General features: G+C 33.0%; 6 protein-coding genes, 2 long non-coding RNA genes and 3 other non-coding genes across 16 annotated transcripts; 5 read left to right on the plus strand and 6 right to left on the minus strand.

The window, feature by feature from the left end:
* Positions 1–4,587: 4,587 nt before the first annotated feature.
* LOC112790458 (uncharacterized) lies at positions 4,588–8,535 on the plus strand. Of its 2 annotated transcripts, none has more exons than XM_025832874.3 (10): positions 4,588–4,806; positions 5,284–5,389; positions 5,495–5,648; positions 5,942–6,002; positions 6,089–6,195; positions 6,302–6,478; positions 6,869–7,141; positions 7,351–7,571; positions 7,661–7,882; positions 8,263–8,535. In XM_025832874.3, the coding sequence occupies exons 1-10, from the start codon at positions 4,724–4,726 to the stop codon at positions 8,362–8,364; spliced, it is 1,506 nt and encodes a 501-aa protein (XP_025688659.1). In that variant the 5' UTR covers positions 4,588–4,723; the 3' UTR covers positions 8,365–8,535. The 2 variants fall into 2 exon arrangements, with proteins under 2 accessions (XP_025688659.1, XP_072083198.1); XM_072227097.1 differs by having other exon boundaries at positions 4,590–4,801.
* Positions 8,500–13,590, minus strand: LOC112790459 (FKBP12-interacting protein of 37 kDa). Of its 2 annotated transcripts, none has more exons than XM_025832875.3 (15): positions 13,488–13,590; positions 13,354–13,382; positions 13,231–13,270; positions 13,057–13,124; positions 12,346–12,413; positions 12,195–12,231; positions 11,798–11,885; positions 11,587–11,651; positions 11,406–11,483; positions 10,706–10,753; positions 10,383–10,436; positions 9,684–9,845; positions 9,420–9,489; positions 9,043–9,098; positions 8,500–8,771 (listed from the first exon to the last, which is right to left on the minus strand). In XM_025832875.3, the coding sequence occupies exons 2-15, from the start codon at positions 13,378–13,380 to the stop codon at positions 8,607–8,609; spliced, it is 1,026 nt and encodes a 341-aa protein (XP_025688660.1). In that variant the 5' UTR covers positions 13,381–13,382; positions 13,488–13,590; the 3' UTR covers positions 8,500–8,606. The 2 variants fall into 2 exon arrangements, with proteins under 2 accessions (XP_025688660.1, XP_072083201.1); XM_072227100.1 differs by having other exon boundaries at positions 13,479–13,566.
* Positions 13,591–14,190: 600 nt separating this feature from the next.
* On the minus strand, positions 14,191–15,854 carry LOC112790460 (uncharacterized). The gene is made up of 2 exons (XR_011877171.1): positions 15,795–15,854; positions 14,191–15,358 (listed from the first exon to the last, which is right to left on the minus strand). It is a non-coding gene; the product is annotated as an uncharacterized lncRNA (long non-coding RNA).
* Positions 15,110–15,193, minus strand: LOC112793575 (small nucleolar RNA snoR77Y). Its single transcript, XR_003198270.1, has one exon. It is a non-coding gene; the product is annotated as a small nucleolar RNA snoR77Y (small nucleolar RNA).
* Positions 15,248–15,399, minus strand: LOC112793594 (small nucleolar RNA snoR2/U65). The gene has a single exon (XR_003198293.1). It is a non-coding gene; the product is annotated as a small nucleolar RNA snoR2/U65 (small nucleolar RNA).
* LOC112793567 (small nucleolar RNA Z112) lies at positions 15,452–15,682 on the minus strand. Its single transcript, XR_003198261.1, has one exon. It is a non-coding gene; the product is annotated as a small nucleolar RNA Z112 (small nucleolar RNA).
* Positions 15,855–19,605: 3,751 nt separating the features above from the next.
* LOC112790461 (protein POLLEN DEFECTIVE IN GUIDANCE 1) lies at positions 19,606–26,460 on the plus strand. 3 transcript variants are annotated; one of them, XM_025832876.3, is made up of 11 exons: positions 19,606–20,611; positions 21,236–21,387; positions 21,648–21,751; positions 22,267–22,355; positions 22,472–22,545; positions 23,141–23,291; positions 23,490–23,657; positions 24,485–24,582; positions 24,691–24,813; positions 25,552–25,620; positions 25,706–26,460. In XM_025832876.3, exons 1-11 carry the CDS (start codon positions 19,981–19,983, stop codon positions 25,904–25,906), a joined length of 1,860 nt encoding a protein of 619 aa, XP_025688661.1. In that variant the 5' UTR covers positions 19,606–19,980; the 3' UTR covers positions 25,907–26,460. The 3 variants fall into 3 exon arrangements, with proteins under 3 accessions (XP_025688661.1, XP_029152876.1, XP_025688662.1); XM_029297043.2 differs by lacking the exon at positions 25,552–25,620; XM_025832877.3 differs by lacking the exon at positions 21,648–21,751 and having other exon boundaries at positions 22,271–22,355.
* Positions 26,461–26,907: 447 nt separating this feature from the next.
* On the plus strand, positions 26,908–30,638 carry LOC112790464 (uncharacterized). 2 transcript variants are annotated; one of them, XM_025832880.3, is made up of 9 exons: positions 26,908–27,746; positions 27,834–27,955; positions 28,223–28,274; positions 28,792–29,062; positions 29,147–29,208; positions 29,424–29,622; positions 29,716–29,812; positions 30,013–30,095; positions 30,312–30,638. In XM_025832880.3, exons 3-9 carry the CDS (start codon positions 28,227–28,229, stop codon positions 30,317–30,319), a joined length of 768 nt encoding a protein of 255 aa, XP_025688665.1. In that variant the 5' UTR covers positions 26,908–27,746; positions 27,834–27,955; positions 28,223–28,226; the 3' UTR covers positions 30,320–30,638. The 2 variants fall into 2 exon arrangements, with proteins under 2 accessions (XP_025688665.1, XP_025688666.1); XM_025832881.3 differs by having other exon boundaries at positions 27,529–27,746; positions 28,782–29,062.
* A 3,681-nt stretch (positions 30,639–34,319) lies between these two features.
* LOC112790463 (short-chain dehydrogenase TIC 32 B, chloroplastic) lies at positions 34,320–38,986 on the plus strand. The gene is made up of 8 exons (XM_025832879.3): positions 34,320–34,478; positions 35,973–36,204; positions 36,872–36,951; positions 37,184–37,340; positions 37,474–37,552; positions 38,190–38,277; positions 38,381–38,427; positions 38,681–38,986. Exons 1-8 carry the CDS (start codon positions 34,343–34,345, stop codon positions 38,846–38,848), a joined length of 987 nt encoding a protein of 328 aa, XP_025688664.1. The 5' UTR covers positions 34,320–34,342; the 3' UTR covers positions 38,849–38,986.
* A 255-nt stretch (positions 38,987–39,241) lies between these two features.
* On the minus strand, positions 39,242–44,152 carry LOC112790466 (cell division cycle protein 48 homolog). Its single transcript, XM_025832883.3, has 9 exons — positions 43,995–44,152; positions 43,532–43,697; positions 43,220–43,448; positions 42,284–43,050; positions 41,884–42,105; positions 41,528–41,599; positions 41,131–41,412; positions 40,416–40,772; positions 39,242–40,001 (listed from the first exon to the last, which is right to left on the minus strand). The coding sequence occupies exons 1-9, from the start codon at positions 44,024–44,026 to the stop codon at positions 39,696–39,698; spliced, it is 2,433 nt and encodes an 810-aa protein (XP_025688668.1). The 5' UTR covers positions 44,027–44,152; the 3' UTR covers positions 39,242–39,695.
* Positions 44,153–47,566: 3,414 nt separating this feature from the next.
* LOC140182634 (uncharacterized) lies at positions 47,567–48,656 on the plus strand. Its single transcript, XR_011878609.1, has 2 exons — positions 47,567–47,741; positions 48,459–48,656. It is a non-coding gene; the product is annotated as an uncharacterized lncRNA (long non-coding RNA).
* Positions 48,657–69,388: the final 20,732 nt, after the last annotated feature.

A 69,388-nucleotide genomic window follows, 5' to 3' on the forward strand; every position in this document is an offset into this window, starting at 1 on the left:
CTTTTCAGTCTCTGAATCAGATTTTTGCTCAGGTCCCTCAATTTCAGCCAGAAAATACCTGAAATCACAGAAAAATACACAAACTCATAGTAAAGTCTAGAAAAGTGAATTTTAACTAAAAACTAATAAAAATATACTAAAAACTAACTAGATCATACTAAAAACATACTAAAAACAATACCAAAAAGCGTACAAATTATCCGCTCATCATTCTTCTACCATTACTATCATCACCATTCACCAAATTTACTGTGATGTCTTTTACTGTCACCTTTTCTTAATCATATAATCTCAATGTTAAAATTTAAAACTATATTATAATAACAATGATATTTATCACTATTAGATTAACAAAAATAAATTTTGATTATATTAAGGACATAAGGCTCTATATTCTAAATCAATTATAAAAATAAGAATGAACACTATAAGACAAGTCATATGAACAACTAATTTGAATCACCATAATCATTAATTTGAGTATAGAACCATCCAAATAAGAGCAGATTTATTACTGCTATCATGCAGATTTAAATATTCATCAAACAAGAATAGAAATACCAAAGTGTGTAAAAGTGAAAAAGTTTATAAACAAACATGAGCATAGAACCATAATAGGAAGGTATAAGTGAAAAATGTAGAGTGTATATTCTTTTGCTATATAAAATAATTCTCACACTAAATGAAATGAAGCAAGAGATGACGACATCAACAACAACATAAAGACAAAAGAACAAAACTTGCATTACACGTTTTACATAAAGTGTAGTCTTTTTTCCTTTTTTTCTTTTTAATTCGTGTCATAGTTGTCGACTTGGTCACTATTTAAAACATGGTATTTTGAGCTTTGACCTGAATCTATGGTTTTGAATGTATAGAAGTAGGAAATTACTGATTTGACATCTATCTATTGACAGTTGATTTTTATGTATCTTGTCTAAATCTAACTTCATTTTCTTATACTTGTTTATTAAGGTTGCCAATAACTTAGTAACTATTGATAACTATTTTTGGTATAGAGAAGAGTGAAAAAGAAAGTGAAAGAGAAAGTGGAGTAAGCCACAAGTAAAATAAGTTCATCACCTAGTTCGTTGACTCATATGCACTCATCGACTCACTTATTCTCCTTAACTAAAACTTCTTGATATTTTCTCACACCAATGACGTAAACAATAATAAAATTCAGCAAACAGTGTACCTAACCAATGACATCAAGTTAACAATTTTCAAGTTTAACTTCTATTAGAATCAATGTCGCATCTATAAGAAATAACTAACTATGTCAGCTTTAGGCAGAATAACAATGATGCACAATATCCAACACAAGTTAAGCATAAGATGGTGATGAAAAGCTTACAAAATTAAAGTAACATTAATAATTGGGTGAAGCGAAAAAGATTGACCCATTAGAAGATGACATTGTTTCCCACTAATCTACAAATATACTCAGCTGCTGACTTGTCAAAGTCATCTTCCAAAGCCATATTGCATAAAAAAAATGTCTGAGTAAAATACATTTACACTCACCTACATTAGAATTGTCCCACCAAATGGAAATGATTTTGTAAATCAAACAGTACAGGATATTTTAAATCATACTGATACATATACATCTTTTTTTTTTTCTTTTTTCTTGTAATATTTTAAGTTCCTGATAAGCATATTAATTTCAACAACAAACAATGCCCAGATATAAAGCACAATCACAAAAACTATAAAAATTCAAAGGTTATCTTCTTCTACTTACAAATTACAATGGATTAACAAAAACTCTTAGTTGCTAGAAACTTTGCCATGACTTCCATTCTTATTGTCCAAAAGGAATGAAAAAATACATAAAAATGCCACAAATCTGAACTAACTCAAAGAAAAAAGAACATAAAAGAGATTGTTGTAATAAATAAATTTCTATTTTACAACCCTCTAAAATTGCAAAGATATTTTATACCATTTTCATGGGCTAGCATCAATGTCCACACTCCAATTATAATAAAATTTACCATTACTTTCTTAAAATTCACCCGCAATAATTTTTATTGATTTAGGACATACAACTAATCTAGTCAAGTGAACCCAAGAGCACAAAAGTCCCTTGAAAGTGCACATTATGAAGATTAAAAGTTTCCACCACAGAAACAATGATATAGTGAAGAAGAAACATAAAAGAAAAAAGAGCACCAGATATGTTAATTCTTAACTCAGTATCTAACCAAAACTAACTAAAAAAATATTAAATTCCATCAAACTTAGGCAACCCAAATCGCTTTGCCTTGTAAATTGTAATTGTACTTTTTGTATCATGCTCCCTTTTTCAGCTAGTAAAATTATGAAAGCAACATATTTTTTCACAAAAAACACACCGAAAACCATGAATTAGCAAAAATATCATACCTTTTAACAATAAGTTGAAACTCTTGATTCTGGCCTAGTTATTGAAACCCCTCACAAGTATCACCAACACTTTTAACAAATATTGATAATTGGAAAATCTAATCACTAAAGTTAACCTTTGCCATAGTTGGAGGGGCACAATGAAAAAAATAAACAAAATAACAAAATTTTGAAGAAAATCAAGGATCATAGAAGTAAGAAATCAACTCAAAGTTGAATAACGTACGAAATTGGCGGTATCATAAGCAAGGCCAAGATGGGTTCAATTCCTCTACCTTCACGCCGCGCCAAGATGGGTTCGATTCCTCACTATAATTGCGTCCCGCCCAAGATGGTTCGACTCCTCTCTCCTATCGCGTTGCCCAGATGGGTTCCTTTCTCTTTTGTTTAGTGCTGCCAAAGTTAGAAAAGTGAATTGGAGTTGGTTGCGATGAAATTTGATGGAGGCAAAAGAAAATGTTAAAGAAGCAGGAGATGCTGTCATAGCTGACTTGTGTAGATTCTTCCGCTGATGAACATATTCATCATTTGAATGGATTGATTCTTCTTGCAGAAACTCAAAATCCGAGGAAGGGCATTTGAGTTTTTCAATAAAAATAGAAGAAGAAAGAAAGGGTAAGAAAGTAACAGAAATAGAAAAAGGAGTAAAGTAGAGAGCAAGTTTTTACCAACTCCTTTTGACTATTCTCACCAAATTACTTACCTTTTGAATTTTGAAAGTAAAATTCATTTAAAAAAATTCAAAATGCTAAGAAAATGACATGTCAGCACTAACTCTTCTAAGTTTACTAGTATAAAAGATATCAATATTACTAAAAGAATATAGTAATTAATAATCTGCCAATACGCGTGTGCACCAAATTAATATATAAACAAAAATCATATTTCCAATCAGTATATCAATATTAATATAACTAAAAGAATATAGTAATTAATAACCTGTCAATACGCGTGTGCACCAAATTAATATAGAAACAAAATCATACTGCACACACTTCTCACACTAACTCTCACCTCCTATTTATAGCCATCCACTTCCTTAATGGATGGTTAGGATTAAATTTAATCAACGGTCCAAATTAATTATCTAAAACCTTCGTTACAAATATCCATCCCACTACAACTTTCTAAATACTTCTAGATTCTTTCACACTACTCTTCATACTCCTATATACATCCACACTTTTTTAGAATACTCTATGACTTTCTAGAGTCTTCTAGAACCTTCTAGAGTATTCTGGGACCTTCTAGGACATTCTAGAACATTCCGGAACCATCTAGAGCATTCTTAAATACTTCAGAAAATTATACAAATATTGTTAAATATAACCTTCTAAAATTTACCGTGACACTCCGCTAAGATGAATTCTGTTTAAGAATATAGAAGCTGTAATATTTGGAATTAGATGCCGAAAGTAGGGGTGTACATGGCCCGGCCCGACCCGAAAACTCGGCCCGATCCCGAACACTTTAGGGGGCTAATTTAGTATGATTTCATTAGGTCTAGGGTCGGGTAAGGGTCTCAAAAATAGAACTTGTCACTATTCCAGGTTGGGTTCGGACCTAGCTCGGGTCACCTGAACTCAGCCTGATGGCCCGGTCATCATACACAATTAATATTTTGTGTAATTAGTGATGGATGATGGCTATTCTTATGTGAAATTTAAATATTGTAAACCTTAATATTTTGTGTTATTAGTCATTATAAGATTATAAGTTAATATTTTATGTTTAAAATGTATAAGACTTTAGACTAATGCATAATATTGTGTTATTTGTATTGATTTAAATATTTGGTGTTATTAGACAATATTAGTATTGATTATGGTTATGTTTCAATTTTAAAGAAGGGTTGATTCTTGTTATATTTTTTTAAGTGAATTTTACTATGTGAATTGTGAAATAGTGGTTGGAGATTAGGTGATTTTTACATGCTAAAGACTCGGTTTTCACCCGGCCTGAAGGTGCGTAGGTTTCATCGGATTTAGAATTGGGTTAGGGTCTAAAAAATTAAGTCCGGTCTATATTTCGAGTCGAGTCTGGATTAAGCCAAACCCGGTGTAGCCGGGCCCATGTACACCCCTAGCCGAAAGAACCAATTCTGTTTAAGAATGGACCTGTAATATTTGGGCTAGGCCCAATAAGCGTGATGAGCCTGGAACTTAACTTAAAACAGCCCAATAACAACCAAAAACAGAGCCCAACAATAATCAATCAATCGAGAGAGAGAGAGAGAGAGAGAGAGAGAGAGAGAGAGAGAGAGAGAGAGCAAAACCAGACAAATTCAGGAGCCGCAGAAGAAGAAGAAGAAGAATAAGAAGAAAGAGGAGTTATGGATTGGGACCCTCAAAATTCGGAAAAAAGCGATTCTGTTTTTGTTTGGGATGAAAATTCACAGCTATACTTTCATGCAAGGTTTCCTTTCTTATTATTCTCTAAATTTCAAACAATTCATGTGATTAGTGGTTACTCCATACGTTCTTAATCCTACTTTTTTCTTCCATCATGATCACACGTTCATATCTTAATTACACAGATTGCGTTGCAGTTGATTTTCTGCATGTGGAATGATTTGCATTTTCCTTTCGTCAAATCGTAATTTTTATCTTTTTTTTTTTCGTCAGAATGAGGATTCGTTCACTAATTTAGATGATGATGAGCTTAATGTGTTTACAATATGTTGTGATAAACGCTTGGTACAGCAGAAATTTAGGGTTTAGATAGGAGGTACCTAAAATCCTAATTTAACTTCCTGTAACAGATTGAAATGGTTGTTAAAAGGCTTAAAGCTCATAGTATATTGAATTATTATTGCTGAGGCTAAGCTAGTTAGAATCTACAGACTCGTATCAAGTTCTGGTTCTTACTCTAATGTAGATTAATTTCTTGCAGTAGTGGATTTTACCATGACCCCAGTGCTGGTTGGTACTATAGTAGCAGAGATGGTCATTATTATAAATTTGAGGATGGGAATTATGTGCTTTTAGATTCCAATAAGGTAACAGGTTCTCGATTAATCTACATCTGGTTTCTTAAGAACTAAACCCTTTGATCATTGCCGTGGCAAGTTGACGATTTACATTCCTTTTGCATGTTGTCTCAGGATGATGGTGAAGAAACATATCCGTGTGAGGAAGCTGCTCCAGAAAGCACAGAACAAGTATATGGTAACAACAATGAGGAATACCCTTCCTTCCTCGAAAGTGAATTCAAAGCTTACCAGCAGACAGAAACCTTGTCTAATGATCCAGACTATGGTATGTAGTGTCAGCTTAAGTGTCAAATTTGATTAATTCTTGATAATCATAGTAACTGAGCTGAGGTATGCTCTGGAAACAATATTACAGTATGATGATGGTCGAAAGCAGGTTCTGCAGTAGCCAACAACAAGGGGTTACTGCCGTGTGCCACATTACATTTGCACTTCAGTTATTTTAACCAATTGACAATTGATTTCTAGTACTCTTTGAGCATCGACGTTACGTGTTTCAAGCATGTAGTGGTAATGAATGAGTGACGACAGTTAACTAAGTAGATGTATTTGTAATAGATCTCTTGAATTCTGTGAGCACTCCGACTATTGAAAACCCTCCTCCGCCACCATCAGAATGGTATGTACCTTCAAGAAACTTATTCCATTGAAATGATTATATATTCAAAATTATCCCTTGGACTTATTCATCTTGCTAATGTACAGGTTAGAGGACACGCTTATTGATCTTTACTTGTCTGGCTACAAGACAGAGAATAGCACAGCTGATACAATGACAGTGCCTTTGGAAACAGATGATGGATCTGCTGATGGTTTGTCATATACCCTTTGACGTTTTTAACTTAGAAAAATGTAGAACTACCCTGCTTCTAAATGATCTGTTTCCTGAATGTATGGTTAATGACAATACTTGTGAAGTGGGTGACAAGTGGATCCCAGGGCCAGTAGATGCAAATGGCATAGTTGATAAAACTACTGTTGATGAAGGTATAGCTTACAGCGATACTTATGAACTGGAAGAGGGTGAGTGGATCCCAGATGCTGAGGACTTAAATCAGTTAAATGGCACAGCTGATGCAAGTACCACAGATGAAGGTATGTTACAGATGTGTGCTTGTAAGCTTAATATTAGATTGACAGAGTTCAACAACATATATCATATTTTATGATATAGCAATTTACTAGGTTTGATATTTCATCTATTCTCTTTACCCCTAGAAGTAATTTGTAGAAAGATCATTATGTTGTGCACTGAGTATACTGTAAGTCAGTAACTATCAATTGCTTATTTCCGTGAAAAATCAAATAACCTAACATTAGCTTGTTTCCTTGTTTTGTTTTCAGCAAATCTAGTTTGCTTTGAGTGTTCTATCAAGTGTTTTTCATTCTCTGCATGAATTCATAGTTGAATTTTTATCACGTGGTTGGAACTTGGAATTACTTGCCTCTTTTTGTTCATATGCCTCATGCTGAATGCTGTTATAGGTATCCTATCAGACGAAGAGAAATGGCGAGCTCAATATGGTCAAGTCATTGAATCAGAAACAGATCTGGCTTCGGAGTTTCCAGTTGTGGACATGTGGGATTGGGAAATGGTTAAAGGATCCAAAAAGGATGGAAAAGATAAGGCGGCTAGGTTGGTTGGAAGAATTGTAAAGCATTCTGCAAAGAGGCATCCGTCTATCCCTTCTGGGGGAGGGAAATTTCGATCTGCCCCTATCAGTGAAGTACATCTCGATCTGGTACGAGTCAAAACAGGTTTGCATTTTTCACTTTTATTTGTTATTACTTAGCTTTCTGCATATCATGAAGACATGACCTATTATGAAAATACACGAGATGTAATGTTATCATATATTTCATTTGGACTTGACATATAAATTTCACTTTAATGGAGCAATTTCAGTAAAATGATAGTGCCATATGTAATTGTTACAACTGAATATGGCTGCTTGTTCTTTTAACAGGACAAGTGTACAGATTGCGAAATCCTAGTGCCAGATATGTGGCTTCTCTATCAACTTATGACTCTACTAATCCAACAGAAGATTGGGATTTTCCTAAATTATCATCTAAGAGAAAGATCTGCCGTCCTTCAAAGTCTGGGGAAGGAATTGCTTCGGCTTCAGGTGAAATTCTCATAGAGAAGGATTTGTCGATGTTGCCAAGTTCTGTCCCTGCATCCGAGGTTTGTAGTCTGATTTTGAAATCTAACAATTAGTTCTTGTGATATTGATGGCTAAGGGTATTAATGTCTATCTATAAAAACTATGGCAGCAAATGAAATGTAAATACAGAGATAGGGCTGCTGAAAGAAGAAACTTGCATGGCGGTTTTGGTGTGGGCTATGGACAGAAGAATTCCGAGGGCAGTTATATTGATACGCCATCGTCACCCGGTGCTAGCTGTACACAAGAAGCTGCATCAGAGGCCTTGGAGATGTCATTTGGATCTGGAAGTTATGCCAGAAAACTACTAAAAAACATGGGTTGGAAAGAGGTATGTTCTTACCGTCTACAAATGTTTTTAACTTGCTGAAACATTCGAGAATTTCTATTTCATTGATAATTGTTTTGTTCTGCGGTTTGAAACTACCAATGTTGCAAAGCTTCTACATCAATAGTTCAATACCACTAGACGGCATTTATTTGTTATGGCTTAAGCCATTCACGATTTATCTAACATGCGCAACATTATTTCATTTGTTATACTTACATTAAACAAGTTAGTTTTGTGTTTGCAAGACTAATCAGTATCACATTTTAAAAAAATAATGGTGTGGGTTATCATATAATCTCTTTAGAATTAAGGGTTTGAGATTTGTCTTTTATATTAACTGAAGTAACGTTATATGGTTACTACATCTAATAATGATGCAGGGGGAAGGGCTGGGCAGTTCGACCAAGGGACTTCTGGAACCTATTCAACCAGTTGGAAACATTGGAAGTGCAGGCTTAGGATGGCCTCGGCGAAACCGATAAAGATATTGCTCACTTGCACCATCATTCTACTTATCATTCCATAGCTAATTTTTGTAGTTTTTTATTTTGTTTAAGTTAGATCTGCGCTCCCTCCCTCCCGTGTAACTAGCAACTATTGTATATCGCAAAGAGTAATAAATAAATAGAAATGTTATAATGCGTCATATAAAATTTACAATCATCTGCAAAACTAAATAGGGGAAAAAAAATGAACGTCTGCTGTAAAATTGGTGATAGATATACTAGTTGGCAGCTTCCTTAGGTACTTCCGGCTTATCACTCTCAATAAAATTTTCTGCTGCATCCGATCTTCCATCTTCCATCATCAAGTTCTTTTGTTGGAGCTTTTGTTTCAGTTTTTGGATCTCCTGATCCTTATCTTGTAATTTTTCCTGCAATATTACAACCTGAGCAAAACAAATCCACTTAGTCTCCGACGAAAATATCCTGGAACTAGTAATTTAAAACAATCAACCATGGAAGAAACTTGTGTCTATCTCTCGACATAACATGAATACACGATCATGTTCAAAACAAAAATCAGAACCTCCAAGACCCTCATGAACAATAATTTTCACCAATTTTGACAAATAAGATGAAACACTAAGCATTTTATAACTGAGCATGCATAGCAATCTTAAAAAATAACAACAAAAAAGGAGGGAGGGAGAAGTTAACCGTTTGATTGGATCTTTCCACGTCATTTGTCAGTCCTTGCATATGTTTCTGCAACCCTGTAGTCAGTGTGAAGGATTAACGCTACGTTAATTTCCAGTGTGAGATTATATATATAAGTAATCGAATACATAAATATTTTTCTCTCAGAAGATCCATTTTTTTAGACGAGGAACGTAAGGCAACATCTTCCATCCGCAACATATTTCTAGCATAGATATATTTTATATGATTAATTCTGCCGTCACACATATCATTGTTGATTCCATATCTCGATATGTTAAGGAAACTAAGATTACCAATGTACCTAGAAAAGCTAATACATGAGTCAAAGGATCCAAAAGCCAAAATATAATGAAATGAAATATCATTCAACAAACCTTCAAACTGGCTTCTGATTTGTGCATTCTGGGACTTCTGCAATGCAACTTTCATGGCTAATTCATGAATCTGCACAAGAAGAAAACAGAAGGGGAAAAGATGATAACATGACCATCAATTCATCAAAACAAAGAATACCGTTTACCAAGTTTTATATTTATGTGAATACATGCAAGTGTAACATTAGTTCTAGTGCTAACACAGTACATCTATGGAGAGAAAATGGTAACAACAATTTGCATAAAGCGGTGAGAGAGCAGCACCTTTCCCTCAGAAGCATGATTCCCAACCTCCTCATTTTCTTCCTGCAGAGTTCTACATTTAGCCATCAGCATCTTCCCCATCTTGCTTTGAGTAGTAAAGCTTACTGCATTTATGTTATCTTGCAACTCCTTCACTTTTTTCTCCTTTTCCTCTACTAAATTCTATCATCAGATGAGAACAGTTGAGAACATGTTAGGTAAAAAAAAAAAAATATATGTAACCACTAATTGACATTATTACAAGAAGATATACATATAATTGGAATTGAGGACATGTGACGACTATGAATACACTAAAAAATATTAGAAGACTCTTGCCTATTCTAATATGCCACCTTAACATCTTATTTTTATACTTTAAATCCATCCTCCACAAAAGATTATTCACATACCCAAAATACAACACCTGTCTATATTCTTCCATCTCAATTTTTCAAAAGTCTCTTAATAAGTTCTCTAGTGAAAAAGGGACGCAACATCTGCTAACCATTAACACTGTTAATCATGGAGATAATATGTTTTTTTCACTAAATCCTCTTGGCGCAACACAAGGTGTGACATACATTTTGACCACCTCCATGTGCAAGTCTCCAACAAAGTAAAAGATAGACCAAAGTTTATTCAATACAAGTCAGCATCGAGCTGCATATAGCCAAACTTCATTATACAGTAGTCAATATCTAATTAAAAATAACAAACCTTTAAACGCGTGAACTCTTCATGAATAGCTGGATCTAGTAACAACCTCCTTGCCTGAAAATTATATTCACAAGATATCAAGGCACAAAGGACAAGCTTGCACAGGTTTAGTTTAGTGAAGTAATATCCTAAAATCTTAACCTAGGCAAGTCATTGAGTTAAGGCCAAGGTACATGTCACTATTCAAGTAAATGAATCAAAGAAAAGCTGAAAAATAGCACACTAGTGTATTCCAGTTTTTTTAAGGAGCAACACTGCTTGTTTGCACAGGAAAAAAGTGTATATCTAGAGTGTCACACTTAACATCCATGTTATAACCATACCTGCATTGAAGGTGGCTTGAGTTGTGCTTTTAGATCCCGCACAGCAGACTGAGTTTATAAACAGCAATAAAATAGTTAATTTGATCATGATAACAATAAGAGGAATAAATAAATAATAATAGAATAAAAAGCGGCTTTTTTATCACAAGGTGTTGTAAGATTATACGATTCACAGGGCATCGTGATATTTTCATCTTCATATCAATAACAATTATTAATCAAGTGAATGGCACTTTCTTAAAAACTACTAAATGAAAACCCCACACTAAAGATAATTTATTGGGTGTACCCTATCTAGTACTTAACTAATGAAGAGAATAAAATGGAAAGTTCCAATAGGAAAATCCAGTGTTAAGGATAAATTATACCACCCTACCTTGTGGTTAAAATATACTAGCCACAATATCTAAAAGAATACACTAACTTCTCTGAAATTAGGTAATTTGACAATTCACATCCCTATATTTTGTAAAATGCCACTCTTTCAAACTACTTTCATATTTAGCATTTGTAAAATAGCTAACCATACTCACATTAAAAGAAATACAACTTGACTAGCATTGAAGAGTGAGTAAATTTGTTAGTATTCTTAAAAAGGGTGGAAATAAATTTTACCAAGTGGTCAAAGTTGATTTCAGAAAGAAATGTAATTGCACATATACAGCCATGCTATAGAAAAAACTTATTTTGAGCGTGATACCTTCAACTCTGCTATCTCTTGTTCTCGTTTTGCAAATGTTACAATGAACGCAGCTTCCTTTTTCTTTGCCTTTTCAAGCTGATAATAATAGATATATGTCAATGGTCAATGATAATTGATAATTAATGAATGGATAGTGAACTACATCAACAGAAAAAAAAGGGCAGATTAGATTCTAAACCTGCTCTCTTAAAGACTCTTCTGAGGATTTCAGGGCCTGAAGATAATCAAGTAACATTTTGGGCTCTGGAAAGAACAAAGGTTAACTAATAGTTCATGGATAAATTTATAACAAAAAAATAAAGCAATTGTGTACAAAGAACTAAGGCTTGAACAATTAAAATACAGGTGTATATCACAATTAACATGCCAAAGACAAGGAGCAAACTAACCAGGAGTGGCACCAGCAGGTACACAAGGCTCATTTTGAATTGAAGAATGCCAACTTTGAATCTCGGATTTAGCAGCCTCAAGTTCATTCTGGAAAATTCACTGATCAAGTCAATGATTTTTTTTAAATAATTAACTATGAAGAGTAGGCTGCAACAATACTTTGTCCACATGGTTACAATACAATAGTTATAAATGCAGCCTTGCCATTGAGAACCAATCATGACTTCATCTCTTAAATTACATGAATTGTAAATAAAGTCCACTTTTAACATGATGACAGATAGTAAATAGATAAATAGTAAAAAAACAGAATAATAAATATTTAGACAATAATGTGTGCACAAGAAAGATAATGGTACCAGAAGGGACAAATTCCAATAATGGAAGAAAACATACTTGGCACGTTGCAAGTGTATCCTTACAGTTCTGAAGGCTGTCAAGAACAAGAGTCGAAAGAATGAAAGGAAAAAGAAGGGTTAGGCACAAATAATTTACTGCAATCCTAGCAGTGTACAATGTCTAACACAAGCTGTATACTATGAGCTACCTCTCACGAAGTGACAAGATCATTCCTGTTGTTACACCAGAAGCAACCTCATCGGTTTTTGATTTGGTCTGCATTACAATTTGCAGTTAGAATTTGTGTTTTAGTATTTTTCATTTGCAAGTAAGCATATAACTAGTGAGCCATCTTAAACACATCAACACACTTTACCTATGTTAACTTCCCTTACCAATCAATACAATAGCAAATAAAAATCACAATCATCCCCATAACACTATACTACCCCGATTTTCATTGCGAAAAAACACAGCAATGCTTCTCAAAGCTACCTCATTCCTCAAAGCCAACACTTATTCCACAACTATAATTCAGCGCTGAAAAGAGAAAAACAACAACCAGTCCTAACCCCGTTAGCTGGGGTCATACTTCATGAACCAAGCAATAGCATTGTATAGAGTCATGGACTACATATATCTCACACAAGCCCTAAAAATCTAAGCTCCTTCTCAATAGTTCCATTCATCCATAAATTTCCTATTCTTCCTCTATTACTATGGCCTATTAGCATACACTCATTTGGATTCCATGAGCTTAATATCTCAGATCACGGTGCCAACAATAATAAATTCTAATAAACTAAAGGAAATAACACTGCACCAGAGCTATCTATCACCTCTAGCTTTTAGCCTAGTGGTAAATGCTTGCATTGCAAAACAAATTCAATTCATGGATACAGTGTGAAAGTTAGAGTACCTTCTTAGGCGCAAAAGGATCATTATCATAATCTTCATCGTCGTAATCCGGCGAAGGCCTCTTATTACCTATATTACACAAACGACGATAAAAATCCACCAAACGCATCTCAAAATTTCGATAACGAACACCGTTAACTAAACCGAAAACAAAACTAAACAAACAAAAAGAAACCTGAATGCCTTGCAGGGAATCCGCCTCCGAAATCAAAATCCTGTGGAATTCGGAAGAATTGAGAGCGATTGAAAGGAAAACGCAACACAGAGAGAGAGAGAGAGAGAGAGAGAGAAGACTCACATCGTCAAAATGCGCATGAGAAGCCATAACTGCAGAAACAAAACCCTATAAATTACGATTCTGAGAGAAATTGAATGAGAGCTGAGCTGAAAGGAGCTGAATTTAGTTATACTGAGTGTTTTCACTTTTACTACCGAGTACGGAGTACCGATCACCTCCGATTCGAGTATGCGATTTTCTGGTGTAGCATCTTTCTCTTCCTCTTCGATTCTTCGCTTTTTTTTTTGTTTCCGGAATTCTATGTTGGGCCTATTGGGCCATACCATATACACAATGGTAAATCATCTCGCATTGGTGTAAGCCCAAATTAGTTACTAAGTTATAATTATTTTTTGCTTAAACAATTTTTTAACTGAAGGCTTAGGCCTAACGTATTTTTAACCATTAAAATATTTCAACACCACTCAACCAAAAAAAATATATATTTCAAGAAAAAAAGAAAAATTAAATTTTTTTTTTGTTTTAGTTCCTACCAAAAACATGTTTTGATCTAGCAAACATTACATTTCAGCTAAGGTTTTTTGTTAATCAACTAGATAGTAAATCCACTAAACTATTAGTCTATTACATCAGAGTTTATTTGATCTTCGTGGTCATCAATAGTGTGATGTAGTATTGTAATGTAGTCTAAAGCTCTCAAAAGCCGTGTTAGATTTTGTTAATCAGAAGTGTTAGTTTAGTTTAAATTTAGTACCCTTGATAAAGTAAATATTCAAACTCAAGATCAATCATATTTATATTTTATAATGTCACTCAAATTGATATTGTGTTGGTTTTATTGCCTTAAGCTAGTTTTAACTTAGGAAAATAGAAATGATTAATATTGATGTTGTAATAGGGCTCAATATTTGTTGTAGTATTTGATTTATAAAAATATCTATTTTACAAACTTAATATAAATAGACACTTGATTAGAGTATTCAACTAGAAAATGATCAAGATAACAATTTGATGTACACCAAAAACATTAATGCATTACATTAACTTTCCATTTTTTTTTTCCTTTTCCTTTTCTCCTAAGTGACCAATTCCAATTTTCTTCATGTCGTCAAAAAACAATCCAAGTTCAGATTGATCCATTTCTGCGTGTTCTTTGCTCAGCTGTCTCTCTTCAAAAGCACAACCTTCTTCCCCCTTAAGCCTGTAAATCATTAGACAAGCTTGGATGCGATAATAGTTTTCAAATTTGTCAGGTCACTTATTAAAAATTAATTTAAATAATTGGATAAACAATGATAAATGTTTGATCTTAATGAGCATTAGTAAGACTTAATTCTAAGGCAGCCAAACTTTATTTGAGTGAAAAAACAAGAAGTGTTGCTTTTAATTTTGGGTTTGTCAGCAAATCCCTATGATAAAAATTAAAAACATTAATCCGTCTTGTTATGTCAATTTTAATAAAAAAAATTGATTAAAATATAAAACCAATGAATTTATCCAGAAATTTGTATCTTGAAACAAAGGATTATAATTTCAAGGATCTTCATCTGGTGATTTGATTTTGGCTCTAAGCGGCAGTCAAGTAACTATGAAATAAGCCCCTGCTGTTGACTCTATTATAGAGCCATTATCCTTTTAATCAATAATTATATATATTTTAAATCTAATTCCAGATATTAATTCATGTCAAGATATTGTTACTATAACTCCCAATTGATGTTTATACTTTGCCAAGATTCCATTCTACACATCAATCAAATTCTTTAGTTTAATAACACCACTTATTCTGATTATAATTTTGTAAATCACCAATGAATGGAAGCCTCAGTAAGCCAGAATTTGACATCAAGATAATAATTTTCAGCCGGTAATTCCAATTCAAGTTAGTCCTCATTGGCTTCCATTCAAATCCACAAAATACTTCAAAGATTGATAAATTGCATATAAAAAGAGAGAATGTAATCGCAGAAAACGGCTCCACAGATCATAGAATATTGAAATCCGCAGGTTCCTATCAAGATGCGAAACAAGTGAAACTCTTGTTCTTGGTCCAATCATAGCATCGCTGGTCAAAGCAAATAGCTATCAGCGACGTGGCATTGAACCTAAACCCTAACTTAAAAGAAAATTAAAATTGATTTACACTTATTAAGTATTAAACCCTCAGAGACCCGTTTCAAATCACACACACAGCGTGGGACAAACCAACCTGCGCCGCAAAAGCAGTGAATTTTTCTCGACCAATGGCAGAATTAGGGTTTTGCCATCGGTGGATGAGAAAAAAGCGTTGCTTTCGTGACATTGCTGGTTGGTAATGAACACCACGCTGCTGTTTGGAGTGTCATACGGCACTTCCTATCAATTTTTGGGAGATCTTCCTCACAGGGAAAAATTGGATAAAAAAAGACCTAGATAGTAGAAATTGAACCAAGATACATATAGCAGAATGAAAAATTGAAGATTTATAGAAACTAATAATAGAAGAACAACATGACTTACACCTTAGCTAATTAGCTAAAAGCTGTGCTGCGAAGGGGATGGGTGAAATGGAAAAAGAGACTGAGGAATTAGGGTTTTGGAGAGTGCACATTTATAGGACACATGTTGGGCCGTTACATCAGGCTAACAAATTAGCTAGGGTTATGGAATTAGTCAACAAACCTCAATCTGTGTATATGGGTAGAAGAACTATGAGATTTTTGTTGCAAAAGAACTATACATTTTTTTATGTTTTTTTTACAGCAAATATGTATGGGCTTATTATACAACCCATATGAATCCACAAATACATCTAAGATAAGTGTCAGCTATACCAAAAAGAGAACATAAGGTGTAATTATAGTTATTCTAAACCTTGCATTAAAATTCTTTAGGTATTGGGCTCTTGTCCCGTTTAGTACACCAAAAAAAAAAATTCAGGTATTGATTTACCTTTTGATGATATTTCCATGCAATATTTTTAGCATTAGTCATGTGCTACCAAATCAAGTCAAAGAATTTTTTTTTTTTTGTCAATGAGTCTTAGCTTAAATGGTACAAGTTCTTTTTCCTTCTAAGAGGTCTTAGGTTTGAGCCTGTTATGTGCAAACTTGACAAAAAAAAGGATATCATGTGTGTGTGGGTGTGGTGTGTGTGAGTGTCTAACTTAGGATTGGAGTTGTTCAATCCATGGACTAAAAAAAAAATTCTTTTTTTTCTTTTCTTTTTTTCAAAATTTTTAATCGTTCCAGGTTTTAAATTATTATTCTTTAGTTATTGATATTTTAACCATGTATTACTAAGGAAGAGATATACATGTCTAAAGTTGGAAATAGGTAGGATATAATAGGATAAGTTAAGGTTTCAATCCAACTTTAATCTTATCTGTGGATTAAATTTGTTACTAAAACTCAATTCTATTCTATTCACGAGTTGAAAACGATCCAACTTTAACCCTACTTGCAGTTAATCTGTAGGTATCCGACTCTACTCACGAATTTTTACAAATATGATTGACAATTCTACGCGGCCGGATTGAATAGAGTTGAATATGCGCGTCCTTCTTTATAAAACTATTAAATTTTTAACTTCTTAGATTATGTCTCCAAAAAAAAAAGGTTATAAATTACTTTAAATTTAGTTGAATTAAAGTTGGATTTGGGTTTAGTATTCATGATTTTTTTTAAACTGCATAGTCAAAAATTTTAAACAAATCCATTTACAGTGATAAAAATGGTTTGAACGAACATGGAAAAAAATTTTAAATAGCTCTATTGATGAATAATTTGGATAAGAGATATTAATTAGATATGCTAGTTTATCGGCTCATTCTTAAACGCTCCTTATTAAGTATGGAGTATTGTACACCTTGTGAATTCGTTAAATCTAAACTCTTCATTTATTATATTTTATTTGAATGGTCTAGATTTAAAAAGGTAACCTGTTAATCAGGTTAATCAATTTTTACAAGTTTTAGAATTTTTTTATAAGTCTCAGATATTGGGCTGAAGTTCAAATAAAAAAATAGTATATAAATATTAAAAATAACATGTCCGTAAAAAAAATTATTGGACTTTAGAATTAAAATAAATAATACATAAAAAATAAGTTAAAAATTCATGTACTAAATCTAAAAAAAATTAAATAATATTAAATTTTAAATAAATTTTATTTTGTGTGAAATAAAATTATAATATTGAATATAAACACAATGATAAAAAATTGTGTTATATATATATTTTATGTATATAATATTAAAATTTAAATAAATTTTGTTTTATATGAAATAAAATTATAATATTAAATATAAACACAATGATAAAATTTTTTGTGTTATATATATATAATTTTATTTTGTCAGAAATAAAATTAAAACATTAAATATGAATAGAATAATAAAAGATTTTGTATTATATTAATTTAATTAAAAAAATCATATATATAACATAAAAAGCAAACAAACATATAATAATTTTATTTTGTGCGAAACAAAAATTCATATAATTTTCTATTAACAATTTTTTTATTGAAATATGTCATTTTATTATATTTATAATATATTATTTGGGATAATTATATTATTTTAGTTAATAAATATTATTTAAAAAAATATTTAAAATTTATTATTTTGTATTAAGAATATTATTAAAAATATATTGTTAGTTTTTCTTAAAATAATATTTTCTTTTCTTTGGTTCAAATACTATGACAATAAATTTTTTTTACGTAACTGTGTCTACTCAATAAATATTATATTCATTTATTTTTATATAGTATGTAAAATAAATAATTAATGTTTAAAAAAGTTAATAAAAAAAAGAAGTATTCATTTTTTTGTACCAACTTTTAGCTGAATATAGAGACTATGTCGTTTGAATTATAACTCATTGACAAAGAAAGAAATACTCTTAATTATATTTAAATAGAATAATTATTTATTAGGTTCATTCTTATACAAATAAAAATTTTTCTTAATTTTATATCTGTAATATTTTATACCAATTAACTTCAAAATTTAATTATTTTTTGAATAAATTAATAAAAAATAATACAAATAATTGTTTAAATAAAATTATATTTTAATTTTTCATTCTATTACGTACAAGTTGAGGATAATTTGAAATAAAAGATAATGGACTTGTTATAACTGTCATGTATTTTGTGCTTTGACTGCGTTATCATCTGAGAATCATGGCGCCTTCATGGAGACCGGTTCTTCTACAGAATCAGTTTGGAGTTAGCCAACTAGCAGCAGCGACGCGTCTTCGTTTTCTATGGCAGCAATTTTTTCGGCTTTGAAGGTCCATTTATGGTAGAAATGGAATGGAGTGGGTTCAAGAGCGTCAAAATCTGTGGCTAGACAGAACAATAGTAAAAACACCTGCTAGTAAACAAAACAGTAAAAATGCTTGAAGACATCACATCAACAATAATAACGGAGGAATTTGATTAAATTTTTCTGAATATTTTTTTGGTGTAAAGATAGTCCTCTCTTAAACGAGCGAATTAGTTTTTTTTGTCAGTGTCGGTTTGTTTGTTCACCCCATAACAAAAAAAATAATAACAATAATAAATAAATTTAATTTACCTGATCACTTTTTATAGTAGGTTAACTTTTAAAAAGTGCTGCACTCCTTACTTTATCTGGAGTGCACTAGCTTTTGCCTAATTTATTATATATGAATTTAAAATAATATTTGATAAAAAAAATAGTTAAAAACAGATAGAATTTATTTTATTTAATATTTATTAATTGTTATAATAATTAATAAATACTAAATAAAATAAATTTTGACCCTTTTTTTTTTCTAGCATCACTAATGTATTCATATCGTGAATTAAAAGTGTCACCATTGTAAGGGCCATGTACCTTTATTCCTTCATAGAAGTAGTATAATCAAGATAGGATGAAAGGCACAATGTTGAGTATTGATTTATTCTGCCACCAGACCTGTAGCATATTTTGGTCAAGCATGTAATATGGACAGATAATGCCTCTAAACAATTGATTAAGGAAAAAAAAAGCAGTTGATTAAGCAACTGCATAAATCTAAATGTTGTTCAGGTAGAAGCAACCATATATTATTATAGCGAAGCATTATTTACTTATTTCAGTTGTCATGAAAATTGATCGTGAAAATTGTATGATTAAACTCATTTTATTCGTTTTGTGCATCGTACCGGTTTATTCACTAGCATAACTAGATGATCTAGCTTGCATTATAAGTAGATCAAAATAATTTATAATATTAATTCAACAATAAGAGTAAATTAAAATTAGTCAATAAATTATAATTTAAATGATATAAATTTTTTATACTCATTTAAAAAATTGTGGTTCCAATCTCACTCTTAATTAAAAAAAAAAAAAAAACCAATCAACTAGAGAGTAAAGAACTTTAGTGAGAACCAAAAAACGCACACACACAATTAGCAGGCAGAGGAATGAGGAAGCGCGAATGAAACGAGTCCTGCTGGACTCTGCTTTGGAACAAAGGAACAAAACAGGTGAACAAACGAAAAACAGAGCGTCTCTGTTTCCTTCACACCAATCAATTCATCATATCATAATTCATAAACTATCACACACGCTTCCAACGCGATTCTTCTTCCCAAACCATAATAAAGGCTTCAAAATTCAATTCACATGCAAATTACAAAATTCCTAATTTACCCCCATTCATTCACCAACGATTGTCGTAGATTCCGATGGCGTTGAGAACCGCTGGCAGAAAACTCTCCTTCGATGTTCTCCGCCACCGTGACGGTGACCACCACGCTGCTGTTCCGATCAACAGAGCAGAATCAGACCCGACGCAAACGGCGACGATGCGCAAGAGCCGCAAGCAGAGAAGGAATAAGAAGAAGAAGGACCAGAAGCTTCTAGAATCTTCTTCTGTAACGGGAGCTGATCCGTGTTCCTCCGTTGAGGATTCCAGAGCTCTTAATTCAGATTCCGTTACATCCGATCCGCATTTTCCGCTTCAGAATGGAAGCGCTTGCAACGGATTCGAGCTCGGGGCTCGGAAGTTTTACTCCACCGGTAGCGTAACGTTGGTGGAGGAAGAGGAGAGTGCGGCGAGCGTTTGTACTGGTCCGGCGACCGGGTTTAATTTTGGTGAACTGAGGCAGAGAGCTGTGAACAGTGGTAGCTCTGAGGATTTGGCGAATTCAGCTGCTGTGGCGGTTGACGGCGGAGGGAACGATGATGGCGGTGCGAAGGCGAGTCCGATTGAGAATCCAAAGCTGACGAAGGAGAATGATGGGAACGGTGGTGTTGCGAAGTTGGAGACTGTGGAATCGTTGGATTGGAGGCGTGTCATGGCAGAAGATCCGAATTGTGAGTGAGATTGTTGCTTGATCTTCTGCATGCATTGTCGCATCTGTTATATTTCATGATATGGATTGAATTTTCAATTGGAAGGAAATGAGGACGATGAAACTGTATTTTCAATGAAACAGGGTTTAAAAAACTTTTGCATGCATGATTATAATATGAGGTGTTAACCAGATGAAAAATGGAAAATGCTAGATGACAAATTTCATGCAGCTTCAATTATGGTGGAGCTCAAACTGTATCCAAACCAATGTATAATATTACATGTCTGAATCAATTTAATTTGTGATTTTTGTTACAATACAACTACACTTTGCATTGGCTTCCAAAGGGTATATATAGTTGATCAATGGAATGGCTAATGCAGTGCAGCCATTTGAGCGTTGACTGATATCTGTGTATGAGAGTGAATTATTTTGACATTCATGAATATTTTTATGCCTGTTCTATTGTTATACTTTAGCTGGTTATTTGTGTATTGAAACTAGTCTGGCAGTTTGTCTGATACTTCTTAATGTGAAGCAATATCTGCTTGCCTTTGCTGAATACTGTCTGTCTTCTCTTTGGCTTAATTAATTGACATGTGGTGATATTTTGTTTTTAAACTTTTTAATTTTGTTGTGTCAGATGTATTTTTGGTGGATAAATCTCCTCTAGCATACTTCTTGGAAGAAATGCACAATGGAAATTCTTTACGGAGTACAACAACACTTGGAAATGAAAAAGAACGAGAGAGAGTCTATGACACTATCTTTCGCTTGCCATGGAGATGTGAATTGGTACACTTCCTTTTCTTGATTGAAAATGGGAAGATAATTTGAAATTTGAAATGACTCTAGTTATAGTTTTGTGTTGTCGTTTATGGATATATGTTCCTGGTTTAGCTGCCTATATTACCTTCAAATATTTGGAATAAACTCAGAAGTTTCAGGGAAAAATGAAAAACATTAAACCTTCCCTTACCCTTGCTAACATATAGTAGCATATTCTACTAGTGCATTTTCTGCTGTGGCAACTCAAACACAGAATGTAATTGCAGCTTATTGATGTTGGCTGCTTTGTCTGCTTCGATTCATTTCTTTCATTATTAACTATCATGCCAACAAGAATCATGATGACCATTTGGAAGCTTCTAAAGACAAGGTTTGTCACCTTTACTAAATTTTCTTCCCTCGAAATAAAATGTTAGTTGGGCATGCATGTGGGATTTTAAGTTATAGAAAATTCAAAATTCTGCAGCATTTATTTCTTCAATTTGAGTTAGTGATTTAGGCAGTGTCCATCTGTTGCAATCATCTTTTTTTGGATAGAGTCAATCTATTACAATCTTACTAATGCCTTATAAATATCTGTAGATCTTTGAATGATGAGTACGAAATGAATGTGTGAACCATGCATCCTAGATTAAGCAGTTGGTCCAAATCCAGTTAGACATTGGATATGGTATTGGCCCTGAATTTTTTAACTTTATCTAGACTGTATTAGTCGCTGACTCTTTCAGCTGAATATAAGACCAATCTCTGTTACTACAAAATCAACTTGTTCTTGTACTTTGATTAGTATCCTCTTGTTCATCCCAATTCTTGTGTTCAGTTTTAAAACTTGTTGTAGTCCATCAATTTTAGTATTATAATTTGACCTTATCATGCTTGTGGCAGGCAGTTCAAGAGGTTGTCTGCTATGGAATTATCAGATTTTGGCTGCTTTCTTATTATGAGTTGTGGAGTCATTCTTCTGCAGCAGACAGGTCTTCTGATTCTCTGCTCCTATGATCATATGTTATATCATTAATTTTTGTGTTGATCAGCTATAATGCTATATACTGAATTTGTTTTATTCATCCTTAAAATCATGCTGCCTCAGATATCAGCTTAATATATCATATGATCCGTGGTCAAGGAACAATCAAATTATATGTGGTCTACAATGTTTTAGAGGTGAGCATTTTCGTAATACATAAATCTCAGTTATAGGGAATAAGTAGTTCTCCATATGTCGATCCGTATTGTCAATTTTCAATCAAGATGAATGTTCATGTGAGAAAGATCTTGGCTTGACAATGGAAGGGAACTAATTCAAGTCAGAAATCAGTGTCAATATGCTATGCTATCTCCATGTTTTTATTTTTCATAGACACAAATTTGAGTGGCAGTATCCCTGCTCTTCCAAAGAAGTACATACACCATTGTTTTGTAGCAAACCTGAATTAGTGACAATTGGCAGGAAACTCAGAATTTATATGCAAGAAGGGATGTGGAAAAATAATAGTGTTGCCTCAACTTAGGTCCAATTTGGGCTATGCCAATTGAAAATGTAACTGAAAAGAGCAGGATGTATGTTCTATGATGGAATACACAAGTAATAGTTATAACATGGATTGGTGGCCTTTGGTCATTTAACCATCCAGTCAAAAGCTACTGAAATTATAATCAAATCTGCTACTGCTTTTTCTTTATGTTGATTGATTAAATGCTGTAAATCAATGTGATTCACTCTGAAACTTATACTGGAAGTTTGTGACTGATCTTGCAGATTTTTGATAAATTATGTCAAAGTTTTAATGGGGATGTACTGCAAACATTCTTTCATTCAGCTGAAGGACTTGCAAGTTGTCCACCAGAAAGTACGAGATTCTGGATATGGAGATTTATTGCCGATGAATCTTTAGCTATTGCTGCTTCAAATATCCTTCCTCTTTGGAATTACTTTATGTTTTCTCAGATTCTTTGGTTCTCCCCCCCCCCCCCCCCCCCACAAAAAAAAACAAAAAAAAGGGGGGGAGGGGGGGAGGGGGGGGAAATCACAGATGTTTTGTTAACTATCTTATTCTTTGTAAGCAAAAGTAAGAAACAGAGGTTGTTGGTTCCTTGACTAGTCTTACTTGTTCATTCTTTTATCTTATTAGCTCAGGCAATCACTCTATCAACCTGTATAGTTGCTCACAACAATGCATTGTTCGCTTTGCTGGTGTCAAATAATTTTGCTGAGATAAAAAGCAATGTGTTTAAGCGATACAGCAGGGACAATGTACACAGTTTGGTTTACTTTGGTAAGTTATTGTGCCTACTAGAGTTTCTTTTCCTTTGATTTCTGCTTATTTGGTATATTGATGATTAGTTCCTATGCTACATAGAAATTATGCAAACCGTTTTACAATATGATGAATAAAACTCACTTTTTAAGCAAAATGAAAGTTAGTTCTGGTGTTGAAGTCCATGATTAGTGCATCCCTTTGATTTAAATTCTAATTTTGTTAGGACTTAATGGGTTGCATTGGTCAAACACTAATAAATATTTTATGTATGGGTTTTGATCTTTTAATGAAATATGATATGAATATGATAAGGGTATTATGGGGAATTAGGAGGTAATTAGTTAGTGAGTGAGAATTGTGGGAATATGAGTATAAATAAGGGACTATCAATATTTTAACAATAGAAATCTAGAAATGGTGTATGGTGTATTGTGTTGATTGTCAGAATCTGAAATTCCTTATCCTTCCAGTCCTAGGAGATAGACTCCACAATAAACCAGGTTCACTCAATTCTATTTTTCACTTGTGTATTACAATAGTGATAGTCCCTTATTTATACCCATAGTCCAATAACTCCCACTCACTAAATAACTACCTCCTAATTCCCCATAATACCCTTATGACATTTGTAGCAAAATAATTTTTGCAAGAATGGCAATAACATGAACTTATTGTGTATAGTAAATTAGTAATAGACTGAAATCATTTCAAATATTAACTGTTTATATTTGACTAGGATTTGTTCTGGATTTGACATTCATACTACGACCATTTTTTCTCTTTAGATTTTATATTTATTTTTCTGATCTTCTCTTTTCCCTTTTACTTGTGGTGATGAGCAGATTCTATAGAGAGATTCCATATTTCAGCATTTATCTTATTTGTTTTGGCTCAAAATATTCTGGAGGCAGAGGGTCCTTGGTTTGAGAGTTTTCTTAGTGTAAGCTTTCAAAGTATTTTAGCTCATGATATTTATTAAGTTCGTCATATGGGAATCAGTTTTCTTTCTTGACCGAGACTTGCTCCTAACACATTTTGGATGGTGCAGAATGTTCTATTGGTTTATGTATGCGAAATGATAATTGATATCATCAAGCATTCATTCATTGCTAAATTCAATGACATCAAACCCATTACATACTCTGAGTTCCTTGAAGACCTCTGTAAACAGGTATTTTCATCTGATTTTATGTGCATATCATCCATGCACTATTAGTGGTTGTTTATTCTGATTAAAAAGGCATTAAACAGCTGGCTGTGCATGGTTAATTTGCATATGTTTCAAATCCCTCACGGGGTGGAGAATTTGAGTGGCTTTATGAGCAATAATACATTGAAAGTACCACAGCCTTCCATAATTCAATTTCCAAATTCCTTTTGTGATTATCTGTTGTAAACTTGTAATATGTTTTCCTTTACTGCGATATTGAATCCAATATGGTTTTATATGCCTTTTGTATTCCTTTCTAGCAATATGGTTCAATCTCTCTAAATAACCTGGTCATTTTTCTTCTCACTTGATTTTGTCCCTTTGATTTCTTTTATTATTGTTTCTTTGATTTATAGTTTAATTCCAGTGAGTTCAGTTTATAAGTGAACACTTTTACCATATTTCACCAAAAGTAATAAAAGAAAAAGAGAATGAGAATACTTTTACCATATGGAAGGGTTTTTTTTTTTTAAATATAAATAGGCATTTGCACATGGTGTTTCCTGTTGGAAAGCAAGAATATGCTATTTAGTTGACACTTGAGAAAGCCAACTATTACTGCATAAAGAATGATGTATAATTCTGTAACTTTAAGTTGGTTTATACCTTTTTTGATAATTATATTGCTTTAGCTGACTCTATGATGGAAATTTACCTAAGAATACAAGCCTGACACTGGACTCTTTTTCGTATCTGTAGACTTTAAATATGCAAACTGAGGGTGTGAAGAAAAACCTTACTTTTGTCCCCCTTGCTCCAGCATCTGTGGTAATCATATAAATGTTTCAAATGCTGCATTTCCTATATGCTAATTTGCTATTTGTTGCTAATTTAATGTATTGCTTGTTCTCAGGTTATTCGAGTGCTGACTCCAGTTTTTGCCGTAAACATCCCTCCCAATCCCCTTCGCTGGAGGCTTTTCTGGATTCTGCTTTTTACAGCAATGACCTATGTTATGCTTACAAGCCTTAAGGTCCTTGTTGGCTTGGGCCTACAGAAACACGCCACTTGGTATGTTAACCGGAGGAGGAAGCACCATCTTCATGCAGATTAGGTTAAAAGGGAAAAAGTTTCTGTCTCAAGTCAAGGTGCTTTGCCATGAAGGCCTCCATGCATGTGCCGGCAGATCATCAACAAGATGACCACAGGCAGATGATTTGAGCAGTCGATTCTCAAATCATCATTGATAACTAGCACATACCGGAGAAAATTCTTTTTCAATCTCTTGGTTTTTCGAACTTAAGATGAGCCTATAAATGGTTTCACCTTGCAATTTTGATACCAGGATGAGGCATAGTTTGATGAATACAGAATAACGATACAAGGTTGTATAGGCTGCATGAATCCCATCCCTTTAACTTGCAGCAGAGTTTCTAACTTTCTATAGTTCTATACCCCTCCAATTCATACATTGCCATATTGGACCATACCAATTGCCTTAAAAGAAAAGTTAGTTTCACACCCCTTATTTTGGCCTCTTTCCATATGCCATCTATACACAGAAGCAACATACATGCAGTGCTATTTGTTCTTATAAAATGTAAAAATTTCTACTTTCATTATGCTTATTATAGGCGCAATCAAAATCCCCAGGTGGGTTCATAACAAGCCTTGAATTTTTGTGCTTCGTGCATCTAGTGTGGTTGTGATAGTAATGTTTACCATGGAAGTTGGGCTTGAAGAAGATGCATTTAACTGATAGTGATCATGGTGTCCTTTTAGTTTTTGAAAGTCATAGTACTGAATTTTATTAAACAAATACATGCACACCGACACAAATACACAAAGAGACATTTACACAAAGATATATAATTTTTTTTGTATTTGGTGATACTGGACAAGACACACCAGTATAAATTAAATATCAATTTTTCCCCTATATTATCACCAATAGAATAAGGATAAGAGTAAATTACTAAGGATAAAAGAGTAAATATTTGTATCTTATTCAATGTGTCGCAGTGTCTTATCTTTTTTGAAGGACACCGAATACATGTATTTTATATACGTTTGTGTGTCATCATGTTCTTCAAAAATTTGTGTCTCAACAAACAAATAGTAAATGTACATCGCTGTGTTTACGTATTAGTGTCTTTTGTCTCATCAAACAAATGCAGCATAAGGAGGCAATAGGATAATCATAGTGGAGAAAGTAAGTTTATTACACGCAAATTTAAAAGTTATCACAAATAAGGGAGAAACCAAGAATCTTAGACATCAAGTAATCCTAAATGGGAGGAATTGGAAATCTTGTCTTTTGAAATCAAGTTGGTTCTTCAGGATCTTCCATAACTCCGGTCCGTTTGAATTTCTCGTACATTAAAAAATGGTAATTTTTTTTCAATTTTATCTAAAATAATATGTAACTTGTCTTCTATGATGTGTCAATTTTTAATTAAATATTATCTTAATCTAATAATTAATTATATTTGCGACTTTAAGTTATTTCAATTTAATTAGAGTTCATTTCTAAAAACCCAAACTTTTTTTAACAAAAATACTATTTACACATCAAAATCAGCCATTAAAATTAACTAATATATATTTGTGTATAAATACATGTATAATTTAATTCTATTCTACCTTAGTAGCTGATTTTGGTGTAAACAAGTTTAAAAGTATTTAGGGCAAATTAAAGTATAATAATATATAAATAGCTAAGAAAGTGAAAGATTTGGATATTTATTTGAAAGAAAAGGCGAAGGAAGCTGTTGTTAGCACACTCATACGTTGGCCAAGGCTGGAGAAGATAAGAAGAGCGACTTCAGCATCACAAAGCACAGACAGTTCATACGCTTTCTTCAGCAATCCGTTCCGCCTCTTACAGAACGTCACCTGCCGATTCGTCGTGTTATCGAATCATTCACGTTCACGTTTCCTGTTTCTCCTTCTTGGTTTGGATTCTCCATTCTTATTTCTTTTCCCTTTCTTTTCTCTCTTCATTGTTCATTGCACGTTGCTGATGGTTACCGATTCAACAGGTTAGAATAGTGTGACAATAAGAAGTGCTCGTTGCTCATGGTTCCCGGTGTAACCGGTTAGAATAATGTAACAATTATAAGCGCCATTTTCGCGTTTATTGCATCGCATACAGCGTGACAAGGTAATGCTACTTTCTCACCCACCTTTTTCTGTTTTTCCTCTTTTAATTATCTTCTTTGATTTCAATTTCAATCCTCTTTCTTCCCCTTCGTATTCGTTTCATTACTCTTCATCTTCCTTATTCATCAAACCCGCACCTGAATTCGTCTCTATTGACCTTCCTAATTTCGATTCAAAATACTCATGTTATTGTTTAGTGTTACTGCTGAGTGAATGCCATAATATGTTCTTTGGAATTTGATGGATTTTATGTTTTGCATACTGTTAGGATCATGGATTTGAAATATCCAGCTCGCAAGTTGTCTCGTTCCGTTCTCACTGTGAGTGTTCAATTTTCATGATTTATTACAAATTAGAGTAAAAAGACAAGGGGGGAAATGTGTATAATACATGTTTGGAACTGGCAATAATACAGTTACTGATTAAATAAATGATGTAGCTAAAAAATGTCCCGGGGAACTTGTTAAGAAGATAATAATGGAAATTTTTTAGGTTTTTGACTTATTCAATGCACTGAAAGTATCAAAAACTTATCTTTCAATTAAACTTTTACTTTTACGGTGTTTTTAGTTTAGGAAGATCAATGGGTCATGACGATGCCATATTTCATAGAAATCATGCAATATTCCAATCTAAATGCATCATACTATTCCCTCTTTGATTTGTCCTATTATTTTTTAACTGGATTTTTTGTCCAGTTTATTGCTGAACATAATAGCATTTGGCATAAGTTTAAGTGGTTACTTGGTCTAGGCACAGCAACTGAGCGCATGCTTTTCCATTCAAATCGAAAATGGTAAAAAAGTGTATTCATTGTGGGTTTTAAGGCTTTTACAGATGGGCAATGTTGGGCTTCAACTCCTTTGGTACTTCCTACACATACTTCTCAGCATTTGGCATTCCATATTAGCAATCCGTTGTTTCATTGAAAGTTGTTTCATCACTTGTGGAGTATTGGAGAAATACAAGTCTCTTAATATAGCAAAGCTTCGGTACCTTGCCATTGTCATAGAAAGTGAAGATGCTCACCAAACTTCAAAAGTTGTCAAGCTCTTGCAGTGGCTGGATTCTATTGGGGTAAAGAATGTTTGCCTCTATGACATGAATGGTATGAAGCTTGGAGAAGCAGTAATGATAAACATTTTGTGATTCAGGCCATATATAAATAGTTTCCTTGAATTCTGCATTTTAGGAGTGCTGAAGAAGTCTAAAGAAGCCATATTTGGAAAATTGAAGAATGCAAAACCAATAGAGGTACTATATGCATTTTTTGGTTAGTTAGTATGCTTCTTTCATAACATGTTAATGAACTTATGATATTTGCAAAAAACAAGAAATATATCTTATATGTTGCCCATGGTAATCATTATCGAGATTGAAACAATGTGCTGGTGGGAAAGTATGGATTGGATAGATATTCAATGGAAATCACTGTCAATGAGTTCTGATCTAGCATTAACTCAGTGCAGGAAGTTAATGAAGCTGTTACACTCCACGTTCCAGAGCACATGACTTTGGAATTTGTTTCTTACGCAGATGGAAAGGAGGCCATGGTAAAAGCAGCCAATTTTATTTTTGTAGAGAATTTGAAACGACAAAACTTTGGTGGAGAAATTGATGGTCAAGTGATATCAGAACCTCTCCTGAATGAGGCACTGAAAGTTGTTGGTTTGTTTGCTTTCTGAACCTACTAGTCATTTACATAGTTAATTTTCTTGTTCAGGACATATTCAGTTAATAATCATCTGGTTTCACTGTCAGGTTGCAAGGGTCCTGAACCTGACCTTTTACTTGTTTATGGGCCAGTGAGAAGCCACCTTGGTTTTCCTGCATGGAGGATTCGGTATACTGAGATTGTGTAAGCATTCTCTCTTTTGCTTTCCCTCTGTATTGGTGTTGCAGAGCTACTTCTCTTCTCAATTCCATTGCTGGATCATTAAACCCTAAATTTAATCTCCTTCCATTTGTATGTGTTTTGTAAATAGTAAAAGTTTCATTTTTTGTGTGTGTGTATATATATATATATATTGAATAGATTCTGACAGATGTTTATTACAGACATATGGGATCATTGAACTTCTTGAGATATGGCTCCTTAATAAAAGCCATTTACGACTTCACAAAAGTGCACCAGAATTATGGTAAGTATTTTACAATGATTTTTTTTTTAATTGGATTATGTTTGTATTGTTGTATTAGTTGCTTGAATGCAAGTATATAGCAAATCATATTGATAGACTACTCTCAACAATTATAATATATGGTTCTGTCTTCGGATGCTAGGCATAGTTAGTATCTATTGAAATCAATATTCTATAGGTAACTCAAACATATTATCTTTTGGTTTGTGCTAACAGGTACGTAGTGAAGGAATTTGAGGATAACTGACTTGGCATTTGCAAGCCACATAGGAGTGAATAATAGAAAAATACTCAACTACATATATTTGAGTGGCAGACCTTTCGGTAGATGAGAAATATAATTGCAAATCATAATATAGTTCTAATGTAAGTTTTTTGGGGGAAGGAAAAAAGAAAGAAAAAAGTTATATATATTACTCTCTTTACTCATATGTAGTTTTTGTCTTATAACTTTCGTGTATTTTTATTCAAATTGCACCATAAGAGACTGAGAAAGAGGATGCAGTTGTTGATATACAAACAAAGATGGTCGTATATTTCCAATTTCCACTCTTTCGTTTCTCTCACCAGGTTGTGAGATCTCTCTATAGTTTAAAAGAAAAAGAAAAGTAACGTGTAGTTGTCATTGCAAAGCAATGTTGTGTACTAATAACAGGACAGATTGTATTGTGGAAGGGAAAAGAAAAGAACAGGGTACCTGATAATTACATTTTAGCTCCCTTTCACTTTAAAATCTCATTAGTTAAGCATAAGATATAGAGGTTAAATAAATAACAAAGACTTTTAAGAATTTTTTTAGTTTTAGTTTTATTTAAGAAAATTTTCCAAATGTAAACATGAAACATGATTGATTGTTTTTTCTTTTCTTTTCTTTTCTTTTTTCCCTTGTCTTTCTTTGTTGGTGAAAGTTGTATATTTGAACTGAAGTGGGTAATGAGTTTGCATATACCTTTTTCTTTTCTTATTTGTGAAGAGATATATTGCCGTTTGGTGCCAACAGCAACAAGGTGAATGAATGAATAATGATGATGATTACTTGTTCATTCTATGACCACAATTCCATTTACTACATTATATACAGCATTTCACCATATGAATAAAGCAAGTTTGATGATCATATTCTCTGCATTTCACTACTATACTATTTCAGCTGCATTCCTTTGTTGTCACTTGTAAGCGATTCAATTCTCTTTACTAACTTATTGGTTTGTTGGATTTTTCTCCCGGATTAATGGTCCCCTCCAACCTTATAGAAAATTAATTCTGGACAACACAAGAAAAAATCCAATGCTCAAAACAAAAGAATTTTTTAAAGAAACTGTATCTGTTTTCGTAATTCTAATAGAAGTTTAAGTAGTTCTCATACAAATAAATAATTCAAAATTTGTTTATTTAAATACTATGAAGATAGTTAAAAAATGAGCTAGGATTCTTAGTTACTTTCCAATCTATGATATCATGGAAAGGTGTACTTTGAATTTATACAAATCACTAATTAACTTTTCTTAATCACATCTAGTAGTACGTACACATTTACTTTCTACTGAGCTAGCTTCAGACCAGTTTAACCAGCTACTAATACCTTAGTTTAATTTGGTTACACCAACCTAGCAACCTACATTTAGTTTTACTTTGAAATTTTAAAAGCCAGTTAAATCAGAATAAAAATAACAAAGAAAAGAAGAAGAAGGAGAATATGCCTGAGATATGTGCCATGTGAGTCCATAATAGGATCATTTTATAATTAAGTTATTATTTGAAATGGATAATTATATAATTTTTTAAAATATTAATAATTAAATCCTATTTTCTCTAAATCATTCTTTTCAAAACATAGAAGAAAAAATTGAAAAACTTCTTTTTCTAGACCAGGTACCCTAATTTTCTCTATAATGACTTTTCACTTTTTCCCATTCCTTCATTGTCGTTCACCCCATATTTTGTCGTCGCGCCTCCCAAAATCGTTCACCCCATCAAGTAATTAACTTGAACATATTTTGGCAAAGTGAACCCATAAAATCCTCATTCCTATCCAATTTTCTATTATCTTCTTTGACAATGATATATCATTCTTTATATCAGTTTCATCTAGTAAGATTAAAACTTTAGCATGAATAGTTAGATTCATTTAAAAATTTGAAAGTTCATGGAGTTTATAATTTGATAAAAATATCTTAAAAAAATAAAAAAGAAATAAAATAAAATGATATCCAAAGCATTCAACTATTATCACGGTAGGTAGTGAGTGGTTACATTGAAGAGTGCTAATGTGCAGAAGTGGTTTTTTTAGAAAGATTGATTTGGAAAAAAAATTGGTTATTAATATTTAAGAAATTAGATAATCACCTATTTGAAATAATAATTTAATTACAAAATAATTCTACCATAGTTAAGATATTAATTCTAATTAAATTAAAATAACTCAAATTATAAATATAATTAATTATTAGATTAAAATAATATCCAATTAAAAATTAATATATCAAAATGAATAAATTACATGTTAGTTTAGAAAGCATCCATATCATTAAAATATCCTTGTTTTTGGAGGAATATCATACCCTTGGATCTGTGGATGTAATCTAAGACTTTCTTGGATCACACAATGCAAATAGTTCATTTGATTCACATCATTTTCTTCCACTTTTGATTTGCTCCCCACAACTCTTCTTACTTCTTCTTGGGCTTTCTTCATGACATTTGGGTTCTTGAGGAGCTCAGCAAAAGTCCATTCTAGAGTTGTTGAAGTAGTATCACTTCCTCCAACAAACATGTCCTGGAATCATCAAAATGGGTTAATAATAACAGGCATTTGGTTAAGAATATAAAAATGAATATTTGTGAATTATTTATTTTTTAACAAATGTCTTAATGCAAAACCTAGTATAATATGCTCTACCATTAATCATGCAAGAAAAATTATTAGAAATCTTAACTCATCTATAAATTTTTATTGGAAAAATGATTAGACTTTGTTAAGCATTCCTCCACAAATATTTATTTTTAGAGATATTTAAATAGCAGGACTCTTTTGTGTTCAAGTTAATTTTTCATTTTGAAAATTCAATTCGGAAAACTAAACAATGTTGATTAATTTTTTTTCCTACTAGTAACCTTATTAATAAAAGAGATAAATGATAAAGAGAATAAGTATAAGAATAAAATGTTTAAATAAGAATAATTTTATGTACGCATTTAAATGTATCTAAACTTAAGCTACTATTAATTATATTTTTAGTTTATATACATAATTATAACTTTTTTACCAAAATTATTTATCAAACTAAATGATTGGATCAAACGCTTCTAAAATAAAAAAAAATTACTAAAGTGAAAAAATAGGATTTAGGCCTACTCAAATCAATTTAGTAAAATTCACATATAACAAAAATATAAAGTTAATTGCGATTAAAGTTTTATTTTTATTCTATTAATCTCTTCCTTCAAAAATATTCCCCCCCCCCACCCCCCCCCCAAAAAAAATTATTTAAAATATGTCATTAAATGCTGTATGATGTTACTTCTAGCTCTCATTTCTATATGAAATTATGAACACATGTATATTATCTTAGACCTTATCAATTTCCGAATATGACAAGGAAAATGCAAGCCACTTAATAAGGACACAAGCAATAATTATAAGAAACAAAGACAAAAAGAAGTTTTAAAAAATTCAATTAATATAGTAATATTGCAAATTAAATATTAGTTTCCATTCCAAATTATCTTATATTTTATCAGTATATATATAGTTTGTGGACCACCCAACTAAGATATATAGGTGTATAACTGTATATATCAACAGTACATAATTAATTAATGGGTAAAATATATTTTTTATTTTTAAAATTTTATAAAATTTTTTAAATTTTATTTTATTTTAATTTTATTCTAAAATAAATATATTCTTAATAATTAAATTTTAAAAAATTTAGAATTAATTCAATAATAATACATGACAATTATTTTTTATAATTGTTCTTATAAAATAATTGTTACGAAATTAATTCTAATTTTTTTTAAAAAATTAATCGTAAAAAATATATTTAATGTAAATAATAAATTTTAAAAAAATTATTATTTTTTTAAGTTTTTTCATGAAAGTCAAACTGACACATGTCATATTATTACAGGTCCATCACTCTAAGCCACCATAGCCGTGACTTTTCCCAAGCCATCACAAAGGACACCTATATATTAAGGTATATTCTAATTAAAGCAAGGAAGAAAAGCATAGGCATAAATCCATGAAAGGAACACTAAGATACTTAGCTGGAATTGCAGGGCCAAGTGGTTTTGGTTCAAATTCAACTGCTGAACAAGTCACTCATCAACAACATTCTTCTTCTTCTTCTTCTTCCAATCTAACCGCTATTATAACTGGTAAGTCTTACATATTCATCCTTAATTAGTTACAATATTTATATTATAGAGTTTAACTAGGGAGTAGTCATTTTTTTTCCAGTTAATATCAATTAAATTTTTTTATTTTAAATTTTAGACTCTAACCTTTAAATCTTAGCCTTGTATGTAAAGTGATAATATTATTAGGAGTTTGTTAATTAGCTTTATTAGTATATGTATAGTATATGTTAGTATATGTAGTTTGTTAATTACCACTTTTAATTGTGATCACCATTAGTTAGTATAAATCCTCTTATATAATAGTGTATGTAGATTTAGAAATGTTCAATTCTAACTTATAATCTTATTATCTTATATTACATTATTTCATTATATCGTTCTTTCTCAAAGAATAGTTGAACTTGAATATTTATTTATGTGTATGAAGGTTTTTTAATGAAGAATTATATTGGCCAAATTAAATTTAATGTTAATTCACCACCTAATTGATTGATGGATTTCTTTACAAGAAATTTCTATGTATGGTTGGATTATTTTTTGGGCATTGATAAAGTTGAAGACAATAGTATTGCACGTGAGGGGTACCACTTAAGGTGGTCGTTTCTTTTTGGTCGCAACAAGATATGATTTTGTCTCTTTTGTGTTCTTCATCTTCTAAATTTAATTTCATTTGTTCACACTACACCTACTAGATCTCCCTATCTATGTTATTTAAATTTAATTTTATTTTAATCCAACTTTAGATATACAAGTAACACAACTCTAGCTAAGAACAAAATAATAATAATGTGTGAGAAATTTCCCCCTAGTATTTTATTTTTCTTAATTCCCATAATGAATAAGATCAATAAGTTAAAAGGGTCACTTCGATAAAGACGTCTAAAACATCTTTTTTTTAAAGATGTTTTTTTTTATAATTAAAATTTAACATATATAATCGATTAAATAATCATATTATTTTTTGTCAAAATTAGGTCAGGCAAATTAATTTGACTGAAAAATTGTGAATCAAATTTTGAAACGGTCTAAATTAATATTATTTTTTATAAAAAATGACTACAATATCCCTATTATAAAAATGGCTAAAATACTCTTATTATATATATTAATTTTAAAAATCCTAAATTCTAGCATTTTTCTTCTCTATCTCATAGGGTTAGGATTTAGAGTTTTCAAATATATATATATATATATAAAATAGGAATATTTTAGTTATTTTTTATAATAGAGATATTGTAGTCATTTTTTTATAAAAAATATTAATTTATAACGGTTTAAAATTAAATTTATTAATTTTTTGATTAAATTGATTTGTTTGATCTAATTTTAATAAAAATAACATAGTTTAATTAATTATATATGTTAAATTTTAACTTTTAAAAAATAACTTTTAAAAAGGACATTTTTAACATCTTTATCTAAGTGGCTCCTATAACTTAATATATAATAAATAAGATTTTATTACTTGTTAAATAGGTATATTGATTATGTTTTAAAATCGAATTATTAAAGGGGCAAGTTCTGGAATTGGAGCTGAAACAGCAAGAGTGTTAGCAAAAAGAGGAGTGAAAGTTGTGATTGCGGCAAGGGATATAAAGAAGGCTAAACAAGTCAAAGAGAAGATACAAAAAGAGATTCCAAATGCTAAGGTGGTTATTTTGGAAATTAATCTTAGCTCCTTTGCTTCTATACACTCATTTTGCTCCCACTTTATAGCTTTGGACCTTCCTCTTAATATTCTCATGTAAGTCTTTAATTTAATTTAGAGTTTAATTTAATTTAGAGTAAAGTGATAAATAAAGTTTCTGAGAATTTATATTTCGAATATATTAGTCTTTTAAAAAAAATACTAATAAAGTCTTTTAGAATAATAGAGTGGATACACTATCTTAAAATAAAAAAGAAGGTTTAATTACTCTACAAGTTCTTATAATTTTATCGAATTTTCAATTAGGTCTTTATACTTTTTTTTATATAATTAGGTCTTTGGACGTTACTTTTTTTTTCAATTTAATCCCTGTTAATATTAAACGTCAAAAAAATATTAGTGATTTGTGAAATTACTTGTATATCTTTAAGGACCCAATTGAAAAGAAAAAAGTACAGGGTCCTAATTGAAAATTTAGTAAAACTATAAATATTCAATGAAAGATATTCCTATAATCTCTATAATCACAATAATTAAAGTAAAAAGTCTTAATTTAAACTAATTTGTATACATTTGTTATCCTAAAAAACTTTTTTTGATATTTTTTTTCTGTAGTAACTAATCTGTTCGAAATGTAAATTATCAAAAATTCATTTGTTATTTTACTTTTTAATTTAATATATATATATATATATATATATATATATAATTTGAAAGAAAATGGAGATGAAATAATCATTGTTATAATGAATTAATTTAGCAGAAATAATGCTGGAGTATTCTCTCAAAATCTTGAATTCTCTCAAGAGAAGATTGAAATGACATTTGCCACAAATTACATAGGTACCTTTATTTATTTATTTATTTATTTATTTAGTTAACCCGTTCCCTTTTTCAAAAATCACTCTTAAATCTATGTAAACATTTGTCTGGTAATATTTTTCATCATATGTAGCTTTAATTTAATAGTTCTTAATTGGCTTTAAATATGTATTTTTCATATTTTTAGTAGTAATTAATTAATTATATTTAATTATGTTACTAAAATTGAAGATCTATTTTGTTTAATTTTCAGGACATTTTTTGTTGACCGAAATTCTATTAGAGAAAATGATAGAAACAGCAGAGATGAGTGGCATTGAAGGAAGAATCATAAACGTTTCTTCTGTGATTCATAGCTGGGTGAAGAATAGAGATGCCTTTCATTTCAATGACATAATCAAAGGAACAAAGTACATACAAAAACCAGTTAATTAATTATTAATTAAATTAATTCTCTCCAAAAACTATAATAAAATAAAAATTTAATTAAGTTTAATTTTTATACTTATCATTTAATTTTTTTTTTTGGTTATACAAATGCAGCTATAATGGCACAAGGGCATATGCTCGGTCAAAATTGGCCAATATTCTACATGCAAAGGAAATAGCTAGGCAGCTCAAGGTTAATTATTTAGAATGCAAAATAGCCCAAAACTTTATTATATAAAATAATGCTCTGATATTATATATGTATAATTATATACGTTAGTTTTTATAATTTTACTAAATTTTTAATTAAATTTTTATATTATTTTTTTTAATTATGTTTTTACAATACTTTTAACTTTATAATTAAGTCTTTTTAAGTATAAAAATATTAGAATTAACTGAGTATTTTTCTGCAAATTAAAAGTATCTACAATTAAGAACTTAACGAGATTTTTAATCACATATTTTTTTAGAAAAAGATTCTGTTAATTTTAATGTTTTTGACATGAAAATGATCTAATTATAAAATTAAAAGTAATATAGAGATCTAATTGAAAAAAAAATATAGTGTCTAATTAAAAATTTGATAAAATTATAGGAATCAATAGAGTAATTAAACCGATAATATAATAATTAATTATATTACGTGTATATCAAAAATCAACTATCAAATTAATCCGTCGTATAGAATATATGTTAAAATATAAAATATAAATTAAAAGTGTATATTTATACATAAAGACATAATAACTGATTTAGTAGTTAATTTTTTATATATACCTATATTTTTTAACAATAAAAATTTAAGGGAAATTGTAATATACTTTCAGGCAAGGAATGCAAGAGTAACTATTAATGCAGTGCATCCAGGTATAGTTAAGACAGGAATTATTAGAGGTCATCAAGGCTTATTAATGAGTGAGTCCAAAGTCTCATTAGATTAATAGTTAATTAACTTTCTTTTATTAGTTAAAGGCTGGAATAATTACTAATTAAGAGTATGTTCAACTTTCATATGCAGATTCAATATTTTTCATTGCATCAAAGTTACTTAAATCGACATCACAGGTTTGTATTTGTAATAAGCAAAACATCTTGTTCTTAACAATTCTTATGTTTAAATAATAAACATGATGTTTATTTTTTATTTTTTTATTTTCATCTTCCATGAAATAGCAAGCACAATAAACAATATAACTATTCTTGAGAAAATATTAAGTGAAAATATAAATGCATTCAATCTCATCATAAGAATATATAGAGCATTATTTCCTAATATATATATTTTATTTTATACTTATTTTGAATGGTTTATGGGCAGGGTGCATCAACTACTTGTTATGTTGCTCTGAGCCAAAAAACAGAAGGTGGAAGTGGAAAATACTTTGCAGATTGCAATGAGAGCAAGTGCTCAAGACTTGCAAATGATGAATTAGAAGCTCAAAAACTATGGAACCAAACCCAAGCCTTGTTACATAATTATTTTTGAATTATTATTATTACACATTTATTAATTATTATTCCTGCACATAGTAATGTATTCTATGTATATTAGACTATTATTCACTTGTGTTAAATAAATAAAGGTCTAAAAAAGATTACCAGAAAAGGCTTTTAATTTGATTAAGCCATTTCCCATGTAGCTCTACTTTAATTTATTGTATATTATCAAATAAGAGAAAATATATAACCAATTTAGGATGATTGAGTAATCAGGTCACTTATCTATTTAAGTAAATATCGATAACTCGATTTTTGTCCCATTTATGATGAGCCAACCTATTAGTTAATAACAAGTCCTTAAATAAAGTTCAGATGTGCAAAAAAAATAAAAAATAATTCTTTTTCTGTCGAATTAAGGGCATAGATAAACCAAAAAAAAAAGAATAAAATAAGAGCATATATACAAAGCTAGAATATCCAATTCTCCATTACATATAAAGTATATGAAACTGAATACTGCTTCGGACTCTAATGAACATGAACATGAACTTGATCTTCAATACACTGAACATCAATTTATCCTATGTGGGAGGAGAAATTATAGTAAATATAAAATCCCATTATATGCTTATGTCTCTATGATACTGATACTCCCCATTCTCCATAAGAAATCCAATACTGAGGATCTATTCTTATTCTCTAATAATGTGATAAGATCATACAAGTCACCTATTTGTTCATATATTCAAGATTATATATATACATACATACATAGATATATCATTTGGTATTTGACTAGGTTATTAATCTTAGCTCCATCTCCTTCAACATTAAACAGAAAAGTTGGCCCTCTCAACAAAACCAAAAACTATATGAAATAGTATATATAGCATTTAACCATATAGATCATCATCTCCTTCAGCTGTAGCAGATGAGAAAGGGTCAGAGGCACCAGCAGCAGAAGTGGTATCAGTAGTCCTATCTGTGAACCGGAACTCCGATCCGAACCCGCGAGACTGTTGCAATGTCTGAGCAAACAGTTGGTATTTTCTGATGTCGGTGTCGCTGACACTCCTCCGAGCAAACTTCATGGACTCCTCAAAGTGTGATGGTTTTATCTCAGCCACTGCATCAGTGTCTTCATTATCTTCTTCCATGGCTTCAGGGTTCTCTATTTTTCTTCTCTCCATCTCAATGTCCTGTTGATTTCATCAACCAATCAAATAAATGATCAATCTTTGGAGCTTCTACCAAGGGCTAAAGAGTAACAAACAAGATATAACTGTCACTGTTTTTTCACCTGCAAAAGATCTCTTCGCTTGCAACATAGTACGTCGCAGATTCATAATTATTCCATAGTATTTAAAAGGGTGGAAACTCATATAGTTGTCTTCGTGTGAAACAGATAATTGAGAACAATTAGATGATAATTTAACAAGTCAAATCATCTAACGATTTTCAACTATCAACTATCAACTTCACATAAAAGGCGTCCCCATCATTTAAAAGATTTGTTTCACTAGATATATGACTTGGACTTCAGAAAACTTATTGACATATCAAAGATCAGCTTAGAACTTAGTATTTAAAAAAAGCAGCTAAATTAGTCATACCTTCTCAATATCTTCTCTAATGGCATACTTGCAAGCTCTTTGACAAATCTCAGTAATGTCTGCACCACTAAATCCATGAGTATAACGAGCAAGAGCCGAAAGATCGACGTCCTTCGAGATTGGTGACTTCCTCAAGCACGCCTTGAAGATCTGGAGACGTGAACTGTCATCCGGTAAAGGAATGTATATCAATTGGTCAAGACGTCCTGGCCGAAGCAATGCAGGGTCTATAATGTCAGGTCTGTTTGTTGCTCCAATGATGAACACTGTTTTCTTAACAGACATTCCATCCATCTCTGTTAGTAGTTGGTTCAACACTCTATCAGCACCGCCGGAATCCCCACTTGAACTTCCTCGCTGCAGATCCGAAATGTCAAAGCCTTAGAAAAATAATTAGCGGCAATTTGTGTTTAATTTAAGAGTATATTCCCAATCTCGTTCCACCAAAACCGGTAATCCCTCAGTATTCGAAAGTAACAAATTCGTTCCTTTCCTTAGTAGACAAGTTTGTTCCTACCATTAAAAAAGGATATTAATCCTTGTCCATACATGTACTAGAGGACGCATACATCACAATCTTTTGAATGGAAAGGGACGAATTTGTCATTCTTGAATCACACGGGACAATGTAATCCTCTGGTGTTTTTGGTCAGGTGTGAGACTGTGGGTTTACCCTCAATTTGATATATCAATTGATGTGTAGAATCTTTAGAACCTGGGTTGCAATAGAGTCGAGTTCATCAAAGAAAAGCACACACGGTGCAGACTGCCGGGCCTTGTCGAATATCTCGCGAACGTTTGCCTCACTTTCACCGAACCACATAGTAAGCAACTCAGGTCCCTTGACACTTATGAAGTTGGCCTGGCATTCATTTGCAATAGATTTTGCAAGCAGAGTTTTGCCGCAGCCCGGAGGGCCATAGAAAAGAACACCTTTGGAAGGCGACATGCCGAATTTCTCAAACTTCTCTGGATGTTCCACCGGGTATTGAACCGTCTACAAGCAGTAAAAGAAATCTCTTATATCAATAAATTGTTGAAAAAATACCTAATATACAACACATTTAAGATTTAGAATATGAAATCAAGTTTCAACTTTCAAGTTTTTGCACCTCTTGAAGCTCCCTTTTAACATTCTCTAGACCTCCAATGTCATCCCAGGAAACATTTGGAACCTCCACAACCTACCACATAACAACAATTCATGTCATGGTTCATGTAAACAATTGCCATTAAAGGTTAACATAATAATAACAACATTTTCATTCAAATTTGCAACTGAAATAATCACAGAACTTCATCAATACAAGGAATTGCAAGGAATAAAACATTAATATGCTAAATGTATTGAAGTATATATTTGCAAGAGTAGTGTTCTTCCTTTTCCAAAGTTTATGCAACCAAGAAAGATAAATCATGCTTAGAAGTTAGAGTCATTCCTGTTAAGAATTCGGCGGGGGGAACTCACTGTTTCACGCAATGCAGACGGGTTCGAAGAAGTCAAAGCAGTTTGGAAGTGCTCATTCGTGACAGCCATGGAATTCAGAATCTCAGCATCTATTGATTCATCTTCCAAGTCAATCACATCCATCTTCTCTCTTATACACTGCAGCGCAGCCTCTGTGCATAGAGCAGCAAGATCTGCTCCTACATAACCATGAGTGTCCCTTGCAACTCTTTCAAGATCAACCTGAAAAAACAAAGCAAAATAATTTAGAATTGTGAAGCATAACATATACCAGAGAAATTCTTGCATGCTCTGGATCATATTTAATGCATGATCTAGAAACAAACACAACCACTAATTTTTAATTGTAATGTTTGAAAGTCATATGGGAAAATAAAGAATTATTGGTTGTGAATCTCACATTATCAGAAAGCTTCATGTTCTTAGTATGAATTCTAAGAACCTCCAACCTTCCAACTTCATCTGGTACACCGATATCAATTTCGCGATCAAACCTTCCAAACCTTCTCAAAGCAGGATCAATACTGTTGGGCCTATTTGTTGCTCCGATCACAATAACATGCGAACGGGTCTTGAGGCCATCCATTAGAGTCAAAAGTTGCGATACTATACGCCTCTCTACCTCACCATGTGTCTTTTCTCTTTTTGGGGCAATTGAATCCAATTCATCAATGAAAATGATAGAAGGGGAATTCTTTTCGGCTTCTTCAAATGCCTTCCTCAGATTGCTTTCACTTTCACCAGCCAGCTTCGACATGATTTCCGGTCCATTGATCAAAAAGAAGAACGCACCGGTCTCATTAGCAACTGCTTTTGCAATCAGAGTCTTCCCGGAACCTGGTGGTCCATAAAGCAAGATTCCTTTCGGGGGCTTAACACCGATCGATTTGAAGAGTTGCGGATGCCTGAGCGGAAGTTCTACGAGCTCACGAATTTGAGCCATTTGCTTCCTAACACCCCCAACATCATCATAGCCAACTTCATTTAGTCTCTCTTCATCGTCGCGTTTAATCGGCTCTCCCTCGCAGAAGATTTCAGTATCCGGTGCCACGACACAATATTCACCAGGATCAGTTTCTATCACCTTGAATTCAACACTTCGCATTCCACCTCTAACAAGAAACAAGTCCCCTTTCCTCACAGGTCGGTACGACTCCATAAAATATGCTACGGAGTACAGAAACACAATATAAGTCAATTCATTCGAAATTCATTATAAGTGAAAAAAATTTTGCATCCACACAAATCTAACCTATCTTGTAGTACAAACCCTAACACACATGTTTCTAAGTTCCCCCAATTTCATGAAATCGACGGTTTCAATCATTGGACTTACGCTTTAGATATGCATCAAACAAGTTGCCGGTGACACCCTCGATAGTATCATCGATGGGAAGGATGTGAACTCGCTTCCCATACTTCACATCAGAACATTGATGAACAGAGACAACATCTCCAAGCCTAACCCTAAGATTAGACCTTACAACTTTGTTCATCCGAATTCTCGGCTCTTCGCACTGATCATCAGCAAGAACAATGCAAACAGTGTCCTTTCTCTTCTTCCCCTAAATATATTTCATCAAAACACATTCTTAGCATCTAACTTCCTTCCATTACCATAACCTAAAAATGCTAGGTTCCTACGTACCTTAACCAGAACAGTATCCCCTCGGAAAAAATTGAGCTTTTCCATGGTATCAGGATGCAAAGTAACAACAGAATTATCATCATTGATTGATTCATCCACAACAAGCCGATTCGGAGACTTCTTTCGTTCTAATATCGCAGTTGAATAATCCTTCTTTTCACTTTTCCTGCACCAAACAACTACAAATCTGAACAATAGTTTACAAGTTCAAGTTCCTCACTTCAAATCATAACTGTAACATCTATATATTATGCATGTCAATTTTCCTCTTTATTATCTTAATTTCTAGTATCCTATTATCAACGCCACAATATTTCAGAGCTAGATCAAAGAATTATTGCTATCAGAAGTTCATTTTGCTATTCTATAAAATAAAGCTAGCAATAGAAACATAACTAAACCTGATTATCACATTGAATTAATAAGAACAGTAGTATAGAAAGAGAGAGAGAGATAAACTCACTGATCAGAAGAAGAGGATTGACCTTTAGCCATGAGGTTTATGAGAGATTATTCTTGGAATTTCAAAATCATACTCCAAGCTTACACTGTTTAGCAGCTTAGCTATATGCATATTTTTTTTTGCTGCCCGTTAATATTTGGTGGCACTCTATTTACATTAAGTTGATACTTGAGAGTTTAGATAATTTAAATATTTATTTAATTAATTTAACTAAATTTTTATTTAATAATTCTCAAATATCAATTTCATATAAAGTTGATTTCATATGAATTTTCATCTAATAGTTAATTCATAATTAATACATAATCTTCTTATCAGAGAGTTTGAATTATTTAAGTAAAGTTGACAGAGGAATATTATATAACCAGTAAATGGCCAAATTTCTCTCCAGAAAATTCACTCATTCTTCTTCGATCAGTGTTGAAAGAATATTTTTAATTAAATTCATCTTTAAATATTTTTAAATTAGTCAAGTTATTTTTTATCATTTTTATTATTAATAATATCAAAATTTATTAATATGATATATTAAGTAATACCACATTAGTTAAATTAGACTACCACGTATATTTAATAATCTTAGTCAATGAATAACATAATAAGTAATTAAATTAAATTAATCTTAAATTAAAAAAATTAAAACATTAAAATTATTTAATTTAAAATTAATTTAATATAATTTTATTAATTAATTATATTAACAATTAATTAATTAATTAAGATTGTCCAATATCTTAAGTTTTGAATAATAAAAATGACAGAAGAATTAATGTGACAAACTTAAAATTTTTAATAGATAATTATGATTTAAAAAATCTTTCAAAAATCAATTTAAAAAATAGGTAATCATTCAAAAATGAATTTGATTATTTACCCATAGTATAAGGCAATTTATTATTTTTTAATATTTTGTTAATAAAAATATTTTTATATTAAATTTTAAATTTCAATAATATAAAAATAAAATATTGATATAAAATATAATTAATATTAATAAAAAATATTAGTCACTTAATATTTTATTTTAGACATTTTTTAAAATTATTTAATATAATACATGTTAATATTTTAATAATTATATTTATATAAAAATATTTATGTGAGTAGTCTTATTTTGTTAACTCAAATTTCATATTAGACAATATAAATTAAATTTAAGTCACACTACACACAATTTTGTTTGAGTGGCAAGTGTCCCATTAGAATAATTGAGAGCATGCACACGTAGAAAGAGAAGCTTTATTCATATTCCTATTGTTTATGCTTCGTCAAAAATAGTTGATAGTTGATTTTTAGCAGTATTTTATTCCCTGTCAAAGCTAAACAGAAATATATGGATGCAAATTGCAAAATTTTTAGTAATGGTTAACAATGAATTTCGAGATTTTTTGTGATTTAAGACCAAGAGAATTATACTAAGAGAAATCAACTACTAAGAATAAAGGTTAGGATAGTTAGAAGCTCAATCATATGATATATAAACTGAAATTATGAAGCTGTATTGGTTTAGTTTGTGTTGCTAGATTTGTGCTTGATTATGTTACGGCGAATGTTTAATTGATCTTCTGAATATGTGATTTTATCTATATATATGCTTTTGTAGTTTTGCCTTTTGTTGTTGTTCATTATTTTTTTATTTATTTGTGTTTGCTTTAAAAATATAATTGAACCTTGAAGATTATTTTACTATCCGTGAAAGATGTTGTCAGAAGTTCTAACTTTTTTGAAGTTCTTTCATTTCTCTATCCAAATCATGTTGATGATGTATCAAAAATATTGGCTGGCTGCTGGAACAGATCAGTACATGTTTACTTTGCAAAGCACATACCCTTTATTCTTCTTAATTGAAGTAGGATGTGAACTTTATGTAGATGTGAGAAGAAATTCATTAGAGGAGGCTCTAAAATCTTTGTATAGAACATAGATTGCAAGGAATAGTCTTTGAAGTCAAAGAAATTAAATATTTACTTATTTAAAAATCCTGACGCTGTAAGCTAAGAAAGATCAAGAAGTGTTCTAATAAGCTTTGTCTCTTTATATATGGAAAATTAAGCAATGTTCTTAAGGCAGTTTACATGCAACATCTAATGAAGATTTGATGGTGTCATTGTTGATCTTGTTAAAGAAATAACAGAATTAGTTCTTGATATAAATGATCAAGGGATGGAGGAAAAATTGCAAGTGAAGAATTAATAATGAAAAAAGGAATTAGTAATAGATTATTTATTATTTATGATCAGAATTCTTTTATTCTTGCAATAAATTTTGGTCTAAATCTTTCTACATTCAAGTCGAAATTAGTTATTGGTGTATTTATAAGTTAGGCTACTTATATTATACGCTTTGAATATAATTTTATTTTTGGCATTAATACAAAATACTTATGAATTGAACTGCCATAGTATGTTTGCACTTAAGTTCACATAATTAAATTTATATATGTCATCTGAATTTAGAGTATCTTATTCAATTTCTATCTATATTGTGATATTGTGACATTACAGCACCTCATTATATATATATATATATATATATATATATATATATATATATATATATATATATATATATATATATATAATGATTTTCAATCAGACAATTGATCAAAATCACATTGAATATTCTCTTAGAAGTTTTTGCTTAGATATATTTGCATTGAAAATTGCACTACTATTTCATGTATTTGAGAAAAATATGTCCAGTTATTCATTATGAATGTTGGCAAGATATAACGCTAATTTATTTTCCTTTCAAAAATTTTTGTTTGGTTATTGTCTATACGATGTTGGTAGGAAAATTGAGATGTTATTTGTGGATACATTAATCCAATGTTAATTTAAAGAAATTGTTGAAACTTAGTACGCAAGACTTCTCTTAGGATCTTATCTTTTTTTTAGTAACCCTTGACAATATTAGGTTTTGCATCTTTTTCTTTGTGGCATGATCATCGTACTGGAGGCTCTTAAAATATAGAATTGGTAGAGTGCAGAAGTAACATATTCCTGAATTGTAAAACTTTATTTTGTATTGTGATGTGATAGAAAAATGTGGCTGTTGTTTGTTTTTTTTTTCTTAGATTTTGTACAAAACAATTTATTTATTGTCTTTACTTTTGTGTTCTGATGCAAGCTTGAATTTGGATTAGTTTGTGTTAATTTTAGCATGTTTGACACCAAATTTTGAGTTATGTACACCTTGCTTTATATGCAGAGCAAGATGACTGAAAACAGTAATATTGAAGCAGCAGGGATGTCTGCTAACACTCAACCATCTTCTCCACCGTCAGGTGTTCGTAAGAATCGGTCAGTTGTCTGGGATCATTTTGATGTGGAGAATGCTACCGAGAAGAAGGCTAAATGCAAATATTGTGGTAGCTTAATACAATATGGGAATGGAACCAGCTCAATGGGTGGTCATTTGAGAAGATGCAAGCAAAATCCTAATAAGGATTCAAATAAAAGAAGAAAAACAACGACCACACCGACTATAGATGAGCGTGGTGTTTTAAATTCACCCAGTGCTTCTAAATTTGACCAAGAGGAGGCTCGAAGGGCACTTGTGAAAATGTTTATTGGGGAAGAGCTACCATTTCGCTTCGTTGAAAGCCCAAAATTCCAAAAATTTGTGCATGCCCTACAAGCAAGATTCAAAGTTCCTTCACGGACTACATTAGCACGTGACATTGGAGCTCTTTATGCTGAAGAGAAGATGAAGTTGCAAGATTTTCTTTCGGCAAATTGTGGTAGAGTATGTCTAACCACTGACACTTGAACTTCAATTCAAAATTTTACTTATATGAGTTTGATAGCACACTTTGTTGATTTGGATTGGAAATTACATAAAAAAAATACTTAATTTTTGTCAAGTGACAAGTCATTCAGGAGAGGTTATAGGAGCAACAATTGAATCTTGTTTAAATAATTGGAATTTGAATCGGGTCTTTAGTGTGACAGTTGATAATGCCTCGTCTAATGATGTTGCAATTAAATATCTCAAGCAGCGATTGAATTCTTGGAATAGCATTATTTTGAATGGTGAATTTATTCATATGAGGTGTTGTGCACATATTATAAACATAATTGTAAAAAGAGGGGTTGAAAGAGATTGATGAATCGGTCTTGAGGATTCGTAGTGCAGTAAAGTATGTTAGATCTTCTCCATCTAGAGCTAGTAGGTTTCAAAAGTGTGTTGAACTAGAAAAAATCCAATATAAAGGCTTGCCTTGCATGGATGTTGAGACTAGGTGGAACTCTACCTACAAATGTTAGAGGTAGCTTTGAAGCATCGCAAAGCATTTGAGTTGCTTGCTTTGAAAGATAATACCTATAAAGGAGAGATGAATGGAGGAAAAGGGAGAGGTGTTCCTTCTGATTCAGACTGGGAGTATGCTGAGTCCATTGTACCATTTTTGCGAGTGTTCAGTGATGCCACTATACATGTTTCTGGTACCTTATATGTTACCAGTGATATGTATATGAAGGAAGTATTTGCAATTGGACGATTTATTCGTCATTCTTGTGATTCTGTTGATTTTAGTACTATGTCAATGGCAGAAAGGATGAGGGTTAAGTATGAGAAGTATTGGGGCAATCCTGATTCGGTGAATATGTTGTTATTGATTGCTATCGTACTTAATCCAATGCAAAAGATTGAGTATGTCAATTATTTCTTGCATTACTTCTTTGGAGAAGAAAAAGGAGGCGAATTGAAGTCAAAGTTATCCAAGTGCATAAAGTTACTTTATCAGCAATACCAAAGTTCTGAGGAAGCAAGTGAAGCTGATACGCAAGATGTTCAAGCCAACAACATTAACACCGATCTTCATGGCATGGGCTTTTTTCTGCAAGCAACCGGTCGTAGAACAAATACAAGATCTGAACTTGATAGATATTTACAAGAAGAATGCGAGCCATACTCCCATAAGTTCGATATACTAAACTGGTGGAAGGTCAACTCAACCCGATTTCCAATTCTTGGAAATATGGCTCATGAGGTATTAGCTATACCTGTTTCTACGGTAGCTTCGGAGTCTGCATTTAGTACTGGAGGAAGAGTCCTCGATCCATACCGCAGTTCCTTAACACCTAGAATGGTAGAAGCCTTAGTCTGCACAGGAGATTGGCTTAAGGAAGATCTTTTCTCTGCTTTAGATGATGATGGTGAAGTTCTTCAACAAGTTGATTAAGGTATAAAAATTATTTCATATTTCTTCTCATTTTATTTTATTTTTGTTTTTGTTATCTTTCTATTTTAGAATTTAGGTATTAGTTACCAATTAAAATTTGTTGAATATAGACTTGATAATTAATTTGATTCCCTTGGCAGATATATTTTACTCTAATGATGGTGCTTATTCTATGGCGGCATCAATTGATAATCTTGATGATGACTAGGTATGCTTAATATTCTCATTTGGTTTAATACTTTCATTCAAAGATTTGTTTTAAAATGAGAAAGGTATATTTTGTTATTTGCAGATATATTTTCCTCAAAGGTTGTGGTTGTTTGATGATTTTGTTGGCAACTTGGCATCTTTTGATACTTTGTGGTTGTTGTTTTAGAGAGATTTTTTAGTGGTATTCTTTTGATGTCTTGAGAATGATTAAATGTTATATAGATTAGCTATTGTCATTAGATTTATAAAGAACCAAATTCTAGTTGTAATGAATTTATATACTTTAAAATGACTTTAGTATTAATTTTACTTTTAAAAAAATTATGGTTTGAAAATTGAATTTCTAAAAACGGGTTTTAAAAGTGAATTTTTTGTTAAAATATCTAGTTTGAAAATTGAATTTTTAAAAACTAGTTTTAAAATTGGATTTTGTTTAAAGAAACTGGTTTTAAAACTGGATTTTCAAAAATTGGTTTTAAAACTGAATTTTTGGTTAAAAAATCTGGTTTTAAAACTGGATTTTATAAAAAAAACCGGATTTTAGATTTAGATTTTTTAAAAAAACCAGATTTTAGATTTGAATTTTAAAAAATGGATTTAAAACCGGTTTTATATGTAAAATTGGATTAAAAACCGGTTTTATACGTAAAACTGGATTTAAAACCGGTTTATAAATAAAACCGGATTTAAATTCTAAAACCGGTTTAAAATCGGTTTTTATTTTTCCAAATCAGTTTAAAATCGGTTTCTCTCTTCAATCCAGTTCTGGTTTGGTTTCATGAACCATAAAACTGGTTCTGAAATGGATCCAGTTTGGATTTATAAAAATTCAAACCATGCCCAGCCCTAACTGTGAGTACCATAAAATATATGGTCACTCCACAAATGACTGTTACGACCTTAGGAATGTGATAAAAAAGCTGGCTAGAGAAGGTCGGCTTGACAGATATCTCATAGAAAGGTCGGATGGTCATGGAAAAAGAAAGCGAGATGATGTAGATAGAAGATACCCGTCACCGCAGACTCCGGAGAGACATATACATATGATCTCAGGAGGGTTTGCAGGAGGGGGCCTCACCAAGTCCTCTCGCAAGAGGCATCTCAAGAGAGTCTACCAGGTCGGAGGAGAGTCGTCTGACCTCCCTACCATTTCATTCACAAAAGAAGATGTGCAAGGAATAATTCCTGGACACGATGATCCAGTGGTAATAACTATGATCCTAGCAAATGCCCATCTCCACAGAACCTTAGTAGATCAAGGAAGCTCGGCGGATATCCTTTTCAAGCCCACTTTCGACAAGCTAGGGTTGGATGAGAAAGAGTTAAGAGCCTATCCCGACACCCTGTACGGACTAGGCGACACGCCAATAAGGCCACTGGAATTTTTGCCCCTCCACACCACTTTTGGGAAAGGGGAAAAATCAAAGACTCTGAGTATAGACTTCATAGTCATCGATGTGGGGTCAGCATATAATGCTTTAATCGGCAGAGCCACCCTTAATTGACTCGGAGCAGTGGTATCCACTCCCCACCTTTGTATGAAATTTCCGACATCAGCGGGAATAGCAACGGTGAGGGGAGATCAGAAATTGGCAAGGAAATGCTACAACGAAAGCTTAAACCTGAGGGGAAAAGGCAGGGAGGTACACACAATAGAGCTCGGTGGTGCAAGGGCCAGAGAAGAGTTGCGACCACAGCCAGAAGGAAAAACCGAGGAGATACAGGTAGGTGAAGAGGAAGGAAAAAACACTCACATAGGAGCCAATCTAGGAGAAACCCTAAAACAAGGGTTGACCAAGCTCCTAAGAGACAACTCCGACCTCTTTGCCTGGAAGGCCTCTGACATGCCTGGGATAGACCCCGAACTCATGTCCCACAAGCTCTCAGTTTACCCGGGGTCTCGACCTGTACAACAAAGAAGACGCAAGCTCGGCCCTGAACGAGCCCTAGTAGTAGAAGAACAGGTACAGGCACTCCTAGAAGCCGGCTTCATCAGAGAAGTCAAGTACCCAACATGGCTAGCCAATGTAGTGCTAGTCAAAAAACAAAATGGCAAATGGAGAATGTGTGTCGACTATACCGATTTAAATAATGCATGTCCCAAGGACCCATACCCGTTACCAAACATTGATACCCTAGTAGACTCCAGCTCGGGGTATAACCAAATCCCGATGTACGAGCCAGACCAGGAGAAGACATCATTCATCACACCCAGAGCTAATTTCTGCTACGTGGTCATGCCATTTGGATTGAAAAATGCAGGGGCCACATATCAAAGATTAATGAATAAGGTGTTTGCCTCTCACCTGGGGAGCCTAATGGAAGTCTACGTCGACGACATGCTGGTAAAAACTAAGAAAGAAGTCGACCTCTTATCAGACCTCTCACGAGTCTTTGACACCATAAGGTTACACGGGATGAGACTAAATCCCGCAAAGTGTACCTTCGTAGTGGAAGCTGGAAAATTTCTAGGGTTCATGTTGACACAAAGAGGGATTGAAGCCAATCCCGATAAGTGTAAAGCTATCTTGGAAATGAAAAGTCCGACTTGTTTAAGAGAGGTCCAACAGCTAAATGGTCGACTTGCAGTACTCTCCAGATTTTTGGCAGGATCAGCACTAAAATCCCTTCCATTGTTCTCCTTATTGAGAAAGGGATATCAATTTGAATGGACCCCTGAATGCGAGGAGGCATTCCAGGAGTTCAAAAGATTCTTAAGCCAACCTCCGATTCTGACCCGACCTGTAACTAGAGAAGACCTCGTCCTATACTTATCTGTAGCAGACAAGGCTGTCGCGTCAGCCTTGATAAGAGAAGACGAGGTCGGGCAGCACCCAGTGTATTTCATCAGCAAAGTTCTACAAGTCCCCGAGCTAAGGTACCACAAACTAGAGAAGTTTGCCTACTCCTTAGTGGTAGCCTCACAAAGGCTACGACCTTACTTTCAAGCTCATACAATAAGAGTCCGCACGAACCAACCCATGAAGCAAATCCTCCAAAAAACGGATGTTGCAGGGAGAATGGTTCAATGGGCAATAGAGCTCTCCGAGTTCGACTTGAAGTATGAAACTCGGACGGCAATTAAAGCCCAATGCCTCACCGACTTCATTGCAGAATACGCAGGAGACCAAGAGGAAAAACCAACTATATGGGAACTCTATGTAGATGGATCCTCAAATAAGACGGGAAGCGGTGCAAGCATAATATTGGTAGATGAAAGAGGAACCCAAATAGAGGTTTCCCTCAAATTTGAATTCCCAGCTTCAAATAATCAGGCAGAGTATGAAGCCCTGATTGTTGGATTGAAGCTGGCAGAAGAAGTCGGTGCCACAAAGGTGATGATATACAGCGACTCACAAGTAGTGACCTCCCAAATAAGTGGAGAGTATCAGGCAAAGGACCCAAATATGAAGAAGTACTTGGAAAAAACTCTGGAGCACCTTGGGCGCTTTGTGAAGACCGAGGTCAAACATATAACTCGGGATCTGAATAGCAGAGCAGACGCCCTATCCAAGTTATCTAGTACGAAGCCAGGAGGGAATAACAGAAGCCTAATCCAAGAAACTCTCCAGGAACCCTTAGTGGTAAAAATAGAAGACAAACCAGAGGTCCTTGAGGTAGTCGGATTAAACCTCGGATGGATGAACCCTTTGGTCGAATATATGAAATTTGACATCCTCCCGAAAGAGGAAAAAGAGGCTAAGAAAATCCGGAGGAAAGCACAACACTATACCATGGTGAAAAATATTCTCTACAGAAGGGGGATATCAACACCATTGTTAAAGTGCGTACCGACCTCAAGAATCACCGAGGTGTTGGAGGAAGTTCATAGTGGGATCTGCAGAAATCATCTCGGAGCAAGGTCACTGGCCAGAAAAGTAATCCGAGCTAGATTCTATTGGCCGACCTTGCAGAAAGATGCCATGGAATTTGTGAAGAAATGTCAACCATGCCAAATGCATGCAAATTTCCACATGGCTCCCCCCGAGGAGCTAATCAGTATAACTTCTCCATGGCCCTTTGCAAAATGGGGAATGGATTTGTTAGGTCCCTTTCCCCAAGCGCCAGCACAAGTCAAATATCTAATTGTGGGAATCGATTACTTCACAAAGTGGATAGAAGCAGAACCCCTGGCTACAATCACAGCCCAAAGAAGTCGGAGGTTTCCTCTACAAAAATATCATCACAAGTTATGGAATCCCTTATTCCATCACTACAGATAACGGAACCCAGTTCACCGACTCTACCTTCAGAAGCTTGGTGGCCAGCATGAAGATCAAACACCAGTTCACCTCAGTGGAACATCCACAAGCCAATGGACAAGCCGAGACAGCCAACAAAGTCATACTGGCACGATTGAAGAAAAGACTACAAGAAGTAAAATGAGCCTGGACAGAAGAACTCCCACAAGTACTATGGGCTTATCGGATGACGCCACAATCTGCTACTGGGGAAACACCCTTCCGACTAGTCTACGGCGTAGAAGCCATGATACCAATAGAAATCAATGAGCAAAGCCCAAGGGTAATTCTCCATGATGAGATCGGAAATATACAGGGGCACAAATAAGAGCTTGATTTGCTCCCCGAAGTCCGAGAACAAGCCCAGATAAGAGAAGAAGCATTGAAGCAAAGGATGACCACAAGGTACAACAAGAAAGTCATTCGAAGGAGCTTTGTCCCAAACGATTTGATCTTGATCAGAAATGACATTGGAGTCAATAAATCAGGGGAAGAAAAGCTCGCTGCAAATTGGAAGGGACCTTACAAAGTTAGCGAGGTCTTAGGGAAAGGTTATTATAAAGTAACCGACCTGAACGGCACCGAGTTACCGAGGTCGTGGCATGCTTGTAACTTGGAAAGGTACTATAGTTAAAAGCGAACTCTACTCCCTGATGTACTCTTTTCCCAAACTTCATGATTTTTTCCCAAAAGTTAAAGGGTTTTTTCTGAAGAAGGATTTTTAACGAGGCATCATAGTAGGGGCTAAGGGGGAATAGATTATAAAACCCTTAGTAGCAATAAAGGTACCCTTCCCAATAAATAAAGATCTTTTTTCATTTACGATATCTCTCATAAATTCCTTTTTTGTTTTTTTCTCTACGAAACGCGCCGACTTAAGCTCGACAAAACGTGAAAGTCCCATGAACCGACCTAGATGGTCGTCAGGATAAAACGACGAGGTACAAGTCAGTGTAAAGAGGTTATAAAAGTAGATCGTAAGAAACTTGAGACAATCTCCGACTCATAAGTCGAGGGTAAAATCGAGTAGAATAAAAACGCATCGCAAGAATAACCTAAGACATAGGAACTCAATTCTGAAATTGAGTATAAGGAATACCCCAAAGGGAGATTCAAAAACCTATCAAAAAATATCAAAGCCAAAAGCTGTCCCGAATCCTTAGAGAAAAAGGAACCCAGAGAGACAGACAACTGAGTAAAGGTTTTAAAGAAAGAAAAGATCAAAAAGGGATATTTTCTACAGAACTAAAGCCAGAAAAAGCATGCAGAAGGTAACTTGAACCCTTATCCAAAAAAGGGTATTTCTTTCGTTAAATATAAAAACCCCTATCCAAAAAAGGGGTACTTTGAAATATTTTGTTTACGGCGTTAAAAAGCCAGAAGAAATTGTTCAGTAACTACCACCACAAGACAAAATAATATTAAAGAGTTTAAAAAAAGGGGGACCCACAGGCCGGGCCCCCATATAGCCAATCATTTTTCGCCAAGACTAGGAAGGTAGAGAGTCGGGCCACCATCAGATCCAGGAGCATTATCAGGACCAGGGAGAGAAGGAGAGGAGGAGCCTTGAGGCTTTGAAGAACTCGGAGCATCCTTTCCACGAGGAGGAGACTCAATAAGTCTTTGCCCCCGAGTCTTCAAGTCCGATTCACTGACGACCTCGGGAGCAGGGGGAACAACGATGGCACCGTCGATGACGACTTTGTCAGGATCCAAAGGAGAAAGATCCAAGTCGGGAGCAATGACTCTGACCTGGTCCAAAAAGATCCTCCAAGACTCCTCGGCGCCATCGGCAATAGAGTCCTCCAACTCGATATATGCCTTTCGAGAATTCAGCATATCATTCTTCACAGACACAAGATCTTCAAATAAACTTTGGTAGCTCTCCTGTGCCATTTTCCTCAAGCCTACCTCCATGTTGCATTGGGCTTGCAACTTACTCTCCTTCTCCCGAAGGCCATCCCTCTCCTCCCTCAGCTTGGCGACCTCCTCCTTCAACTCCTTCTCATGCTCTTGATATATGAGAAGCCTTCCTTCCAGCTCCTCAACCTTGGAGGTTGAACCCAAGGAGCTGAGAGGAGTCTTCTCAAAAATATCTAAGAGTTTAGTACAGACCCCAGCCGCCCGAAGACTCTCCTCAGCCAGAGAGGTAAGGTGGTTCCGAACAGAAACATCGTTCATGCTTATGCGAGCATGGGGGTAGATGTTCTTTCGGACGAATGCAAGAGCATCCGCTTTAACCTCGCCTTCAAAAGAAGAGCCAGACTCTAAAGTCTTGCGCTTCTTCTTCTCTGGCTCAGGAGAAGGTCGGGCGGAGGGGGCGACTGAGATGAAGCTGAAGAGGAAATCACTATGGGTTGAGAGAGAGTCCCCGTGTTCCGAGGAGGAGGAGGATGAGGGGAGATGATTGCCCTGGTGCCGCCAGTCCTGGCCCGAGACCTCGCTTTGGCCTCCTGGACTCTCTGGTAAGATTCTTGAGCATTCTTCTTCGCCATCTCTGAAAAAACAAAGTAATAGCCAATAGATTAGACAAGTCGGAAAAACAAGTCAGACAAGTCGAAAATCTAACAAACAAATAAAAGCTACCTAGTTGTGCCTAGGGCTGGAAGTGAGCCGAGCTGAGCCGAGCTAGACCAAGCTCAAGCTCGGCTCACCAAAATTGAGCTTGGCTCACGGCTCGGCTTATTAACAATCGAGCCTATTTCTTAAGCTCAAGCTCGGCTCACCAAAAGCTCACGAGCTGGCTCAAGCTTATGAGCTGGCTCAAATAATAGAAACATAAATACATAATCTATAATTTTATATAAATAAATTGTAACTTATATATTTTAAAAAATATTTGAAAAGAACAATTTTATATATTGTTTATCTATCAATAAATATAAATTTTTTATTTATGTCCTACATCAAAATTATATGTAATAAATAAATATAAAATTTTAAATAATTAATATCATTAATATATATAATTATATATTACTATTTCATATGTATATATATAATATTAAAAGTATAGACTAGATGCATATAGGATATATATATATATATATATATATATATATATATATATATATATATATATATATATATATATATAATCGAGCCAGCTCATGAGCTAATGAGCTGAGCTTATCCAAACTCAAGCTCGGCTCATTTAATTTATGAGCTCAATTGCAGGCTCAAGCTTGGCTCACCAGCTCACGAGCTTAGCTTATCGAGCTATTAACGAGCCGAGCTCGAGCTGGCTTGACTCACTTCCAGCCCTACCTGTGCCTGGACAAAGGTCAGAGACCCCTGGAGAAACTTCTTGGTGTCCAAATATGGGGCCCTCCCCCACACTTCTCGGAGGAACCCCACAATGGCCGCCTCCACCTCATCTAGGTCGTCCAGGCTATATTTCTCACAAGGGGAGGCCTCCAACCAGTACAACGGAAAGCGAGGCGAAGAACTCTCGTCCAAGAAAAAAGGATGGTGGCCCTCTACAGCTTGAACTTTGAAAAAATAATTTTTAAAGTCATGGAAGGATTTGTCAAAGAGGGTGAAGACTCTCCGACCTTGTATGGCTCGGAAAGACACCCATTGTTGCTTATTATTTAGCCCACTGAAGGGCTTGGTCATATGGAAGAGATGGAAGAAAATCCTCAAAGAAGTAGGGAACTCCAAGGCCTGGCTAGTAAATTGATAAATTTTCAAAAAACCCCAAGAGTTGGGGTGAAGCTGGGTAGGGGCAACTCGGCAGTGACGCAACACAGACATTTCAAAACTTGAAAAAGGAAGAAAAACACCCAAACGGGTGATCATGCACTCATACATAAAAAAGAAATGAGGGGCCATTCCATTGGCCCTCCCATGGCAAACCCGGTCTTCTGGACCCGGGACTACCAACTCATACTTCGGCTCATCTTCCTCTGAAGTACAAATTCTGTGGCGAGTGCGAAGGTGGGTAATAAATTCAGTATCGACTGAAGGTTCTTCCCCTAGGACAGTAACGTCAACCCAATCCACGGAAGCCATTTCTTTTCTTAAGGAGGTGAGAAAACCTACAAAGGAAAAAGAAAAGAAAAATAAAAAACACGGTCTCTAGAGGGGGGAATGAAGAACCAAACAGAAGTCTACAAACCAACCTATCTACAAAACAAAACATGCAAATAGAAAGCATGACTACAGAAGAAGAAAAGACTAACCTTTATCTGAAAATAAGGTTGGAGAAAGTAGAAGCCTTCGAACACAAGAATACAGCACGAGCAAATGAAGAAGAGATTTAAAAAATCACAGAAACAAAACAACGAAAGTGAGGGAAAGTATTTATAAATACTTTAGGGACATAATGGTAAAAAAAAGGAGCAGTCATTAATAAGAATGCACCGTTACCAAGACCATCAATCCCTACGCACATCCCTAACGGACGCGACGCTTGAATAGATGTAACTGTCAGAACCAAAAGGTCACGAAAAGTCACGTCGGTTTCAGAACATCACGTCGGTCTGCCAACAAGTCGGCTACGAACCCGAGTAGAATACTCGAACCCAGATCTTGAAAAGAATTTGGGCTCGAGTAGGGGCACTGTTCATACCCTGACCCAATAGTAAAGGCCCAGGTCCAAAGCGAAAGGCCTAATCCAAGGGATTGGACCTCACCTAGCACCAATCTTCGTATACGAAGTCGGTGCTCGTCACGACCTGTTCTAAGAAAGTCGGGAACGAGGATTAGTTGGCAGATAAGCACTCATTCAAATGAGTAACTGCCCCAAGAATCTCTCTAACCACTTCCATAAGCCATATCTTAACTTCCCTAAGATAAAGGGACGGTTAACGCCCTAGAAAAGTGGCACTACTCCAACGGTGGTTATTGGCTCACCACTATAAAATACACTGACACCCCTCAGGTATCTCTAAGTCCCAATACTCTCCAGACCTGCTTACACCCTTGCTAACTTAGGCATCAGAGTGTCTTTGCAGGTACCACCCCCCATTCTTTCACGCCCACAAGTCGGACGGAGGCTCTCAAGGTGCAAACCCACTCGAAGTCCTCCTCTTCTAAGCGATTGGGCCAACCAACGCCATCCAATCCAATAATCTCTGGTTACCTACCATAACAATTTCCATTAAAAAATAGCAAATAACCATACTATCCTACAATATATATAATGTACAAAGTAATTTCTTATCATAAAATTAATTCTGGTTAGTGAGATAAAATTTAAAATATTTTTTTATTTTCTTACTCAAATTTAAATTTAAATTTAGAATTTATTAACAATTCATCCTTTTTTAATTTCAATAAAAATAAATAAATTGATTAGATGCAAAATATTCAACATTTAATAATTTCATCCATTTAAATTTTAATTACCAAAAATTGGGTTAAAAGTTAATTATAAACTTAATAATTGATAATATATATTATATTAGTACGTAAATAATAATATCCAATGTATTGATTATTTATTTTTTTGACAGAATTAATGTATAATCTATTGAGGATTGATTTATTATCCAAAATTTTTTCATAAATTTTGTAATATATGAAAATAGTGATCTTATTTTTTATTATTATTTAAAAATTCTTTATAATTTTTTAATTATGTAATTAACTTAATCAATAACCTTTATTATTACTTTTATACGAAAAAAATATCAATTTATACTATTAATATATTTTTTCGCTACTAATAAATAAATAAGTATTTATACTATTACATTTATTGTCCTAGATGATGACTTAAGTTACTTATTTTGTATGTTAAATAATATTTTGTATATTAAATTTATTAAATATTAAGATAAAAAATTGTTCAATAAATTATATAAATAGTCATTACAGAAAAAAAATATTATATATCATATACAATAATTTTTGATATATATATATATATATATTGTCATGCATATATTAAGATAATCTATTTTAATTATGTGAGTGATTATTGTTATTTTTACTTTTTTGTTATATTAAAAAATAATATTTAAAACTAAAAAAGAGATAATTAAATTTTTAATGTGAATTAAAAAATGTTTTGTAAATATATCTAACTTTTACATATATTAAGTGTTATAATATTAAATAGTATAGTATTTGCTATAACAATGACTTAAAATATTAATCCAAGATATATTTGGGCCTAGTAAGACCTCAATGCAAGCAAGATAAACTAAAATTCATTGTTAGGGTCCCAAATCTGACTTAGTAGTTCATTACCTTAAAGGCCCAATGCAGATGAAGTCCACGCGTCCTCTGTTAAATCGGTGCAGATTGGATCTCTGTTGCTAGTTAGATATGGTAATGAGTACTTAGGGAAGTGTAAGAAGCCCCCTTCCTATCCCTCACTCCTATTCAATGAAAATTCCCCTATTCATTCTCCGTCATTGTAAGATCCTGTTTAATTACCCCTTAGGGAACGTAGATCTTCTCGAGTATCTACGAATATTCTTTGAAAACTTTTGATATAATATAATAATCATAAAATAATCAATTCAATATAATTCAACACAATTTATAACATATTCGTTATAAAAAATAACATTTCAAAAGGCGAAAATAGGCGAAAATATAAAAACATATTCCAACATAATAACATAACATAATTTTTTAGGGCGATACTGAGCGACGTAGTGACGGACTTGAGAGGTAGAGAAAAGTGAGTTAGAGAGAGGATCGAGGCTGAAAATAGTCTGGAAGAAAAAGGAAAAATTTGAATTGGAGATAGAAATTAAGGGTTACTAAATTCAATAAATGAATTTATGTATATATAAATTAGAATAAATTAATAATTTTATATTCGCATATATTTAATAGGTTCCATGAGACGGGTACTTATGTCCATATCCCCATTAGGGATGGCAAATGGAAAAGCCCGCCTTGTCTCGCCAAAATTCCGCCATATGGTGGGCTAGCCCCCCCTCCCCCCTCCCCCGCCCCGCCTAGTAAGGCGGTCCTAAATTTCTCCCCCGCTCCGCTTAATGGTAGGCTGGCGGGTTGGCAGGCTTTTTTTTTTCATAAACCATTAAATATTAAACAATATATATAATTTCACAACAATTTCAACAAATTTATAATTTCTAAAAATATAAAAAAATTATAATTTTTAAATTCACACAAAGTCTTAATAATTATAAATATGTAATAAACATAATTATAAACTAATTTTTTTAAAAAAAATAATAAAACTAATATTGTCTAAAATATATAATTAAATATCTTCAAGTTTATAATCAATTAAACATAAAACATAATCCAAAATATAACTTAGAACATCTTCAATTATCATCTTCATCCTCTTGTAGATCAATAACATCATAAAAATTTGTAAAAAAAATGGTCCTGACAAAATAACAACCTGACCCAGCGGGGAAGCCTGCCCCGCCCCCGTCCCGCCGAAGCCTGCCAAATCCCATGGATTAGGCAGTCCGGGGTAGGTGAGCTTTTTAAGTTTGGCGGTTTCAAATTTTCAACCCAACCTACCTTTTTTGGCGGGTTATGCGAGCCAACCTGATGAGTTTTGGCTCGTTTGCCACCCTTAGTCCCCATCCATTTTCGCATGACAGGTCGTGAGGATTTCACGAGTCCCATATAGACCCAAAACGCGAGTAATTCCTGCAAATATCTATTTCGGCTGTTTTTGTGATCATCCATATAGCTAGCATTCACTGGTTTGTGACGTGGAGTTATTCTAGCCACTCAATAAATTTTCATATAATCAAAGTTTAGGTTATATCATTTTTATAAAGTCATATGTATCCTTGTTATGACAATATTACTAAAAGATAAATGAATAAACACTAAACTATTGTTTGGATATAATATAGAAAATAAGAGGAAAGAAAAATGAAAAGAAAGAAAATGAGAGGAAAAAACGAAAAGAAAAATATATTTTTTTGTGTGTTGTTTAGATGAAGAAAAAATAAATGAAAAGAAATTAGAGATTTTTTTTTGCTTTGATGGAAGAAAAAGTAAGAAGAGAAAAAATTATAATAGAGTAAAGTTATATTCATGTTTTTATATATTATATATAAATTATAATTCAAATGTTAACTCTGTATTTTTATCTATGTTTGCATTTCTGCATCATTTTTTCACAACTTTGAAAAGAAGAAATTTACATGAGCACCACAATTCACATACACTTTTATGTTTTCCATTCAATTTCTTTGTTGATCGAAACAATGAAAAATTAATTTTTCCATCCATTTTTTTCTCCAGCGTTTTATTTTCTACAAATTCTTTTAATCCAAACAATGCATAAATAAGTCACATTTTTTATATATATAACAATAACTAATATCACATATTAGGTTAATTTACGTTGATAAACCAAAGCCACCCCAAAATAATCTGAATCCCCAAACCAAAAAACATGACCTAATTGTCTCTATTTACATTTCTACATACATCGAATTTAATGAATTCGAATTACTTGACATTGTGATTCAAAAGTAAATTGAATTTAAAAAATTTGAATTATGCCATCCCTTACTAAATTAAATCTATACATTTTGATTTATATGGTCCTTGCTAAATCGAAGCAATAAGGTTCGATTTATACTCACTTAGTAGCAATCTAACTCATTGTAAATCGAATCTCCTTCATCCGATTTAGTAGCATAGATAGCAACCAATTAATTTGAATCTTATAGATTCGATTTACTACGAAAACACATAATTCGAACTCCATAAATTTGATTACATAGATATGTAAATTGAGACATGCACATAGCCTTTTTTATTTTGAGGGATATACGTAAAATTGGTATGCAAATGGTTTATAAATTAAAGGTGATTTACCCCATATATTATAACTTGTGAAATCATAATATTTTGAGAAGTGATGTATAAACAACTTAAATGTTGATAAGTTTGAAAAATTCTAGAAAATAAAAATAAAAATATTAAAAAATTACATGTTGATCCATAATTTTTTTAAATTTTGTCCATATTTATGATTAATAACTTTAAAATTATATATATATTATTTATTTTATATATTTTTATTTTATAGAGACTTATAATTTTGTTATCGGCGATGTTAGTGGTTATAGAGAGATTTTACCTTTAAATAAATTATAGAGAAATTAAAAATAAAATTAGTTGCTATTTTTCTATCAATTCATTTAGTTTTTAGTTTAAATTAAAATTAAATTATATATTCAATTTATATTTATTTGTTTATCTTAATGATTATATATAATAGATAATATATTTAAGCATGTTTTGAAAGAAACTATTGAATTTTATGTAATTAAAAGTTATCTATGAAATTGAAACTAAGATGAAGTAAAATACAATAAACATATGAGTGAAAGTAAAATAAATAATTAAAAATAAGGTAATAAAATAATTTAACAAAAGACAGGAAAATAATGCATGTAATTGATAAAATTACACTGTAAAAAAAATTAGTATAATTAATGAATATAAAAGATGAAAGACAAAAATTAAGATATATTTTTGTTAAAAAATTCACGAAAAATATTGTGAAAAAGAACCTATTAATCAAATTTTATAAAAATATTATAAAAAATTTAAAATGTTAGTAAATAAAATAGTAATTTTTTTAAGAACTATTAATCAAAATACATAAAAGTACATTCTGATTCTTAGATATAGAAAATAATAAGAGAATAATTCAAATTAACTTTATTTATTTTATTTTTTATTTATTAAATAATTTAATGTTTATTTCATTTTGTTCAAATTAAATAATATAATTGATTAGTTATAATTAATGTTGTTCACACTATTGGTATAATTGAAAATATTAAAACTCTAAAAGTAAAATTAAAACTAAATGTAAAGGATAAAATTAAAATAAAATTGCGTTTACTATCTTGTAAATTATTTTTAATAAAAATCTCATTTATACATCTTTACAATGCATCACTTATTCACTTTAATACAATGATATTTTTATTAAAAATAAAAATTATGATAAATATTTCATATATTTGTTAGTAAATTATATACAAATATTTTTTGAAGCATATCACTTTTATTTTATGAAAATAACTTAAATACCTTTAAATGTGATTGTGATAATTCATTAAGTATTATATTTTTTTTTACAAATTTATATTTATTAATTTACCTCTAACTTTTAATTATAGTAAAAATATAAAATATGATGCCAAAAAAATAAGCTAAAGCGACATAAATTTTTTACTAACATAAAAAATATATTTTTATTTTTTAGACACATATCTATTTTTTTAAGTTATACATTTTAATTTATATAAATTAATGACAATTAAATATACAAAAAATACTAATTAATAAAGAAATAAAATTTAAGATAAACATGTCATAAACAAATTGAAATAAAATAAAGACTTTTAATTATGATCATTAATTATAATTATATATATTTTCTTCAAAATTTATACTTCAAAAACTCAGTATATTAATATTTTGTATTTTTATTTCTCAATTTTAGACTATCACAAACATTAATTATTCTCCATAGTGACAATACTTTAAAAAAATAAACATAATTAAATGATCTTAAAATTATATAATAATTTTTAAAATAACAAAAAAATATACAATTACCTAAAATATAATATTTGCGTAGTAACTGAAATTTAATTGCCAATATGAAAGTAACATATAATATCATTTTGTAATCAAATAAGTGTTTAATCGAATAATTTAATATTTATATAATAATATGACAAAATAAATTAAAGTTTGAGTTTAACCATAACAAGCGTCAAGTTTAAATTTTTATAAATTAATTTATTTTTGTTAAAGTGAATTGCATAATAAAAAAATTCATATATTAAAGTAGAAAATAATTTATTTATAAATACAAAATTAAAAAAAATTATTTTTAAAAGTTGATATGCAGATAAAAACATTATAATTTACAAAAATTATTTCTAAAATTTATAATGCATTGAACATTAATCTAAGACAAAATGGTGAAAAGAAAATTAACTAAACATAATATAATTTATAATGATAAAATGGTTGGTAAAAATTTTAAAGAAGATATACTAGCAACGCTTTAAAATATTAATGTAATATTGAATATCAATTTATATATATATATTTATATGATATAAGTTTTTCATGAAACTAAAGAATAAAAATAATTGAAGTTGCGTATTTTATAAATGAAAAATTCCAAACTTTTGTAAATTTTAAAAAATTGAAGTTTGAGATTTAAGCTTTAAAACTTCCATGAACTTTGAAAGGAGAAAAGAGGAGTGACTCATCTTCAAGTTAGTTACCGCTTTTTGTTTTTGATATGAAGGAGAGATTGAGTGATACAATACTATAGAGAAGAGAGAAGTTTTTTATACATGTGGTGTCAATAGTATTTTAGTAGAGATCGGAAGGTCTGTTTTGAGTTTAGGAAAAAATAAAAAACATAAAAATTTTAATCGAACGGTCCGTTTTGATTTAAAAAAAAGAAAATAAAATTAATCGGACGGTCCGTTTTGATTTAGAAGAAAAGAAAATAAAATTAATCGGACGGTCTGATTTGTGATTTCAAAAATAAAAAAAAATTAATGTTAAAATTAGACTATTCAATTTTTATTTTAACAAATAAAAAAATAAAAAATACAAATCAAATCCTTCGATTTAGAATTTATTTTTTTCTTCAAACAAATCGAACCCTTCGATTTGTAGTTTATTTTTTTTATCAAATAAATCGTACCGTCCAATTTGAATAAAATACCATATAAAAAAATACCAAATTTTTTAATAATAATATATTACACATATATTTAATCAATATAAAAAAAATTAGTCGTTACCGCTTTTTGTTTTTAATATAATTTAAAATTTAGGATTTAAAGTTGTCCGTTGTCCGTTGCCCGAGCAAGTTGCATTGGCAATTGGGGATAATTGCCTCGTTACTTTGCCCTAAAAACAACATTTGAGTCTCCCTATAAAAGCCTCTCGTTTTCTTATCATCTACTTTTCACAATACGTCTAACTTATTTATTTTCACATTATATTTTTTTCCCATTCAATCTTATATTTTCTATTTTTCTTTATTGTTTACTTCATTGAGTTCTTCAGCACTTTTTATTTATTGATATGGAAGAGAGAGTTGAATGATATAATACTATAGAAAAGAGGGATACTTTTTATATATATGATGTTAGTAGTATTTTAGTAAAAATCAGAGGGTCTGTTTTAAATTTAGGAAAAAAATAAAAGAATAAAAAGTCTAATCGAAGAATTCGTTTTGATTAAAAAAAACAAAACTAATCGAAAGGTTCGATTTATGTTTTCGAAAATAAAAATTGCTGTTCGATTTTTATTTTTAAAAATAAAAAAATAAAAAATATAAATTAGGCTCTCTAATTTATAGTTTATTTTTTTTCAAACAAATCGAATCTACCGATTTGCAGTTTATTTTTTTCTTCAAACATACATCCGATTTGAATAATACCAAAAAGAAAAACACGTGTGCAGCTTGGTGCTTCAAGCTGCTTCAATAATCATAAGAGGCTTATGTCTTTTTTCATTTTTGGCGAGCAGACACAAAAGAGCCCAAATACATTAACCAAACCTAAACCTCCATTCTCCTATAAATAAGGAGAGAGGCTATGACGAAAATTCCAATTAAACATTTGGGTAAAAAACCCAAATGAGCCAAGGAGAGCTCAAAATTACCTAATTAAGCCAAATGAAAAATCCATACAAGAATCAACCAGGACGAATTATTATATAATTCGAATCAATATGATTCGAATTATACTTACATGTAATTCGAATTGATATGATTCGAATTACTAGGAAGGCAACAAATGAATGAAGTTCGAAACAAGTTGTTTCGAATTACGTCAACATAATTCGAATTTAGTTAATTCGAATTACTAGGAAGACACATTGTTAAGTAATTCGAAACAAGTTGTTTCGAATTACACTTAGCTAATTCGAATCTAGTTAATTCGAATTACTAGGTTAGGTTGTGATATTACATAATTCGAATCATATAGATTCGAATTATATATATATAGTGCGAGCCAGGGCTGTATATATATGCTGTGAACTCATGTTGCTCTCAACAAAGAGGAGAGATGGCTAGTGAGGAGAGTTTCCTAGTTCTGGTACATTACAGAGGGTCGATTAAGAGAAAAACTCGGTCCGGCGTGAAGTTCACTGATAAGGATCCCCTATGTATTATCATGACGCCGACAACCACCTACAATGCACTTGTTAGCTCTGTGCTGGAGAAGCTGGGTCTTGAAGGCGTTAAAAGGGTCAAGAAGTTTTTCTACCGCATTCCAACAGCGGTGCTCCATGACACCGTGAAGTTTGACTGTTTCACAATCGGTAGTGACGAGGACTTGCAGGTTATGTTTATTTCTCGTAGGCAGTTTTCCGAGGTAAGGACACCAGAACTGTTGGCAAAGTTGGTTGATGTGGTATCTAGCTCGGGTGGTTCGAACCGGAATGCCACTACTATAGGCGCGGTTGCCGGCTCGAGCTCGAGACCTGCTGTTGCTTCATCCTCTGCTCCTGTGTATGAGCCACCGATGCAGCCTGTTGCGTCCCCTTCGTTTGCCGTTGATCTGAGCGGCAATGTTGGAGACGAGGTTCGGTATGGGGAACATATTCCCACCGAGGTACATTGTCCCACACCGGCTGGTGTTGGTGATGGTTTGTTTGATGATCCAGATGACGATGACGTGGAGCCGGATATGATCGCTGATGAAAGCGGCGATGATGTTGGAACTACTGTTCCGACAAGGGGTACAGGTGGATCTAGTTCTGGCACACAACAGTATCCACCCCATTTTTCCTCATTGGACCTGGATGTCATGCGGCAGGACGACAATGCTCTGCAGGCCTCAGGATTTGGTGCTAGAGATACCGAGGGGTCTGCCGGTATGAACGAGTTCCAGGTTGGCCAACAATTTCAGGATAAAGATGAGGCGCTGTTGAGTGTGAAGACGTACAGTATCCGCCGAGGGGTCCAGTACAAGGTCGTTGAGTCCGACTACCGCAGGTATGTGGGAAAGTGTTCTGAGTTTGGGAATGGGTGCACATGGCTAATTCGGATGAGTCTCCGACAGCGGAAGGGTATCTGGGAAGTGAAGCGATACAACGGACCGCATACATGTCTTGCCAGCTCCATCTCCAGCGACCATAGGAGTCTGGACTACCATGTCATATCCACCTTCATTATGCCGATGGTTAGGGCTGATGCAGCTGTGAACATCAAGGTGCTTCAAAATGCCACGGCCGCACACTTTGGGTTCAAGCCTACGTACAGGAGGGTATGGATGGCGAAGCAGAAGGCCGTCTCCGTGTTATATGGGGACTGGGACGAGTCGTACAATGAGCTCCCTAGGTGGGTTTTAGGAGTTCAGCTGACGATGCCTGGCACTGTAGCCGTCCTCAGGACTTGCCCTGTTCGAGTTGGGGGACAGGTTGACGATTCTCAGGTTTATTTTCATAGGCTGTTCTGGACTTTTCCCCCTTGTATCCAGGCATTCCGTCATTGCAAGCCTTTGGTGAGTATTGATGGCACCCATTTATATGGGAAGTATGGGGGAACACTGCTAGTCGCCATTGCACAAGACGGAAACTCGAACATCCTCCCCGTGGCATTTGCACTAGTTGAGGGTGAGAATGCTGAGTCATGGTCTTTCTTTCTTTCCCACCTCCGTGAGCACGTGACACCTCAGCCGGGTCTGTTAGTTATTTCAGATAGGCATAACGGCATCAAGGCAGCCCTCGAGGCTCCGGATGGGGGATGGCTACTGCCTGCTGCGTACCGGGCGTTCTGCATTCGACACGTTGCAACGAATTTTGCGTTGACGTTCAAGGGAAAAGATGCCCGGAGGCTTCTTGTTAACGCCGCATATGCCAAGACCGAGGTCGAGTTCGACTACTGGTTTGATATTCTGCGCTCTGAGAATCCGGCAATGTGTGACTGGGCGAACCGAATCGAGTATTCGTTGTGGACACAGCACTGTGATGAGGGTCGGAGATTCGGGCACATGACGACCAACATCTCGGAATGTGTCAACTCAATCCTGAAGGGGGTTAGAAACCTCCCTGTTTGCTCGCTGGTGAAGGCCACATACGGAAGGCTAGCTGAGCTATTTGTCCGTAAGGGTAGGGAGGCCGAGGCTCAGATGGGCACCGGACAACAATTCAGTCAATACCTAGTAAAGTGTATCGAGGCCAACCTGAGAACAGCCAGGCACTTCACGGTGACTGTTTACGACAGGGATAACTCGGAGTACACCGTTGCTGAGACGACTCCGACAGGGTCATTCTCTCTTGGTACGTACAGGGTCTCATTAGGGTCTAAGACTTGTGATTGTGGATACTTCCAAGCACTTCATTTTCCCTGTCCGCACGCACTGGCATGCTGTGCTTATTCACGGCTTACATGGCAGCCTTACGTCCACGAGGTATATCGCCTTAGCTCCGTTTTTGGTGTCTATCAGATGGGATTTGCCCCTCCCATTCCGGAGGGTTTCTGGCCACCTTATGCCGGGCCGACCGTTATACCTGATCCGAGTATGAGGCGTGCGAGGGAGGGTCGTCCTAGATCCACAAGAATTCGAACCAACATGGATGAAGCAGATCCGAACCGGCCAAAGAGATGTGGCCTCTGTAGGCAGCCAGGTCACACCAGGCGTAGTTGTCCACAAGCCGCAGGCCCCAGCGGGACTGCTGGAAATCAGTAGGCGATTTGCTATGTCTGTGTTTGTTTGTTAATGTATTAGCACTTGTTTTCTAATTGTTTTTAGTTGTTAATGTATTACAACTTGTCCTGAACTACTTTG

The sequence above is a fragment of the Arachis hypogaea genome, chromosome 3 (genome assembly GCF_003086295.3).
Source record: "Arachis hypogaea cultivar Tifrunner chromosome 3, arahy.Tifrunner.gnm2.J5K5, whole genome shotgun sequence".
Classification (NCBI taxonomy): Eukaryota; Viridiplantae; Streptophyta; class Magnoliopsida; order Fabales; family Fabaceae; genus Arachis; species Arachis hypogaea.

Bases quoted from the DNA above. Each gene is read 5' to 3' on its own strand.
- LOC112790458 (XM_025832874.3), top strand. From the start codon at position 4,724: ATGGATTGGGACCCTCAAAATTCGGAAAAAAGCGATTCTGTTTTTGTT. The intron at 7,572-7,660 runs GTTTGTAGTCTG...AAACTATGGCAG, and splicing joins GTTCTGTCCCTGCATCCGAG to CAAATGAAATGTAAATACAG. The intron at 7,883-8,262 runs GTATGTTCTTAC...ATAATGATGCAG, and splicing joins AAAACATGGGTTGGAAAGAG to GGGGAAGGGCTGGGCAGTTC.
- LOC112790459 (XM_025832875.3), bottom strand. From the start codon at position 13,380: ATGGCTTCTCATGCGCATTTTGACGAT. The intron at 9,846-10,382 runs GTTTGTTATTTT...ATCTGATGATAG, and splicing joins AAGAGTTCACGCGTTTAAAG to AATTTAGTAGAGGAAAAGGA. The intron at 9,490-9,683 runs GTGCTGCTCTCT...CTTCTTGTGCAG, and splicing joins ATCATGCTTCTGAGGGAAAG to ATTCATGAATTAGCCATGAA.
- LOC112790461 (XM_025832876.3), top strand. From the start codon at position 19,981: ATGGCGTTGAGAACCGCTGGCAGAAAACTCTCCTTCGATGTTCTCCGC. The intron at 20,612-21,235 runs GTGAGTGAGATT...TTGTTGTGTCAG, and splicing joins CATGGCAGAAGATCCGAATT to ATGTATTTTTGGTGGATAAA. The intron at 25,621-25,705 runs GTAATCATATAA...GCTTGTTCTCAG, and splicing joins CCCTTGCTCCAGCATCTGTG to GTTATTCGAGTGCTGACTCC.
- LOC112790464 (XM_025832880.3), top strand. From the start codon at position 28,227: ATGGATTTGAAATATCCAGCTCGCAAGTTGTCTCGTTCCGTTCTCACT. The intron at 29,209-29,423 runs GTACTATATGCA...AACTCAGTGCAG, and splicing joins AGAATGCAAAACCAATAGAG to GAAGTTAATGAAGCTGTTAC. The intron at 29,813-30,012 runs GTAAGCATTCTC...TGTTTATTACAG, and splicing joins ATTCGGTATACTGAGATTGT to ACATATGGGATCATTGAACT.
- LOC112790463 (XM_025832879.3), top strand. From the start codon at position 34,343: ATGAAAGGAACACTAAGATACTTAGCTGGAATTGCAGGGCCAAGTGGT. The intron at 34,479-35,972 runs GTAAGTCTTACA...GAATTATTAAAG, and splicing joins TCTAACCGCTATTATAACTG to GGGCAAGTTCTGGAATTGGA. The intron at 38,428-38,680 runs GTTTGTATTTGT...GTTTATGGGCAG, and splicing joins TACTTAAATCGACATCACAG to GGTGCATCAACTACTTGTTA.
- LOC112790466 (XM_025832883.3), bottom strand. From the start codon at position 44,026: ATGGCTAAAGGTCAATCCTCTTCTTCTGATCA. The intron at 43,449-43,531 runs GTACGTAGGAAC...AAATATATTTAG, and splicing joins GGGATACTGTTCTGGTTAAG to GGGAAGAAGAGAAAGGACAC. The intron at 43,051-43,219 runs GTAAGTCCAATG...TGTACTCCGTAG, and splicing joins GTTTGATGCATATCTAAAGC to CATATTTTATGGAGTCGTAC.